The sequence below is a fragment of the Dama dama genome, chromosome 10, assembly GCF_033118175.1.
Source record: "Dama dama isolate Ldn47 chromosome 10, ASM3311817v1, whole genome shotgun sequence".
Taxonomy (NCBI): Eukaryota; Metazoa; Chordata; class Mammalia; order Artiodactyla; family Cervidae; genus Dama; species Dama dama.
In genome coordinates this window covers 10,825,548-10,883,890 of record NC_083690.1, presented here as the reverse complement: position 1 = coordinate 10,883,890, position 58,343 = coordinate 10,825,548, and the positions used below count along the sequence as shown (strand labels likewise).

General features: G+C 48.3%; 1 protein-coding gene across 1 annotated transcript; it reads left to right on the top strand.

Moving 5' to 3' along the window:
* The first annotated feature begins 377 nt into the window (after nt 1-377).
* EMP2 (epithelial membrane protein 2) lies at nt 378-44,224 on the top strand. The gene is made up of 5 exons (XM_061152807.1): nt 378-532; nt 32,212-32,343; nt 36,128-36,218; nt 39,497-39,643; nt 40,703-44,224. Exons 2-5 carry the CDS (start codon nt 32,266-32,268, stop codon nt 40,888-40,890), a joined length of 504 nt encoding a protein of 167 aa, XP_061008790.1. The 5' UTR covers nt 378-532; nt 32,212-32,265; the 3' UTR covers nt 40,891-44,224.
* The last annotated feature ends 14,119 nt before the right edge of the window (nt 44,225-58,343 follow it).

Genomic DNA, 58,343 nt, shown 5'->3' with positions numbered 1-58,343 from the left:
GGAAACTGAGGCAGGAAAGATTAAAGAAAAGGGCACTGCATTGAGAAAAAGGCCAGGGAAGGGGTGCTAAAGCAGGGAGTCGATTCCAGAACGCTGGTCCTTAAGCCTTAAGGGAGGGGAAGAGAACGGGGAGAAGACGCGCAGGGGTGGAGGGAGACGGGCGAACGTAGCGCAGAGAGCCTTCGAGAGCCCACTGCTTCCTTCCTTCCCCCTCACCGGGCTACCAGCTCTGCCCCAAAGTTGCCCAAAGGAGCGCAGGGAGGCGGGCTGGGGCTGGGGGCGCTCCCCGGGCTCCGGCCTTCCCCTCCCGGGTCCCCCACCCGCCTCCCGCGGTCCCTCCCCCTCGGCTCTCCGGGCTCCTGACATCACGCCCCGGGAGGCGGTGTCGGGAAAGGAGGGAGACGGGGGGAGGAGGCTCGGCGCCAGCGAGAGGGAGGAGGGAGAGCGCGCAGTCCCAGCCCAGAGCTTCAAAACAGCCCGGCGGCCTCGCCTCGCGCCCCAGCCCGTCGGTCGGTCCAGCCACCCGCGTCCGGTGAGTCGGGGGCGCGCCTGGGAGCCGCGCGCAGGTCGGGGCGGGGGGCTCCGGGCAGCGAGAGCCGGGGCAGCGCGGGGCGTGAGCCCCTGCAAGTACCCGACGCAGGGAGATCCCTGCGATTGGGGAGGGAGGGGGGCAGGGAGAGGCCCCCTCCCTGCGGAAAATCCACTGTTCCTCCGCCAAATTGCACCGGGGCCGACTTCCCGCCTGCCCCCGGCCCGCCCTGGATCCCGGATTCCACCTCCCCACCCCCGGACTGCTTCCTTCGCCTTTCGCGCCGAGGCGGGCGGGAAAAGTTTGGGGAGGAGTCAGGGCGACTCCCTTCGCCCCCGTCAACGCTACTCCCAGGGCTCTGGGAGTCCCAGGCCGTCCCCCTCTGGTCGTGTGAGAGTCCCCGGCGCCTTGGCGCGGGTCCCCCGCCTCGTGGGAGCGCGCGGGACCTGCTGCGCGCAGGCTGGGTCGGTGGGTCCCTCTCGGCCCCCGGCGGCGGCGGCGGCTCCGTTGCGCCCCCCAGCGGCGAGAAGCTGCTGACTTCGGTCTGGGGCGGTGGAGGGGCTTGGGTGACGCCTCCGTCCCCTCTCCCCTGTGGTTGGACCGGGGAGGAGGGTTGAGGGCCCCACCCTTCGGTCCAGAGCGAGGGGAGGCTAGCGTTCTTGTATAGAAAGCCTATACACTCTCCCCAAACCCAGAGTCCTAAACCCACAGGTAAAGAATCTGCCTGCAATGCAGGAGACCTGGGTGTGATTCCTGGGTTGGGAGGATTCCCCGGAGAAGGAAATGGCAACCCCCTCCAGTATTCTTGCCTGGAGAATCCCATGGACAGAGGAGCCTGGTGGGCTACAGTCCAGGGGGTCGCAAGAGTCAGACACGACTTAGCGACTAAACCACCACCACCAAATCCACCCCAGGGAGGCCCTGTTTGGGGGCTGACACAGGAACCTCAAGAATGAGGGTTAGGTGGGGGCACCTGTACCTACGGGAGACCCCACATTGTAAAGCCTCTCCCTCCAGGCCACCGAACCCACCTCTGACTTTGGAACAAGAATGACAGCCCAGTTTCAGGTTTGGGAAAACGGTCAGTGCCCCCTTCCAGGCTCCAAAATGGTGCATGTGAAGTGCTGGGGGTGATCTTTGAACTTAGCTGTATCTAAAATGCAGGGACCAGATAACAGGTGGCTAGCAGAGTGGGGAGTAAGGTAAGGGACTTGGAGAGGGTCTTGAGAAGCCAGTGGCCCCAGTATTTTATGCCTTCACTGATCGGAGACACCTAGAATAGGCAAGTTCATAGGGAATGAAAGCAGAGTAGTGGTTAGCTGGGCCAGGGGAGAGGGATGGGGAATTGTTTAATGGGTACAGAGTTGGGGAGGATGCAGAAATTTGGGGTATAGATAGTGGTGACCGTTCTATGACACGGTAAATGTATTTAATGGCACTGAATTCTACACTTAAAACTAGTGAAAATGATTAATGTTATGTTCTGTATATCCTGCCACAATTAAACCGGGTCTGCAGCCACCTCTGTGCTTCAGTCTGAATCAGCTAGAAACCTGGGAGGCCAGTCACGGTTGCCGGCCACCTCTCCCCAGAATGTGGCCTCAGTATAAGGAAGTGGAAGGAGGGTGAGGAAGGGACTGGAGCCAGGTTTCCCCAGGAGTCTGGAAGGGACGAGGAAGGGAACCAAAGCTGATGGAGTCTCTGCAGGGCATGGCACCCTCCAGCACTCCTGGAAGCCACCCCCCACCACCCCACCACCCTGCACCAGCCCCTCCACTCTCCCAGGCTGCAGGTGGGAAGAGCCAGGCCAGAGACCTTAAGTCAGTTTCTCAAGGTCCTTGAGCTAGTAGGTGCCAAGAGCCACACTTTGGATCTCTGTCTGTTTTCCCTAATCCCTGTTCATAGTGCCACCTGGAGATGCCCTGGGGGGACTTGGAGAGGCAGGGGGAAGACCGTTCTGGGGAAATCAGGGCCCCGATGCCCACGGGGGCCTTGGCAGATGCCAAGCCTGAGGCAGACGGAGGGCGTGGGGGTGGCAGGAGGGTGCAGAACCTGTTTTCCCACCTAGGGTTTTTGGATCGGCGTCCTCCACCCTCACTGGGAATTGGGGAGTGGGAGGCAGGGAGTGGGCCACATAGCCTGTAGCTGCCTCTGTCCTTCCAGTGGGGAAATTGAGATTCACCTGAAATCTGGCTCCAAAGGTGACTGCGTTGGAAGCCACAGAGGGGGCCCAGAGGGCGGGTGAGGGCAGGACCAGGCCGGTGGGCACTGATACTGCGCTTCCCCACCCAGAGGGACGGGGCCAAGCCTCTTCTGCCTTCCAGGCCCCAGATTAGGGCACAGTTCATGAGGGGCTTCCCAGGTGGTACAGTGCTTAAGGATCCACCTACTAATGCAGGAGACATAGGAGATGCGGGTTTGATCCCTGGGTCGGGAGGATCCCCTGGAGGAGGACATGGCAACCCACTCCAGTATTCTTGCTTGGACAATCCCATGGCCAGAGGAGCCCGGTGGACTCCCGGAGTCCATGGGGTCGCAGAGCTGGACGCAGCTGAGCACACATAGCACACAAGAGGGGCTGACGGAGGTCCGTGGCAGCTAGTCGTGGATCCAGGGCACAACCATCCTGTCCTCCCTGCCACTCCCCTGCACACACAAGTCTTGTCTGAGGCCCCTTGTTTATAGAATGGAAGTGAATGTTTCACCTAGATTTTCTCTGTCTGCCTTGTGCATATTATCTTCAGGGCGGGAGCTGAAAGCACGTGCGTGTGTGTGTGTGTGTGTGTGTGTGCGCACAGACTCTCGATTTTCCAGCCACGGGTGATTCCCAGGAAGGCTCAACTGGCCCACGTCTCATCCCAGGCCTGCACTTACTCCCCTGCCGTCCGGGGCCTCCCTGGTTGACAGGCACAGAGGAGGCTGGCTCTTTGTCACACTGAACTCTGTCAGACGTGACCAGGAAGGGAAGTCTGTCGAGACAAAAACACAGGAATGCCTTTCCAGGCCAGATGGGGTGGTGGTGGACTGCTGGCTGCTTGGTGGGATTTGTTTGGAAGGCAGGAGTCCAGCTGACTGTCCTGGGAAGGCAGATTGGTGTGTGTGTGTGTGTGTGTGTGTGTGTGTGTGTGTGTGTGTGTGTGTGTGTTGCAATATGTGGCTGCTACCCAGCTTTGTGGGCAAATGAGGCCTCTGACCCTGGCATCGGAGGCTAAAGTGGCGCAGAGGTGGGTTCTTCAGTCACGGGGTAGTGACAACCATCCCCCCAAAGAGGAGAGCAGGGTCCTTCCAGGAGAGGCCATTGAAGGCTGACAGCAGGACTCCAGGACAGGGGGGGTGGGCTCCAGGGACCTCTTACTGGGCGATTGGCAGCAGCAGCTGGAATGGGGAACCAGGGCAGCTGGCACCTTAGATAGAACTGGGACCTGACCCTTGGATGTTGGCGTCATCTCATCCAGGGAAGAATGGGGGTGGGGTGAGGGTATTGGGAAGAGAGGCGCCCCTTCTCACCCCAGGAGTGATGGAGCCAGTGATGGAGCCCAGCTCCCTGCAGGAGCGACCCCAAAGTGCAGTTTTGGCAGGACCGGTCCGTGGCTGGGGATTGTCAGATGCGTCTGGCTCTTGTTAGGGACAGGCCAAGGGGGGCAGTCTAAAAATACCCAAGGCAGAGCTGCCACCCAGTGAGAGCACCGGCCTGTGACTGGACAACCACAGAAGCACTCGCTGTCCCAGCTCGTCACTGGGGCTCTTCCAGGTGCCTAAGCCCTGGGCAGAGGCTGGGAGGGGTGAGAGCGCCCTGGACCTCCGTGGGCTAAGATCAGAGTCTTTCAGGGGCATAAGGGCCTTAGTACGGATATGAGAGTTGGACCGTAAAGAAGGCTGAGTGCCAAAGAACTGATGCTTTCAAGCTGTAGTGCTGGAGAACATACTGGAGAGTCCCTTAGACTGCAAGGACATCAAACCAGTCAATCCTAAAGGAAATCAACCCTGGATATTCATTGGAAGGACTGATGTTAAAGTTGAAGCTCCATTTCTTTGGCCACCTGATGCAAAGAGCCGATTTATGCTGGGAAAGATTGAAGGCAAGAGGAGAAGGGCCAAGAGAGGATGAGATGGTTGGATGGCATCACTGACTCGATGGACATGAGTTTGAGCAAGCTCCGGGAGATAGTGAAGGACAGGGAAGCCTGGTGTGCTGCAGTCCATGGGGTCACAGAGACTCGAACATGACTTGGTAACTGAACAACAACAAAGGGCCTTTAAAAGCCCCAGTGTAACTGCTAGGGATGCTCAGAGAGGTGGAGTGACTCACCTGAGGTCACTCAGCAGGTTGGCAGCAGGACCTGGACTAGAACTGGGTCTGGGGACTTACTGCCAAGGAGCTGGATGACTGGGAGTTGCCAGTGGGTTCCTAGGCCAGGTCCCCTTATGGTCCCCCAGGTCCCAGGGACCCTTATGACATGTGTCATCCATCCAAGATGTTGAGTTTCCACGCTCATGTGCTGATCAGTGAAAGGGGCCAAGAGCCATGCTCAGGCAGTGGGTCACTTCCCACTGGCCTTGGGTCACTCCCAGCCACAGCTGCTGGGGCTCTGGGAATATCATCCATCCTCGGGCAGGACGTAGGAAGACTTGGGGGCTGCAGAAAAACCGTCTTCCCGTCTGAGGACGCGGTTTGTTCACATGGTGTCTCCAGGGCTTAACAAGGAGTTGTTGACCTGAATAGTGAAAGTCCCAGTACTCTCACCTTTTTGGGAAGCCAGGCTTCAGTTGATCTAGAAAGGGATTGCAGGTGAAGAGATTCTCCAACTTCCTGCCCCCCCTTGGACAGGTTAGATAACATCAGCTTCTAGAAGCTTCCTAGCACTGCTGGGTCTAGAGCTGAGGGATATAAGCTCTAGATATTTGGATATTTGGTGCCAAAATTAAGCTGAGAAATTTGGATGTGAAACATCTCTCACCCTGCAGGATGCAGAGTGGGACTGGTTAAGTCTCTCAGTGCAAACTGCTTGTAAGCCTAAGATCACGAGGTTTGTCCAATAGAGAAGTCCCTTTGAAGGTTTCCCTTTCTGATGCTTTTGATCACAGACTTCTCTGGAGAGCTTTCTTTCCTTAAAATGAAGTTAGTTAACAATTTTTGCAATGAATGCATGTAACCCAAAGTCTCATTCATCTTATTCTAATGAATGTTTCCCAAAGCGTGTTATCACTGGTGGTAACCAAGATCATTTTTAAAAGTTCATAGCTGAATGTGAAACCAAAAAAAAAAAAAAAAAAAAAGAGTAATCATGTCTTTTTCTCCATTGATATTTGGGGGAAAAAAAAAACACAAATAGAACACAAACCCATAGTTTCACTACTGCATAGGGTGAAACACTGAAGTTGATGTTTTAAACTCTAAAGCTTTTTTTTTGAAATAATGGAAAGGTGTCATTAATAAGCAATGATGATCCTTGGGTTTGGTAAAAATCTTAGTGCAAAAGGGACTGCCTTTGGGGAGATGGCATAAGTGTAAGTGTTAGTCGCCCAGTCCTGACCCTTTGCGGCCCCATGGGCTATAGCCTGTCAGGCTCCTCCATCCATGAGATTTTCCAGGCAAGAATATTGGAGTGGGTTGCCATTTCCTTCTCCAGAGATGTTCATCCTTTTGACAACAATCCTGAAATATCTGTGAGCTCCCCGCCTAAGCTCCTCTTCTGCAAAGAGGCCCCAACATTCAGCTTCAGACCTGATGTGCCACTCAACTTCCAAAGGAGTCTCTGCATCTTTGATGAGGGTCATCATGCCCCCCCCATGCCTTGGACGGTTGTTCCGGGGATCGGGAGAGTTGGAATATTGATGTTTGTGGAAGTGGCTGAAGGTGTTTATGATTTGCTTGAACCAAAGGAAAGCTGAGGGAGAGTCTGGCTTGCCCACTTTCATCCCAATGGCTGTGATCACGTGACCCTGGGCAGTGAGCCGTGTAGGCAAAGGGGGATTTCCCTCTCTTCAAAGGAGGTTTCTGTCCCGCAAAGAAGATGGTGGGTACAAGGATGTACGTGCCAGGAGTGGAGTCACGAGATGGGGTTTCAGGGGAGCCCATGTCATGGTGTGCAAGAGTTTCCTTAAGCCTGTCGGACTGCAGATGGGCTTGGAAGAGTCCCTAGAATTCTCCTGGGCAGTGATGGCTCCAGGTTTGCAGAAAGGAGGGAGAGAAAAGGCAGAGGGTGCGGGCAGAAGTCTTGCTGGAGCAGATGCACGTGTCTCGTTAGCACGTGTCTCCAGTGCGTGGTGCAGGAGGGGAGGGAAGGGCTGGGGGCTCAGCTGGTTGGTGAGCGAAGATGAAGGGGAAGGGGGCTTCCCTCCACATCCCGATGAACCTGGCTGGGGAAGCAGGAGTGATGATGTTCACACTGCAACACTCGGATGGAAAAAAGAGAGAGAAAGGGAAAGAAGCAACTAAATATCCATCAGTCACATTAGGGAGTATCTTACAGAAGTTAGGGCTTCCCTGGTGGCTCAGATGGTAAAGAATCTGCCTCCAATGCAGGAGACCTGAGTTCGCTCCCTGGGTCTGAAAGATACCCTGGAGGAGGGCATGGCAACTCACTCCAGTATTCTTGCCTGGAGAATTCCAGGGATAGAGGAGCTTGGCAGGCTACAGTCCATGGGGGTCACAGAGTTGGACAAGACTGAGCGACTAACACTTTACAGAAGTTAAAAAGAGCGAAATTCAGGGTCAAAGCAAAATTCCCTTGGCAGTGCAATGGTTAAGACTTGCAATCCCAATACAGGATTTTGTCCCTGGTTAGGAAACTAAGATCCCACACGCAGAGTGGCCAAAAAGCATAAAAATTAAAATTAAAAAGAGACAAGATTCAAGGGGGGGATGTGGGTGGGAGGGGTAAAATAGGTGGAGGGGATTAAGAGGTACAAACCGTCAGTTATTAAGTAAATAAGCCGTGGGGATATAATGTATTTAACTGTTAGACTGATCATGATGGCTATTTCATAATGTGTGCAAATGTCGAATCACGATGTAGCACACCTGAAACTCACATATTGTACATCAATTATATTCTCAATCAAAATTGTCTAAAAATTTAGATCTCAGAGAAAAAAACTTGGTTGTCCATCTCTGTGTACCAATACAGAAAGGTTGATAAGTAACAAAGCAATATATGGGGAAATACACATAATATACATAAAATACACATAAATGTATACATAAAAGCAAACATAAAGGAACAGTGTTCCTATGGCCTCATATGTGTTACACGTATGCAAGGAAAGTGACTGGAAGGAGATATCAGAATCAATCAGTGTGGCTGCCCGTGCAGACGGGGAGAGGAAGGAATGGACTGGGCCTGCAGTCTTGTTTGTTTCCGAGAAAATATATTCAAGAGTTACATAAGTGTGGTAGTGGTGGTGCGGTGCGGTTGCTAAGTCGTGTCTGACTCTTTTTCGACCCCGTGGACCATAGCCCGCCGGGCTTCTATGTCCATGGGATTTCCCAGGCAAGAGTCCTAGAGTGGGTTGCCATTTCCTTCTCCAGGGGATCGTCTTGACCCAGGAATCACCTCCTGAATGGCAGGTGGATTCTTTACTGTCTGAGCCACCTAGGAAGCCCTAACGTGTGTATGTGAAGTTCAGGAATAGTGAAATAGTCCTCCCTGAGTTCGGGAAGCAGTGTGAGTTTTGCAGCTTTGGGGTGGGGAGCTTTAGGAGGTGGGGGGGGGCGATGGTAGACAGCCTAGGTGGGGGCAATTCAATGGTAGGGTAACCAGGACCTGTGCCGTTCAGCCTCCAGGGAGCAGGCCCCTTGAAACATCCCTTTGTGGACCTCTCCTGGCCGTGATGGTTTTCCGTCTGGGTGCAGTCAACAGACAAGTGGTAGTTTGGGGAGGGGGTAATGTGGTCCATTTAGGGTGTGTTAAGAATCCACCTGCAATGCAGGAGATGAAAGAGACTCAGGTTTGATCCCTGGGTTGGGAAGATCCTCTGGAGTGGGAAATGGCAACCCACTCCAGTATTCTTGCCTGGAGAATTCCATGGACAGAGGAGCCTGGTGGGCTACAGTCCATGGGGTCGCAAACAGTGGGACATGACTGAGCACACACATCAGGGCCGTTATGAGATCCCTGGAAAGGTGTCCAGGAGACCATTAGGAGTGGGAGTCTGGGGCTCTGACGAGAATTCAAAGAGACACATAAAGGGTCTGAAACTGTGCTGTAGGTTGGTGTTTGAGAATAGGAGAAAATGACTTACACTTTGTCCGTGTTAACAGCAATAATTTGCCATAGCATTTATAGGGTGCAAAGCAGTTTGGGCCACTTGCTTTACAGCTTCTGTCTCATTTGTAATGAATAACAACCCTCTGGGGTTAGGAGAATCATCATCTCTGCCCTATGGATGAAGAAACAGAGTCTTAAGAATTTTGCTTTAGGATTTGAATCCCAGTCTTGTAGGCCCTGGGAGATTCTCAGGTGGCTCAGGGGTAAAAAATTCTCCTGTCAATGCAGAAGAGGCGGGTTCAATCTCTGGGTCCAGAAGATCCCCTGGAGAAGGAAATGGTAACCCATTCCAGTATTCTTGCCTGGGAAATCCCATGGACAGAGAAGCCTGGTGGGCTACAATCTATAGGGGTCACGAAGAGTCGGACGTGACTTAACAACTAAACTCCAACAAACTCTCAGACTCTGCAGACACTGTTCCATTGGATGGTTGGTTGGGTCCCATCACATCCCTGTTTTTAACAGACATCTGAGTCCTCTTGAAAAAACCCTGGTCCTTTGGGCCAAGAAAGTGTCTTTGCTGCCAATGTGTTGATGGATGTCTTAGAGGCCTGTGTTCTTCCTCTCAAGTCAGCTTTCTCAGTCCTGAGGGTCCTGGACCACATGAGGGTCCTCTGCCTTTAACAGCCTGGTCACAGAGGACAGAACTCACCTCCACCCCTGCCCTGGGCAAAGCCATCTTGATTCCTGTGTTTCAGATGTGTGTGTGGAATGGAGAAGGAATCCTCTTTCTAAGCGGTGATCACTTCCATTACTTCCGACGGTCTTCGTTTGAGGGCCCAGATCTTTTGAGCTCCCTGGGCTTTCTCCAGCACTCTCTAGCACAGAGCTAAGTGTGCAGTGCGTGCTGAGTTGTATCTGATGCTCTGTGAGCCCCTGAGCTGTAGCCTGCCAGCGTCCTCTGTCCATGGGATCCTCCAGTCAAGAATACTGGGGTGGGTTGCCATTTCCTCCCCCAGGGGATCTTCCCCACTCAGGGATCGAACCCACGTCTCTTGTGTCTCCTGCACTGGCGGGCGGGTTTCTTACCACTGAGCTACCTGGGAGGGGTGCAGTAGGTGCTCAGTAAGTCTCTGTTGTGTGAATAGCTGAGGGAGGGCATCCCCCCAGGAGTCCCTGGTTTTCCTGCTCTTCAGCCCACCCCCGGGAAGAGTGGCAGAAGGGAGGCCCCCTGCCTTGGATGAGAAGCGGGCAGGAGGCTGCAGGGGTGGAGACGGGCGGCGTGGAGAAGGGCTGAGGGCAGCTGCGCCCCTCCCCACCCACCGCAGTTGGTTCAGGCCCAAGTGGCACAGTCAGCATCCCTATGTCAGCATGACATGGGGTCACATTCTTCTAGGCCAGAGCCCGAAAGAGGCTTAATCATCGGCCCTCCCAGAGTGTGGTCTGCACGCCCACAGGCATTTGGAGATGATTTCTGTAGCATACAGGCAATGTTACAAACTGTAATACGCTCTTTTTTTGTTTTTTTTTTTTCATGTATTACTAAAATGTCAGTCACTTGGCAAGTGATATTGACTTTCTGTTTACAGTATAATACACATTGAAGGGGCTTCCCTGGTGGCTCAGTGGTAAAGAATCTGCCTGCCGATGCAGGAGATGTGAGAGACTTGGGTTTGATCCCTGGGTCAGGAAAATCCTCTGGAAGAGGAAATGGCAACCCACTCCAGTATCTTGCCTGGAAAATTCCCTGGACAGAGGAGCCTGGTGGGCTACAGTCTGTGGGGTCACAAAGAGTCAGACACAACTAAGCACGTATCACTATCACAAAATAGTGAATATAATTCTCTGTGTTACTGTTTTCATTTCCCTGGGGTATTTACCCAGGAGTGGAATTGCTGGGTCCTCTGAGTGCCGAAAAATTGATGTTTTTGAACTGTGGTGTTGGAGAAGACTCTTGAGAGTCCCTTGGACTGCAAGGAGATCCAACCAGTCCATCCTAGAGGAGATGAGTCCTGGGTGTTAATTGGACGACTGATGCTAAAGCTGAAACTCCAATACTTTGGCCACCTCATGCGAAGAGTTGACTTATTGGAAAAGACCCTGATGCTGGGAGGGATTGGGGGCAGGAGGAGAAGGGGACGACAGAGGATGAGATGACTGGATGGCATCACCGACTCAATGGACATGAGTTTGAGTGGGAGTTGGTGATGGACAGGGAGGCCCGGCATGCTGCGATTCATGGGGTCACAAAGAGTCGGACACGACTGAGCAACTGAACTGAACTGATGCTAACTATGTGGCGAAGTGGTAAAGAATCCACCTGCTAATGCAGGAGATACAAAAGACGGAGGTTCGATCCCCTGGGAGATCCCCTGGAGGAGGTAATGACAACCCACTCCAGTATCCTTGCCTGGAGAATCCCGTGGACAGAGGAGCCTGGCGGGCTGCAGTCCATGGGGTCATAAAGACTCGGACGTGACTGAGCACATGCACACATATGGTAACTCTGTGTTTAATTGTTTGAGGACCAGCTAGACTTTCCCACCGTGGCTGCAGCATTTTACACTCCCAACAGCACTGGATGAAGTTTCTCTGCTTCCCCGAGTTTTAATTCCGTTCCCAGCCCTGTCCGAGTTTCTGGCTCCTAAGAAACTTCCACTGGTGGGATTCCTATAGGTCTAGAGCAGGTTGCAGGGGGCCGGGCTCCTGGGTTTAAGCAAGGGCTCACCCAAGGTTCTGGGCTGGGCTGGGCCCAGCTGAGTAGGCGGGGGGATGGCGGGGAGGAATGAAGGGCACATGGGGGCCACCTGCGAGAACTGGACACCGTGAAAGGCAGAGCCCCCCATAGGGCTGTTTCTTGCAGGACCCTGGTGCTGCTGGTACCACATCGGGTAGTGTGTTGGTCTCTCAGTGGTGTCTGACTCTTTGTGACCCCATGGACTGTAGCCTGCCAGCCTCCTTTGTGTGGCAGGAATTCTCCAGGCTTGAATACTGGAGTGTGTTGCCATTCCCTTCTCCAGGGGATTTTTCCAATCCGGGGATGGAACCCGAGTCTCCTGCATTACAGACAGATTCTTCACCATCTGAGCTACCAGGGAAGTCACTCGGTGACAAAGTGGGTCTCTTTTCAGTTATTGTTCGGGTCTTCTGATTCCATCAAGGGGAAGATGCCTCTCTGACTGTAATTTTCCTTCTTCTTTTTTTTTTTTTAAAGCTGTATTTCTTTTTATTAGGCACAATATCACAGACAGTATGCACTCTTTGTGTCTGGCTTCTTTGACTCAGTGTAAGGTTTTGTGAATCATCCATGATGTGCATGTAGTAGGTGTTCCTCTTGTTCCTTTTTCATTGCTGAGTAGCGTTCCATTTTATGGCCATGTCACACTCTGGCTTTGTGTGTGTGTGTGTGTGTGTGTGGTCGTGACACATGCTTGCAGGGTCTAGTTCCCTGACCAGGGACTGAACCTGGGTCTGCTGCAGTGAAAGCGTGGATTCCATCAGGGATTCCATTAGGGGGAAGATGCTTCTTCAATTCTAGTTTTCCTTCTTTAACCAGACGAAGCAGGTCTCCACACAGCCCTTTGGAGGACAACAACATTGAACCAGAACTTGTGAACCATGGCTTTTTAAGTGGGGGTGGCTGTTAATTTTCACAATTGATCGATGTGGCAGGTCATGCTGATTTTCCATTCCCAGGGAGCCAGAAGATTTCTTCTTGAAATACATGTATTTCTCTTAGAGAGTGGATTTATTTAATGACAAACATGAAGTAAAATCTGACAGTGGTTCTCAGGAAGGAGGTAAGCTGATGACTGAAGTTTGGAGAAACCTTCTTCTAATGTTTAGGACTCAGTTCTCAGGTGCTGTGTCAGGAAGTGGTGAGGTCTCCAGTCCTGGGGCTCATACAAATGGAGACTGGTTGCTATAAAAATTATCCAGGCAGATGCTGGGGCGGGGGTGATTCTGTGTGATCACACAGCACCCTTTAGCTGAGACTGCATGAGTCTGCGATTCTCATTGTGTGGGGTCCATTTCCCAATCCCATGGCTGGATGGTGTCATAGCCACAGATGCTCATCATCAGAGGTGGCCCAGCTGGATGGGCAAGAGGTCTGGGGGGCTGCCCTTCTTTCCTGCCAGGCAATCTCATGGCTCCGCCCCACCCACCCTGGGGCATGCTGGTGGGGATATGTTACAGGGTGATTCCAAGTTAATGAGGATCACTACCCAGCTGGCTCAGCATCTGTCCTGGTCTTGGATGTTTAACAGAGGGCATCCCTTCCTTTTGTTCCTTCTTCATTGCTGAGTAGTATTCCATTTAATGGCTGTGTCACACCCTGGTTTTGTGTGTGTGTGGCCACCACATGGCTTGTGGGATCTAGTTCCCTGACCAGGTGCCCCCAAACCCCTAATTAGAGGACATGACCTCCCAGCTGTCAGGTTGGTGAGTCTGTGTGGGCTGCATGGGTATCCCAAAGGAGAGCTGCTGTTTTAGTCAGGGTTCTCCAAGAAACAGGGCCAAGAGAATGTGTATACGTTTGTGTGGCAGAGGATGTGATGGTTAGATAGCATCACTGACTCAGTGGACATGAATTTGAGCAAACTTCAGGAGACAGTGAAAGGCAGGGAAGCCTGGTGTACATGGGGTTGCAAAGAGCTGGACGTGACTTAGTGACTGAACAACAACTGTATATGTGTGTGTATACACCTCTCTCCATATATATTATATTAATTATATATACATATTATATATGGAGAGAGGTTTATTTTTAAGGAATTGGCTAATGCAGTTATGAAGACTAGCAAGTCCAAAATCAGTGGGGTAGGCTGGCAGGCTGGGCACCCAGGGGAAAGCTGATGCTGCAGTTCCGCTCCAAAGGGTGCTGGGGGTAGTGGTGGTGGATGTAAGCGTTTTGTTCTATTTGAACCTTCAACTGATCAGATGAGGCCCACCCACATTATGGAGGGCAATCTGCTTTACTCAAAGCCTACTGATTTAAATGTTTCATCTCATCCAAAAACACTCTCACAGAAACCCTGTGGCCCAGCCAGATTGACACAGCAAATTAACCATCACAGATGCTTCAGGTGGACTAGACACACAGCATTAAATAAGATATTGCTGTGTTGTGCTTAGGCGCTCAGTCATGTCCAACTCTTTTTGACCTCATGGACTGTAGCCCACCAGGCTTCTCTGCCCATGGGGATTCTCCAGACAAGAATACTGGAGTGGGTTGCCATGCCACTCCAGGGATCTTCTCGACCCAGAGATCGAACCCAGGTCTACCAAAGCCCTTTTAAATCATTTCTTTTTAAATTCCCTCCCAAGCCTCCAAGGAGAAAACCTCAGTTTTGTGCTACTATGTCTTTAATAGAACTTCCCAAACACATGGGATGTGCTGTTGCTTCAGCAAAGAAAGAGAAAGCGAGCCTTGGACTCAGAATTTTGAGCAGCAACAGTTTCTAGCTGGAACTGAGTAACGTTCTGTTTTCATTGTATATTTCTTTCTTTCCCATGGACTGCCACCTTTCCATTTTGGTTGTGATATAAGGTTTCCTTTTGTAAAGTGGTAAGTTTAAAAAGTAAGTAGGCTGCTAGTAACTAAGGTGGTACACAGATACACCGGAGATGCTGCAAGTGGTGCAGGAATGACTGGTTTGGAGGGACATGGACACGAGCACTTGAGGACAGTGCCTGAGGAACCCCTACCTGTCCACACGGCTTGAGCTGCCTGTTGTCTGTTTGTACTTCTTCCCTGCAGGGGACAGCTGGGTGGTTTATTTCCCCTGGGTGACTGCCGCCCGAGAATGGCAGTGGACTCTGTGGGGATGGGAAAGGTGTGGGGGTGGCAGTTCTAAGAGCTCCTTGACCATGGTGCTGGCTGTAATCGGTGCATGTACATAGCACTTGTTGGGTGCCAGATGCTATTCTAAGCACTTTCACTCTATTATCTCCCGGTGGTCCTAGGGGGTGGGCGTATCATGGTCATGCCCATTGTACAGATGAGAAAACTGAGGCACCAGGTTGTTTGGCTGCTGGACTTCATTCCAGTCTGGTTCTGTCTGTGCTCTTCTGTGATTTGCACGTATTACTTCCTGCTCATCTTCTCCCCTTTGTCCCCTCCGTGTGTTAACTTACCTGGAGGTGGAGGCCTGGCTTCCTGGTCCTAGGGCTCCCTGGGTCTGGCCAAGTTGTAGGCACTGATTCCCAGTCCCTAACTTGCTGGCAGAATTCACCCAGTTTTAAATGACAGTTTAGAAAAGACGAAAAAGCTGTTAAAGTGAGCAGCACTGATCTCCTGGGGGTTCCTTGGAAGTCACTAACACAAGATGCTCTGTGAAGGGAAGAACATCCTTAACCTGATGACCCCAAGTCTGACACCTGCCTCACCTCAGCCACTTAATCCAAATGACATATTGTGAGCCTGCAGGCCCCAGCCTGCTCTGGGCTGAGGTGAGGGTGTTTTGGGTGGCATAATTATAGGGAGCTCCTTGGATGACAGCAGCCAGCAGGGAGCCCTTTAATTGATGGGGTCAGACAGCAGTCATTGGCAAAATGGTGGTTATTAGCTCTTCTGCCAAAGCTGTGCAAATTAGCAGACACTCACCAAGTGTTTGCTCAGTAACCCTGGGCACTGGGGATAAGTAAGGCCTGGTTTCTGTCTTTGAGGAGCCCTGAATCTAAGAACATAGTGTTTCTCTTGTATCAGTTAGCTCTTGCTGTGTAACAAACCATCCTGAAATGCGCAGGCACATCCCAATTCATTGCCCTTCACTTGATTGCACTTTGCAGATTCTGCGTTTTGTTTGTGTTTTTTTTTTTTTACAAATTAAAGGTTTGTGGCCACCCCACGCTGAGCAAGTCTATCAACACCATTTTCCCAGCAGGGTTTGTGCACTTTGTGTGTGTCACATTTTGATAATTCTCTCCATATTTCAAACTTTTTCATTGTTACTATATTTGTTATGTGATCTGTGATCTTTGATGTTAGGACCACGATTTGCTGAAGTCTCAGATGATGGGGGCTTCCCTGGTGGTTCAGGCAGTAGAGCGTCTGTCTGTAGTGCAGGAGACCCGGGTTCGATCCCTGGGTCTGGAAGATCCCCTGGAGAAGGAAATGGCAACCCACTCTAGTACTCTTGCCTGGAAAATCCCATGGACGGAAGAGCCTGGTGGCCTACAATCCATGGGATTGCAAGGAGTCACACACGACTGAGCAACTTCACTTCAGATGATGGTCAGCAATTTTTATAGTAGAGTATTTTAAAATTAAGGCATCTACATTGTTTTTCTTTTAGGCATAATGCTATTGCACACTTAATAAACTACAGTGTAGTGTAAACATAGCTTTTTAAAAAACTTCCTTTTTAAATATTTATTTATTTTGGCTGCACTGTGTCTTTGTTGCTGCCCACAGGCTTTCACAGGCTGTCTTTAGCTGTGGCAAGCAGGGACTACTCTCAAGTTGTGGTGCGTGGGCTTCTCATCGCAATGACTTCTCTTATTGTGGAACACGGGCTTCTGAGTACACGCTCAGTAGTCGTGGTGTACGGGCTTAGTTGCCCTGCAGCATGTGGGATGTTGGTTCACTGACCAGGGATCAAACCTCTGTCCCCTGCCTTGGCAGGCAGATTCTTAACCAGTGGACCACCAGGGAAGTCTCATATAACTTTTATATGCACTGGGAAACAAAAAAAATCACATGACTCACTTTATTGTGATATTTGCTCTATTGAGGTGGTCTGGAACTGAGCCTGTAATATCTCAGAGGCCATAATGTCTTAAAAGAGAAAACATTTATTTAGTTCATGATTCTGCAGGTGGGCAGTATGGGCTAGGTTCTGCTGGGCTCTCTCACATCTCTGTGGCCAGCTGGGAGACAGCTAGGAGCTGGCTGATCTTGGGTGCCCCTTGCTGGAGAAAAGCTCGTCTCTGCTCCATGCAGTCTCCTACCATCCATCAGGCCAGGCTAGGCTCGCTCCCGTGGTAGCCAAGACAGGCAGTACATGAGGCCTTTTGAGTCCTGGGCTCAGAACTGGCCTCTTAGCTGCTTTCTGTTGATAAAAGAAATCACCCAGGTTCAGTGGGTGGGGAAATAGATTCCACTTCTTAATAAGAGGATTCAATTTGCTAATAACATTTTGTTAAAACCTTTTGCACGTATGAACATGAGAAATCTTGGTCTGTATTTCTCCTGTTGTGGAATGTGTTGCCTGGTTTGAGGATCAGGGTGATCTCTGCAGGCCTCGTAGGATGAATTGGGAGCCATTCCCTCCTCTTAGATTTTTTGGAATGTGTGTTTAGAGTTGGTACTGATGTTGTTGACACTTAGTCTCTAAGTAGTGTCTGACTCTTTGCAGTCCCATGGACTATAGCCCGCCAGGCTCCTCTGTCCATGGGATTTCTCAGGCAAGAATACTGGAGTGGGTTGCCATTTCCTTCTTCAAGAGATCTTCCTGACCCAGGGATCAAACCCACGTCTCCTGCATTGGCAGGCAGATTCTTTACCACTGAGCCACCAGGTAAGTCCAGAGTTGGTATTATTTCTCCTTAAATGTTTGACAGAATTCACCAGTGAAGCCATCTGGGCCTGGAGTTTTCTCTTTGGGAAGGGACTCCAGAGCCCTGATAAATACTTCTTTCTTCTTGTGTGGCCAAACGGGAAGGAAAAGTCTGGCTCAACTTCTTTATTTACTTATTTTTCAATATGTTTATTTCTGTTGAAATGTAGTTGATTTACAATGTTTGTTAACGTTTTTTGACTTCTTAGCACAGCCCCTTGAAATCTGGCTCCTCCTTTCGCCCCTCCCTCCTTTCCTTCCTTCTTCCTTCCTTCCTTCAGCACATTTATTGAGCACCATCTATAACCGAGGCACTGTTCTAAGTGCTGAGAACGCTGACCTGGAGAATCTGCTGGGTCCCTGACACTGGTGGGGAGATTTAACCCCCAGATGACAACTACAAGTAATGTTGGGCTGGGAAGGTGCTAAGAGGAGGAAAATAAATCAGGGCTCTAGTTCACTTCACTGAAATGGTTACAAGTTTGCCAGCGAGCTGACTTTCCACCCTGATGCCTTTTTCCTGCCCTCCTGGCTTCAGGGCCCCACCCTCTGCTGTCGGTTCCCCGTCCCCTCCCCTCCCCCTGCCCGTCCTCCCTGGTGCTATTTCAGTTACTGGTGGCTGTGTCTCCCATTCAGCCGACAGCGCGGGGATTTCTTTTTCCAGCTCCTATTTCCCTCTGGGTAATGGTACTACCCATATTTCCAACTGTCCCAAGCATCTCCACTGCTGGTAACTGGACATTTCTAACACCGATGACCTGTTCCCCTCATCCTTCAAACTGCTCCAAGCCAAGGACGTTAGCAGAGCCAGCATCTACTCTGAGCCCCCAGAATCCTTTGGCTGACCCACCACCCATCACGTTTTTATCTTTATCTGGACCCTCTCCTTTTCCTTTTTAATTTTATAAATTAATTTTTTAAAAAGTTTAATTTTGTATTGGGGTACAGTGTTGATAGATTTAGGTGAACAGCGAAGGAACTCAGCCATACATATACATGAATCCACTCTCCCCCAAACTCCCCTCTCATCCAGGCTGCCACGTAACATTGAGCAGAGTTCCCTGCAGGACTTCCCTGCTGGCTCAGATGGTAAAGAGTCTGCCTGCAATGCAGGAGGCCCGAGTTCGATCCCTGGGTTGGGAAGATCTCCTGGAGAAGGAAATAGCAACCCACTCCAGTATTTTTGCCTGGGAAATCCCACGGATGGAGGAGCCTGGTTGGGTTACAAGTTGGTGGGGTCGCAAAGAGTCAGAGACGACTTAGCGATTAAACAACAACATACAGTAGGTCCTTGTTGGTAATCCATTTTATTATTATTATTATTATTATTATTATTTTTGTAATCCATTTTAAATACAGCAGTGTGTACAAGGACCCTGTCCTTTTCTCACCAGGGCTTCTCCAGCAGCTTCCCCCAATTCTCCTCCTCCTCACCCATCCTTCTAATCATGAAATGTTTTTCTTCTAGAGACAGGTCTTATTCCTTTCCTACTTCAAAGCCCGCCCCATCTCCCCACTGCCTCCAGGGTAACACACAAACTTCCAAGCCCCATCGAGCTTCTCACCCGGCGTGGAGTTCTGGCTCACCCCCGGGGCCCTGCCCAGCTCTTCTCAGGCTCACTCTGGTGATACTTCTGTGCCTCAGAGCATCCTGTTCCCTTTGACTGCAACACCCTGTCCCCACGGCTCTGCCTGGCAAGCTGCCCGGCCTCTGAGACCCAGCCCAGATGTCACTTCTTCCGTGAAGCCTCAGAGGCTGCCCCCACCCTAACACGGAGCTAGTCACCCCTTCCTCTGCGTTCTCATAGCACGCATGTCATCACATCGTGCTTATTTATTTATACGTCTTGTTCTTTATTTTCCGGGCAGCTCCCAGGAGCTGTGGAGCGTGCCTTTCTCCCCTTGTGTCACCAGGACCTAGGAATTGGTGGACACTCTGTGAATACTGGTTGCCTGATTAATTGCTCCTTTTAAAAACAATAGAGCACCTATGGCTGATTCATGTTGATATATAGCAGAAACCAACACAATATTGTAAAGCAATTATCCCTCAAATAAAAATAAATAAATTTTAAAAAAACAATGGGGGAATTCTCTGGCAGTCCAGGGGTTAGGACTCCATGCTTCACTGCCGGGGACCTGGGGTTCAATCCCTGATCGGAAAAAAAGACAAGCCCCCAAAAACTGGGTGACAGGCTAGTGATCTGAAGGCTGGGGTTTGAGCCCTGACTCTGCCACCTGCTAACTGGATGATGGGGATGAAGCCCTCAACTTGACTTCTCGTCTGCAAAGTAGATCCTAGTCCTTGCCCATCCTTATGACAGGGCTGTCACTTCAGTGACAGATATTTATCCCGTGTGCAGTGACGGGAAATGCTTTCAGCCTGGAGGACTCATGAGTGACTTTGTGCCCTGCTTCCCGTGTCCCCAGTATATGTCACAAAGCGTGTACCAGAGTGAGGGCAGATAATGATGACCAGCCTCCAAAGCCACATGTGGACCTAGGACTTCGGACGGATCTCTTGATCAGGCTGGAGGATACCTGGATCCCCAAAGGGAAGAGAACTTCAGATTTAGGATGGGCAAGACTTAGAGTTTCTCTGTTGCCAGGTTGTCTGTCTTCAGATCCCAGCTCCAGCCTCTGCCAGCTTTGTAATCTTCTAGAAGGTGCTTAACCTCTCTGATCCTTATTTTCTTTACCTAACTATAGTACCTATATCATAGCTGTTTTTTGTGAAGAATGCCTCAGTTAATACACAGAATGAGCTTAGAACAGTGCCTGTCACATTCCAGGCAATAAATATCGGCTATCGTTATTGTCAATGCCGTGGTTATCATTATTCCAGTGGATTGAAAGGCTCAGGCCTGCACAGACTGAACCATCCTCAGCGGCTTCTGCCCTGGAGCTCCGCCAAATCCCAGTGTCCTCGGCCTGTTGCCATATTTGGACAGAGCCAAGCTTGCCTTTGTGCCCAGAAACCCCGACCACAGTGAGCACAGAGCGGGGCCGCCCGGGACCAAAGGGCTTCCGCCATCCCCAGGTCATCTCGGACGCCTGGCGATCCCAGGCTGGCCGGTGTCCAGATACGAGGGCAGAAGGCCGAGCTGACCTCTGCCTTCCTGAAAACAGGCCAAAGCCACCGTCCCTTCTGAGTGCCAGGGGAGCTGGGGTGGGGGTGCTGGATTCCAGCTGGTCTGGGGGGGAGCCGCCAGCTTCAGAGTGGGCCCGGGGGTGCCCCTGGCCACGTGGCCTTCCCCGACCTGCTGGGCGGGAGCTGTGGGCGGAGTCCTGCTGGGCTGGGGGACCTCAGACACCAAGCTTCGCTGGTCTGTTTTGCAAAGTTCTGGAACTCAGGACTGTCCTTTTGCTTGCAATTCTGGGAAGAGGCTGCAGCTCCGCTGAGAATGGGCCGAGGCGTAAATGGTAGGAAGAACCTCTGAGGGCGGGGTTGGAATCAGGTGGACAAGTGTTCTCGCCCCGCGGGAAGCCGCCACCCTCTGGCTCCCCTGCAGGTCATGACCGAGGTCTCGAGGTCTCGGCAGCTTCCTGTAGCCGCAGCAGCCAGGGCCATGCTCCTTGCGGTGGGGGCTTGTGTTTTTGTGAAGGAGAAGGGGAGAGGACACTTACATCGCCCTGGGGAAGCTCCCTTGGCCTCTCTTCACCTCGAAGACCCTGCTGGTGATATCACACATCAACGACAAATAAGATGGTGCTTCTGGGGGGAGTGGGAGGGGCAGGGAGTCAGCAGCAGGACTTCTCCACACCCAGGGCTGGACGTGCAGCACACACACAGAGACAGAGACACACAGAGACGCAGACACAGAGACACACAAACACACACACAGACACATATACAGAGAGACATACAGACACACACAGACATGAATACACAGACACAAACAGACACACACAGAGACGCAGACACAGAGACACACAGAGGCACACAAACACACACACAGAGACAGACACACAAAGACACACAGAGGCACACAGACACACACACGCAGACACACATACAGAGAGACATACAGACACACAGAGACATGAATACACAGACACGTACAGACACACAGAGACGCAGACACAGAGACACACAGAGGCACACAGACACACACAGACACACATACAGAGAGACATACAGACACACACAGACATGAATACACAGACACAAACAGACACACACAGACAGACGCACACACAGACACACACAGACAGAAGACACACACACAGACCCAAACGTGTTTCAAGCAAAGCCGGGTCCAGGGTGCAGCAGGAGGGCCCCTCTGCTCAGGAAGTGTTGAGGAGATGCCAGTTCTTAGTGTATCCTGGTTGTTACCTGAGGTCTGGAGGGACGTTTCTGGGAGTGCCGTCCCTTGTCCCACACCATTGGCCTTCCTTCTTTGTAAACCATCAGCCCCTAGAATGTGAAATTCTCTGACCCACGCAGACTCCATGCTGGTGCAGAGCCCCCAGGGCCCCACCTCCGCCTCCCAGTGCCTCTCCCCTCCGCCCGCCTCGTTCCAGGACTGATGCCCAGAGGACGCTTGCTCCTGCTCAGAGAAACGCATTTGCTGCTCCTTCTATTCCAGCTACTGATTCTTTTTCCTTAAAAAAAAATCTGACGTTCTAGTATCTTGTGTTCTCTATTATTTCATGTGATTATTTTTATGGCTATTTTGTAGAATGGGGAGTAGTTAGGCCTTCAGTCTGAACGTACATCACCATACAAGGCGCCTAAACCAAGGTGGGGGATCCAGGTGAGACATCCCTCCTGAGTTTTTGGGTGGAAAGGAGGCACATTGTGATAAATTTAGAAAACAGAATGGACCCCATTCTCTTGTGTCTGAATAAATTCCCTTCAAGGAAAAACTCCTATCTAAAGTCCAAATCAATCTTGGAGTAGATCAATAAAGACAACACATGCTTCAGCTGGGCTGAAGAAGTAATAGGATTAAAAGTGCAAGAAACTCTATTTTTAGTGCAAATGACAACTAAAGCATGGTTTTTAATCAAGCCCTCTCTTGATTAGCAAAGTCACATCTCAACTTTAGCTAATGGCCAGGGCAGAGAGACCCTGCCTTCCAAAATCCCTCCTGCCTCGTACAGAGGTTGCGGGAATTCCAGCTGAAGGGAAGGATACAAAGACTTCCCTGGTGCCAGTGGTTAAGAATCTGCTGTCCAACGCCGGAGATGTGGGTTCAACTCTTGGCCAGGAACTAAGACCCCACGTGCCATGGGGCAACTAAGCCTGTGCGCTGCAAGTACTCAGCCCTCACACCACAGCCAGAGAGAAGCCCATGCCCCACAACAAAGACCCAACACAGCCAAATAAATTAATGTTTTAAAACAGATGACTTGTGCTGCCTGTGCCCCGTGCCTTATTTTCCTGAAGCCCTAAGCATGGGAGGCAGCAAAGTGGGTAGCTGGGAAAATGTCCTGGATTCGGAGTTGGAAAAAGAGGGGTTAGAGTCTGTGAAATTTGGAGAATCATGTGATGCCTTTGTGAGCCTCAGTCTTTCATCTGTAAAATGGGGGTAATGACACCTTGCTCTGCCAGCTTCAGAGGCTTGACCCAGAGATCCAACGCAAGATACACATTGTAAACTGCAACTTGACCTTTAATCATGAGGAGTCTCATTTCGTGTGGGATGCCCCTCTGGGCACCACCCCCTCCCCAGGGGGCTTTATCTCCTACACACCTTGATGCTGGCATCCTGTGCCCTGGACACAGGAGAAGATTTGCTGGTCTCTGTCCTGTGACAGTGGAAGCTGCTGAGGCTGCATCTGGCAGAGAGCAGAGGACAGAGTTGGGAGAGAGGGACTGCCCAAGATAGTATCCTGCAAAGGAGGAGTCGAATCACAGGCCCATAACTGAAACCCTGCATTACTTTGCATCTCGGGTTCTGCAGTAGAAGTCTTGGAGTGATGAGAAGTTTAGAAAGAAGTGAGGAAATGGGGGACATAGATGGAGCCACAGAGAAAGCAGGGAAAAGACAATTAGTAATGCTCGGGAAAAGAAGAGTTTTTAAGAAAAAGGTGCATGGTACACTAGTTGGCTCTGCAGTGTATGACATTTACATGGTCATAGCATAAATGAGAATTACTGATGTATGAAAAGACTGGCTTCCCAAGTGGTGCTAGTGGTAAAGAACCCACCTGCCAATGCAGGAGACATAAGAAATGCAGGTTCGATCCCTGGGTCGGGAGGGCATGGCAACCCACTCCAGTATGCTTGCCTGGAAAATCCCTATGGACAGAAGAGCCTGGAGGGCTACAGTCCATGGGCTAGCAAAGAGTTGGACACAACTAAGCGACTTAGCCCGCTCACACAAGACTGTATCAGGATGGTGAAATAGGAAGGTGGAGGGTGATGATGATAAAAAAAACTCAGGAAGTCTGTAATGTTTGTAATAGATGAATCAGGAAAGAGAAGTGTATGAATATTGTTTGGACATATGGAACTACTGGGAAAAGAACCAGCTGAAAAGGTTGGAAGTGATTGTTCCGGGGATCAGGACTGGGGTAGGGGCAGAGACTGTGGTTTTCATTATATGCTTTTGGTTCTGTTATCTTTTTTCCTCCCTCTTAATTATCACATATGTGATATTTTAAAAAGAGAAGTTCAGCAAATCATGGGACTTTGATTTCTAGACAGGAACTTGAGAAACTCAACTAGTACAATCTCCCAACTGTACATTTACCTTTACATTCAGACAGGCTCAGAGGGTAAAGCGTCTGCCTGCAATGCGGGAGACCCAGGTTTGATCCCCGGGTCGGGAAAATCCCTTGAGAGATTGCTGGGCGCCTTCTGAGGGGTCTCCCACTGAGGTCAGAAGGGCAGTTGTGGTCGGGGCCAGGACACTCCCTGGTTCTGCTCCTGCCTCTGCCTTGCCGTGGGATCTCAGCGTGTTACAGCCCTTTCTGGCCTCAGTTCCTGCCTTTGGACCCAGGCCTTTGGGTTTTCCCGGGGCTATTATATAGTTCTACCACTTCTGGAAATGACAGCAGATAGCTTTCTGTGTGCCGAGCACAGCAGGGAACAGAGGGGCAATGGATAACACTCGAGTGAACAAATAAGATACTTTCGGACAGTGAAGATCCTCCGAAGAAAATTGTATAAATCTTATTTATGTCGAATTGGTTCGTAATGCTTTTCAGGTCCACGATATTCTTTCACTTCTCTGTACATTCATTCAATTAATTTCTGAGAATTCGATTTTGAAACTCCAACTAAAAATCTGAGTGTATCTACTTAGAACAAACAAATATATAGTGGAACTATATGTAACTTTGTTCTGTATTTTCCAGGTCTCCTGTAAATATGTTATCATACTTTCATAATTTAAAAAATAAAAAAAGGAAAGAAAATAAGCCAGGGGGATGGGATGGATACCCAGGGGATAGATACTGGAGGGGTGTGGCTACTGGGTGTTCAGGATCCAGGATCCTGGGGAGAGGATGCTTAGCTTGAGACCTGGACATTGCGAGAAAGAGCCAGCTGAGGGTGGAGGGGACATGGTGCTCCTGAGAGCCCTGCTCAAAGGAACTGAGACCAGGCCCGGCTGGTAGAGCGCTGAAGCCCATGGGGACAAGGGGAGGCATAAGGGATCAGCATTCAATATGATGTTTTTGGAAAGGAAAATAAATTCCTGTGAATGGCAAAGATAAATTTGGTGACATCCTAGGTTTGGTGGGCCAGCCTTCATCCAACATCTAGCCCATGGAGCTGTCTGTTCTTCAGTATTTCCAGAGAGGGCCCATGAGACACAGGGCAGGAATGAAACATGGGAGGGGGAGACCACCGCTGGGGAGAGCCGTGGATATGGCAGAGGCTGGTCTGTATAGGCCAGAATTATACTTCCAGGGGAATTGAGGGATGCTATTAACTCAAAACAAAACAAGACAAGACACATGATGTCAAGGCTTGTCCACCCACACGGTCCTCACAGAACAGTTGGTCCTGTACTTTATACTCCTTGAAGACCCTCTGAAGATCAAGGCTGGCACAGTATGTAGTATTGCTTGCAATAAATTAAATTTGAATTGAGTTGAAAATTAAAAGTAAAATAAATGTACTTTCCTTTGACTTAACACCCCTACTTCTAAGAATCTGACCCTCGGAAACATTAATGCAAGCATGCCAAGAAATAATTAAAGGATAGTCACGGCAGTGTAGTCTGGAGTAGCAAAAAGTCTGAAAATGCCCTAAATAGCCATCATTGGGGAACTAGTGGAGTAGATGTTGGCACTGCCGCCCAACAGAACCCCAGGCAACCATTGCAAGAATGAGGTGGACTCATATGTGGGGAAAAAAATGATCTCTAGGGATATTATCAAGTGAGGAAAAAGTAGGTTGGAGGATGGGTTCTCAGTTCCACAACCCTGCCCCCCGCCAGCCGAGCCCTGGACCCCCAAGCCAAGGGAAACTGGGGCTCTGGGGGACAGACATACCCACTCATTATCTAGGGAGGAGGTGTGGGGAAGGACAAAGAAAAAGCCTTGTGAGGGAGCCTGTCAGTAGCTGAGCTCCACCAATCCAGAAAGTGGACACTGATGCACCCTCCAATCAGAATCAAAAGAGTGAGTGGGGGCGGGACCTGAGGCCAAGAGTGTTGCCCTGGTGCAGCTCCCTCCACATTGGAAACCAGAGGAGTGGGGAATAAGTGTTCCCACCTAACACATATCTCTGGAAGGATACACAGGAAACTGGGAGAGTGTGTCCCTAAAGGAAAGGAATTTGAAGACTGAGTCAGGGCTAGTGGTGAAGGGGGACTTATTTTGGTGTAGAGATGCAAGAGCAGAGGGTCGATTTTTAGTCCCTCTTCAAGGTTCATGGGTTTTCTCTAGGTATGAATAATTGCCTCCAAAGGGTCTGGTGAGGTTACCAAGCCATGCCTTAGGTCTGAAAGTTTTGTCATTGATTTACCCCGTTTTGTTTTTCACTGGGGATCTGAATTCCAGACACCATCACGGGGGAGAACTAAGTAAGTGACATTTACTTCTCTTCTCCCTAATTTTCCTGGACTCTTAACAGTTCAAGCCAATCAGTAGCCACCTTTGTATGCCCCTAGACTTTTCTCTTACACTGGTCTGAAGACCTTACTTAACCTCTCATAAAAACTTGCTCTTCTCTGTAGGAGCTTATTTCTAATGTCTGGGATTACAACTGAAATCACTCCCAGGTGTTAAAGCAGTGCTTCTCAGACACTAGGCATTTGAGAACCATCTCCAGGATTTTTGCTACCATTGAAGACTGCCTGCCTTTTTATTTAAATAATATTTTCCTTTAAAATTTTTTTATTAATTTTGTGTTGGGATATAGCTGATTGACAATGCTGTGATAGTTTTAGGTGAACAGCAAAGAGACTCAGCCATAGATATACATGTATCCATTCTCCCCCATAATTTTTGTTAAATGATTCACTAAAACTTCAATAAAGTTGTTTTAAAAGGTGACTTTCTATCACAACTATAAATGCTGTTACTTCTTATAAAAAGAAAGAACGTTAAAAATAAGCATAATAAAATCTAAAAACATTGTTAAATGCTAGCTATGCACTGTGGCCAGTCCAAAGGTCTGCTTTTTCTTTGTGTTTAAAGGAAAATTGCTAAGTGTTAGAGATAGGCTTCCCTCTGGTAGCTTGGTTGGTAAAGAATCTGCCTGCAGTGCAGGAGACCCAGGTTTGATCCCTGGGTTGGGAAGATTCCCTGAGAAGGAAATGGCAAACCACTCCAGTATTCTTGCCTGGAGAATTCCATGGACAGAGGAGCCTGGTGGGCTGCAGTCCATGGGATTACAAGAGTCGGACTGACTTAGTGACTGAACCACTACCACAGGGACAGGCCAGCACCGTCTTTTTCCTTGATGGACTTGGAAGGATTAGAATGGGGACTTTTTTACTATGTGGTTCACTGTTATGTAACGCCATGTCAGTGCACCATCCAAAGTCATGCCCTATAACATTTGAATTCCACCCTTTAGGAAAGAGTTAAAGTCTTTCTTTCCTGTTCCAGAAAGGTTTAGTTATGCGTCTTTATGTATTTATGCCATCTGAACTGAACAACATGTAAAGCTATTATCACCCTGGAATTACCGGCACTGCTTGTGATGCTGACATTTTGGCCTTCCAGCTGATATTGAAGGAACGTGGCATTCAGTGTGGTAATGCCCCGTTTTTTGTGAGGGCCAGAAATACATCTATTTGAAGGCAGCATAGGATGGCAGCTAAGAATGACGCAGGGCTGAACAAAGGGGAATTTGTCCTTTTTGAAAGAATTGGAAGAATCTGTGAGCTGGTTCACTGGGTTCTTCCAAGTGATGATGCATACACAGCATGGCGGCTGGAAACTCGGCTCCTGCGTCATTGCTCATGAGTCCTGGGTCTCAGAGAGTGGCGCCTGTGTGAGCTCACGAGCCTTTGTCAGTCTCATGAGGGAACAATGCGTCCCATGATTGCGAGTGAGCAGAGAAAGGGTGGAGGGTGTTGTGCAGTGCAGCTCTCTAAGTGGGAGAGTTAGTGTCAGAAAAAGGCTGTTTCATTCTTTTTAAAAAATGTTATTGAAGTATAATTGATTTACAATGTGTTAATTTCTGCTATCCAGCAAAGTGATTCAGTTATATATATGTATGTGTATGTATATACACACTTTTTTTCATCTTCTTTTCCATCATGGTGTATTACAGGATACTGGATATAGTTCACTGTGCTACACAGTAGGACCTTGTTGTTTATCCATTCTATATACAATAGTTTACATCTGCCAATCCCAAACTCCCAATCTTGCCCTCCCCACCCCGTGGCAACCACAAAGCTGTTCTCTATGTCCATGAGTCTCTTTCTTTTTCGTAGATCTGTTCATTTGCATTGTATTTTAGGTTCCACATGTAAGTGATAGCATACGGTATTTGTCCAAAAAAGTCTATTTTAAGTGATTCTACTTCAGAAATACCAGTGGATGCTCAAACTATTGGGGTGACATTTTAATGAGAGATTGGATCTTAAGGTCGACCCAAAATATCTCCCTCACGTGCTACAACAGGGATGAACCTAGAAAATACTACCAAATGAAAGAAGCCAGACACAAAAGGACAAATCTTGTGTCATTTCATTTTTTATGAAATATCCAGAATCAGCAAATCCATAGACAGAAAGCAGATTAATGGTTGCTGGGGGCTGAGTGAAGGGAGGAATGGGGAGTGTCTCCTTAATGGGTACAAGGTTTCCTTTCAAGGAGAGGAAGTGTTCTGGAACTAGACAGTGGTGATGGATGTACAACCTTGTGGATGTACTAAATGTCATTAGTAGTACATTTTAAAATGATGTGCATTTTATCACAGTTTAAAAAATACCTCCCCAGAAGTTACTTTTTAATTACAAAGGAAAAGTGCACAATGTTGAAATCTGGTGACCCTGAACCCCTTAATCAAAGTTAGCATCACCAGTAATGGACAGTCTGACATCCTATGCCTCCTGGTGGAACACACCTAGGTCACAAGAGTGTGTAATATTCTAAAAGAACATACCCTGAATCTAATCATTAGGAAGCATTTAAAAATGGAGACTTTCATGTACTGATGAACCTATTTGCAGGGAAGTAATGGAGACACAGACGTAAAGAACAGGCTTATGGACATGAGCGGTGGGTGCAGGGGAAGGAGTGGGTGGCGTATGGAGAAAGTAACATGGAAACATGTATGTTACCCTATGTAAAGTAGATAGCCAATAGGAATTTGCTGTGTGACTCAGGAAACTCAAACCGGGGCTCTGTAACCACCTAGAGGGGTGGGATGGGGAGGGAGGTGGGAGGGAGGTCCTAGAGGGAGGGGACATAGGTATCAGTTCATTCAGTTCAGTTGCTCAGTTGTATCCGACTCTGCGACCCCGTGGACTGCAGCACGCCAGGATTTCCTGTCCATCACCAATTCCCGGAGCTTACTCAAACTCACGTCCATTGAATTGGTGATGCCATCCAATCATCTCGTCCTCTGTCATCCCCTTCTCCTCCCGCCTTCAGTCTTTCCCAGCATCAGAGTCTTTTCCAATGAGTCAGTTCTTCCCATCAGGTGGCTGAAGTATTGGAGTTTCAGTTTCAGCATCAGTCCTTCCAATGAATATTCAGGACTGATTTCCTTCAGGATGGACTGGTTGGATCTCCTTGCAGTCCAAGGGACTCTCAAGAGTCTTCTCCAACACCACAGGTCAAAAGCATCAGTTCTTCGGTGCTCAGCTTTCTTTATAGTCCAACTCTCACACCCATACATGACTCCTGGAAAAACCATAGCTTTGACTAGATGGACCTTTGTCAGCAGAGTAATGTCTCTGCTTTTTAATATGCTGTCTAGTTTGGTCATAGCTTTTCTTCCAAGGAGCAAGCATCTTTTAATTTCATGGCTGCAGTCACCATCTGCAGTGATTTTGGAGCCCTAGAAAATCAAGTCTGTCACTATTTCCATGGATTCCCCATCTATTTGCCATGAAATGCTATGACTGATTCATGTTGATGTTTAGCAGAAACCAGCACAATATTTTAGAGCAATTATCCTTCAGTTAAAAATAAATAAATTTAATTATAGTAAATAAATATGCTGCAAGGATATATTATACAGCACAGGGAATACAGCCAGTATTTTGTAATAACTTTAAATGGACTATAATCTCTAAAAATATCATATCACTGTGTTGCATACTTGAAACTCAAATAATATTGTGAATCAACTGTACTTCAATTTTAAAAGGAAATATATTTAAATTCTTGTTTAAGTTTCAATGTATTCTATGCCTCTAGAAAAAAAGAAAAAAGGAGACTTTCTACAAAATAAATGATCAGTACTCTAATTAATCAGTGCTAGGAAGGCCAAGAAAGGCTGCTACTGCTGCTGCTGCTAAGTCGCATCAGTCGTGTCTGACTCTGTGCAACCCCATAGACGGCAGCCCACCAGGCTCCGCATCCCTGGGATTCTCCAGGCAAGAACACTGGAGTGGGTTGCCATTTCCTTCTCCAGTGCATGAAAGTGAAAAGTGAAAGTGAAGTTGCTCAGTCATGTCCAACTCTTCACAACCCCATGGACTATAGCCTACCAGGCTCCTCCATCCATGGGATTTTCCAGGCAAGAGTACTGGAGTGGATTGCCATTGCCTTCTCCCAAGAAAGGCTGAGGAACCATAAAGAGATAAGACAACAAAATGCAACGAATTATCTTGGATTTGCCCTGGACCAAAAAAATAGCTAAGTCCATTACTGAGATTATTGGAGAAATTTGAATATGGACTGTAGATGAGATAAAAGTACTATATAATGTAAAGTTGGGGGGATTATCATGCTGTGTTATGTACAGTGATGGCCTTGTTTTTTCAGAGAGGCGCACTGAAATATTTAGACATAAAGTATGGCATAGACGGAGTGAGTGAGTGGGAGTCGGTCAGTCGTGTCCGACACTTTGCGACCCCGTGGACTGCAGCCCGCCAGGCTCCTCTTTGTCCATGGGATTCCCAGACAAGAATACTGAAGTGGGTTGCATTTCCTTCTCCAGGGGATCTTCCCAATGTAGGGATCGAACACAGGTCACAGGTCTCCTGCATTGCAGGCAGATTCTTTACCATCTGAGCCACCAGGGAAGCCTGCTATTAAGAGATGTTTCTAAGTGTAAAGACAGGTCCACTTAAAAAGTATCAGCAGATACATGCTTGGCTTTATCTTATAATCTATAGACAATACGTCAGAGTATGTAATGAAGCCGTACATCTTTTCCAAAGTAATACACAAGACAGAAGTAGCAATAAATTTATAAATGACAGTCATCAATCAGATGAAATAATTTAGATGAAACTTATCTCTCTCAAAGAGATGGCATAGGCAACCTACTCTCAAATGGTTCAGAACACAGTGTGTGGGGGGATGGGGTATTTGGAGGGAGAGAAAGAGAGGGTTAAAAAAATAAAATCAACCCACTGAAAACTGGTGCTATAATATCATAAAATAGTGAAAACAAGGTCTGATTTGGACTGTGTTTTTCAAAGTGAAACTAAAAACTAATTTTATGTTCTACAAAATTTTAGTAATGATAACTGGTCACAAATGATTGGAGTGAAAGAAGAATGAATCATGTATTGATTTGGAGGGTTGGTAGCATTCACTCGTTCACCTGGATTAGTTGATGTGACATTTTTACTTGACATTTTCATTTTGTTTGACCAACATGATGGTCTGTTTTTTTACAAATTTTCAAAGACTTCATCAGTTTTCCCAAGTGTTACTTTTTGTCCTTTGATATTCAAAGCATTCTTTTGAATACTTAATTTCTTTGCTTTCTTCTTTGGATCTTTTCGATACAAAGATGTGTGCCCAGAAACAAGCTTGCTGGATCACATGGCAACTCTAGCTTTTTAAGGAACCTCCATACTGTTTCCCATAGTGACTGCACCAACTTCCTTTGGGATTAATTTTATAAATAGGTCTTTAGGAAATATTTTCCTAGTTGATCACTTTTGCTTTGTTATGCTGCAAGGCAGCAGGGACTGTGATAATGCTACTCATACAGTGAGCTTACTCTAGTGCTCTGAAGTCCCCACGGCATTGCTTGGTTGGGTGGGGGATCTGAAACAGTATTTTAGCACACTCAGAGAGGCTCCTTCCTGCCCTGGTGCCCACGGTGTGCTGCTTTGAAGACTGCAGTGCTCTTCTGAATTAGCGATTGTAATTGATCCTCACTCTGCCTCCTCCGCGAGGAATATCTGGCCTCTGGATGCAAAAGAGAGCAGCTCCTCATGCCAGACTTTGTCCAGTGAAGTCTCCAGGCAAAGGAAAGATGGGAAGCACTGTTTAAGCTTTTCTAAAATCCCATGAAAGTTTAATTTTTCACTTTCCTAGTGCTTTATCACTGACAAATTTGAATTTCCTTCACCCTGTTTAGCACATCTCCTCTGGGCTTTAAACGCTGCTCTGCGCCCCACGGTGCCCCCTGAAAATGTTGGTGCTTCTGGCCTTCATCATCATCTTCCACATCACGTCCGCAGCCTTGCTGTTCGTCGCCACCATTGACAATGTAAGTTCCCTTTCCTTCTGACCTTCCCAGAACCCCTGGGTCCTAGAGTCAATAGAAGCAGGGTTGAGAACTCCCACAAGGTGATTATAATTTGGGGTTATCCTGCCTACCAAGGGTTTCCCTGGTGGCTCAGCTGGTAAAGAATCCACCTGCAATATGGGACATGTGGGTTTGATCCCTGGGTTGGGAAGATCCCCCGGAGAAGGGAAAGGCTACCCACTCCAGTATTCTGGCCTGGAGAATTCCATGGACTATAAAAATCAGCCATGACTGAGTGACTTTTCACTTCACACCCTACCAAGGCACACCTATCTCCTCAGCCCCAGGCCTAGGACTCTTGACTGAAGTGTGGGAGTTTGAAGCGTCCCATATATAAGTCTGGATGGGCAGGGACCCTGGTCCACTCATCCCTGAGTCCCCCTCATATGCCTTAGCTGTAGGAAGCCCTTTGTAGATGTGGCTTAAATTCAGCTCTCCTCAGGTCATTTCCTCAACTTTAGTACTGTTGTCATTTTGGGACACCAAAAAGATCAAACCAGTCAATCCTAAATGAAATCAACCCTGAATATTCATTGGAAGGGCTGATGCTGAAGCTGAAACCTCAACACTTTGTCCACCTGATGCAAAGAGCCGACTCACTGGAAAAGACCCTGTTGCTGGGAAAGATTGAAGGCAAAAGAAGAAGGGGGAGGTAGAGGATGAAATGGTTAGACAACATCACCAACCCAATGGACATGATTTTGAGGATGCTCCGGGAGACAGCGAAGGGCAGGAGAGCCTGGCGTGCATGCTGCAGTCCAAGGGGTTGAAAAGAGTTGGACATGACTTAGTGACTGAACAACTTTCTTTGTTGTGGGTGCTTTGCACATCATAGGGTGTTTAGCAGCATCCCTGGTCTCCAGAAGCACTCCTGCTCCTAGTTGTGACACCCCAAAATATCTTCAGACATTGCCAAATGTCCCCTGGGAGGCAAAATCACCCTTGCTTGAGGACCATTGCCCTAGATCCCTCAGGTGACCCATCCCAGGTAACCTTTGCCCCTGTTGCCTCTGACATCTCCTTAACCAACAGGATTCTTGTTGCAAGCCCACCTGACCATGCCTTTCCCAGCAGAGTGGAACACTCCCCACTCTGACCACGTACCGATGAAAGATTAAAAATGGCATAGATTTACATCCCCCCGGCAGAAAAATGAAGCTTTTAACCAGATGTTCCCTATGGCCCACATCCTGATCCAAAGGCCTGGCTTCAGTCCTGACAGCTTCAGACTGTGGACAAATTTAGAGTCAGAAACTCTGCTCAGGAAGCCAGAAAGGGCACTGTACAAGTGGCCTCCAGGTCATTCTGCATATAATCATATAATTGACTCCTGTCAGTTAATCATCAAAATAATAATAGCAACATGGACCAGGATAAGACCTGTCACTTAGAGGCTGCATACTCTGGAGCTCCTACGCTCGGCCCTTTGATCATCTCATGTGATCATCACCTCAAGTCTACGAGATCCGTCCTCTCCCAGCACTATTTTATGATGAGGGACCTGGGCCTTAGGGCAGTTAAGGTGCCTGTTGGAATTTACAGGTCAGGAAGTGGCGGAGCTGGGATTTGAAGCACTCCAGAGGCCTCTGGTTCTAGATGCCCTGAGGGAGATGAATGATTGGGTTTGGGTTGGGGCTCCTGGGGTTCTAGAAGAGCTGTCATGAGTGGCCAGGGCAGGGACCACCTTGTTGAAGCCTTGGAAACCTACCATTATCCAAAAGGCCCACTCTATGTGAACCAAATGGTTTTGAACATGCTTTTATTTATTTATTTTTTTCATTTATTTTTATTAGTTGGAGGCTAATTACTTTACAGTATTGTAGTGGTTTTTGTCATACATGACATGAATCAGCCATGGATTTACATGTATTCCCCATCCCGATCCCCCCTCCCACCTCTGTCTCCACCCGATTCCTCTGGGTCTTCCCAGTGCACCAGGCCCGAGCACTTGTCTCATGCATCCAGCCTGGGCTGGTGCTCTGTTTCACCCTAGATATTATACGTGTCTCTATGCTGTTCTCTCGAAACATCCCACCCTCGCCTTCTCCCACAGAGTCCAAAAGTCTGTTCTGTACATCTGTGTCTCCTTTTCTGTTTTGCATATAGGGTTATCATTACCATCTTTCTAAATTCCATATATATGCGTTAGTATACTGTATTGGTCTTTATCTTTCTGGCTTACTTCACTGTGTATAATGGGCTCCAGTTTCATCCATCTCATTAGAACTGATTCAAATGAATTCTTTTTAATGGCTGAGTAATATTCCATGGTGTATATGTACCACAGCTTCCTTATCCATTCGTCTGCTGATGGGCATCTAGGTTGCTTCCATGTCCTGGCTATTATAAACAGTGCTGCGATGAACATTGGGGTGCACGTGTCTCTTTCAGATCTGGTTTCCTCGGTGTGTATGCCCAGGAGTGGGATTGCTGGGTCATATGGCAGTTCTAATTCCAGTTTTTTTAAGAAATCTCCACACTGTTCTCCATAGCGGCTGTACTAGTTTGCATTCCCACCAACAGTTGAACATGCTTTTAGACTCTTTTTCTGTTTCTTGTATCTAGCCCTTGGGATCCTGAAAAGGTCCCAGACAGAGTGAAAGGGATACACGAACGTTAGGGGCAGAAAAGCCATCAGCCACAGCACCAGCTTTTCCTATGGGTGTTTCTGTTACCATGGGCCTTACTGAGAAGACACAGGTGGGCATTTTTACCAGTCGATGAATCACTCGATCTTTATTATGTGTTAGAAATTACACTTGGCAGTGTTAGAGGGGCCCGTAGTGAGAGCTCAATGGCCGACCATGGCTTGGGTGATTGGTGGTGGGTTGGGGAGATTCCAGTCTTCGGGTGGATGGAAAGCAGAAGGAAGGTCATGCATGTGTGCTAAGTTGCTTTGGTCATGTCTGACTCTGCGACCCCATGGATTGTAGCCTGCCAGGCTCCTCTGTCCATGGGGATTCTCTAGGCAAGAATACCAGAGTGGTTTGCCATGCCCTCCTCCAGGGGATCTTCCCGACCCAGGGATCGAACCCACATCCCTTATGTCTCCTGCATTGGCAGGTCGATTCTTTACCACTAGTGCCACCTGGGAAACCCAGAAGAAAGGTCATCTGGGCGCAAAGAGGAACAGGAACACAGAGAGACACAGAAGCACTCGGACCGAAGGCAGGAGAATCTTAACAGGCTTCCCCCCGAGATATTATCCTTTCTGTCCTCCCCTCCAGCTTCGCCCCTGCAGTTCCGGGGGAATTCACCACCATCTGCTCTTATCGTCACCAGCTGAGCCTCGCCTCCTCACCCAAGTCCTGGGAGAGCCTGGACCTTCCCTGTCAGCACCCCAGCAGCATGGACATCACCTGGGAGCCTGTTAGAAACAGACACTCCCACCCCAAACCTCTTTTTCTCTTAATTTTTAAATTTAATTTAGTTTTAACAATTTTTTAACATTTACTTTTTTGGCCACGTGCATGCATGTTCAGTCACTTCAGTCACGTCTGACTCTTTGCAACCCCACAGACTGTAGCCTGCCAGGTCCCTCTGTCCATGGAACGTCCCAGGCAAGAATACTAGAGTGGATAGACATTTCCTTCTCCAGGGGATCTTCCTGACTCAGGGATCGAACCTGTGTTTCCTGCATTCTTTACCTGGATTCTTTACCACTGAGCCACCAGGGAAGCCCTAGAGACCTTTGTTTTCATAATGAACAAACACCCTTTCCCTGTGTTTTCCTGTCGTGTTCCAGGCCTGGTGGGTAGGAGAGGAGTTTTTTGCAGACATCTGGAGAGTGTGTGTCAACAATACGAACTGTACGGAACTCAATGATGCTGTTGAAGGTGAGTGTGAAGCTGATGGGAGAGCACTGAGTGAAAAAAGACCCCTCGGGAGAAGGGCTTCCTGTGGTCTGACCCCTCACCCCTCCTTCGGTCTCAGCCTGTGCAGAGGGGCCTGGCTGCTGCCCAGGGCAGGGGGAGCAGGCTCATCATAAGCTGAGGACAGGAAGCAGGGGGGAAGCCAGAGGCTGGAGGGCACCAACTTCAGTACACTGGGCCCCACCCTTCTCTTCTCTCTTGACCGAGCAGAGCTTCCCTCCCTCACCCCTTCTCAGCTCCAGCCCTCATCTAGAATCTTCTCCCTACTCCTCTAAATAGCTCAGAGACATCTGTGTCACTTCCCCGCATCTCAGCAGCCTGATGGGCAGAAACTCAAGAGCTGGCTCCTTTAAGAGGTGTGTGACCTTCCCTGGGGCAGGTCACCTGAGCGCTGCCCGGACTCTCAATAACGTCGGCTGTCAATGCAGGTGACAGCAGCACGTCTGCTGCGCTGCCTCGGAACATGAGCTACAGTAGAAAGATAATGAAGTGAAAGCTGCTCAGTCGTGTCCGGCCCTTTGCAACCCATGGACTGCAGCCCACCAGGCTCCTCTGTCCATGGGATTCTCCAGGCAAGGATACTGAAGCAGGTAGCCATTCCCGTCTCCAGCGGATCTTCCTAGCCCAGGGATCAAACCTGGGTTTCCTGCCTTGCATGCGGATTCTTTACCAACTGAGCCAGCAGGGAAGCCTCAGAAAAATAAAGGGTTTTATAAATACCGAAAATCGCATCTAAAAACATGTCAAGCCCTCTCCTTCACTGTGGAGTGAATGGTTCAGTTTTCTGTTGCAGAACTGACAAAAGAGACAGTTTGGCTGATAAAACACTGGACAGCCAGTTAAATTTGATATCTCAGATAAACAATGAAAAATTTAGTATAATTTAGTACCGAATGTTACATGGGACACACACTAAAATAAATTGTCCTGATATTCAGACTTAACGAGCATCCTGCTTTTATGTTTATTTTTTTCCTAGAATCCCATTTAGGGACAAAGGGACCTTGCTCACTGGGGCGTAAAGTCTTACCATTCCATCAACAACAATGGCAATATTCATAATAAAAGCAAAACTACCAAAAGGAGGCATCATTTACTGAAGATTTACTGGGAGGTGCTGGGCTAAGTCCTTCACATAAGTGGTCTCCTGGCCCTGTTTCAAGATGGGGAAACTGAGGCACACAGCAGAAACCCAAGGTCACAACGTCAGGAGTGAGTGATGGAGTTAGGATTCCAGTCTAGCCATGACCAGCTTAGAAGCCTGCCTTCTAAGCCACATGACGCCATCCACGCTGCCTCCCCTCTGGGTCTGTTTCTCTGCCATTCTAAGACATGACCCTGGAAACAGCCACTTTTCCCTGTTGGAGCCTCATCGTTGCCAGGGTGTGTGGTCAGCTGGCAACACTGGTGGTGCTCTGAAGCAACGTTTCCAAGCTTCTGTCATTTGCGTACTGCTTCCCCATGTGCGGTTATTACCTTTTATTTTTTTAATTAAGAATTTTTTTTTTGACCACGCAGCATAGCTTGTGGGATCTTAGTTCCCCAAGCAGGGATCAAACCCAGGCCACCTGCAGTGGAAATGCGGAGTCCTAACCGCTGGACCACCAGGGAATTCCCTTAATTTTCTTTAGAATAACAGGTTGTCAAACCACCAGCCAGATTCAGTTCAATAAGCTAAGAGTGGTTTTTTATATTTTTAATACATTGTTAAAAACCAAAACAAGAAAAAAGCCAAATAAAACAAGACAATGAACAAGGGACTGTATAGCCACAAAGCCTGAAATATTTACTGTCTAGCCTTTATAGAAAAAGCATCCTGACACCTGCTTTAAAACAGTTCATTTTTTTCTACATGTGCATGCATGCTTAGTTGTGTCTGACTCTTTGCAACCCCAAGGACTGTAGCCCACCAGGCTCCTCTGTCTATGGGATTCTCCAAGCAAGAATACTGGAGTGGGTTGCCATTTTTTTTTCTCCAGGGGATCTTCCCGATGCAGGAATCAAACCCACATCTCCTGCCTTGACAGGTTCTTTACCACTGAGCCACTGGGAAGCCCAAAGAGTGGATTAAGTACTTAAAAATCATGCTTCCCTTCAGTCAGTTTTCAGCAAAACTGAAGGAAAAAAAAAGATCTGTCCTTAAGTTTTCCTTTGCCGCTTTGGGCACTGTGCCCCTCACCAGCTGCATCCTGGTGGTAACAGCCAGCCCTTATACAGGACTCCCTTTCTGCCAGCACTGCCTGGAATCCTTGGCATCCCTGCTGGCTCAGTGGTAAAGAACCCACCTGCCAGTGCAGGAGATGTGGGTTTGATCCCTGGATCAGGAAGATCCCCTGGAGAAAAAAACAATGGCAATCCACTCCAGTATTCTCGCTTGGAGAATCCCAGGGACAGAGGGCTACAGTCCATGGGGTTACAAAGAGTCAGACACAACTGAACACACACGAGCATGCACTCACTGCCTGGAATCCTCACATAGCTGCGAGCATTCCACCTTCCCCTGCTGATGGAGTGGAGCTCTTACTCTCCCCATGTTACAGGTGAGGAAACTGAGACCCACACAGGCGACTCCAGTGCATGCACGTGACCTCTTCACAGCCTCAGCTGTGTCTTTCCTACATGCAGTGCCCTCCACCCGAGACCAGCTCCTTTGTCCCCTAAAACTTCCCGGTGCCAAGCCCCAAACTTTCATGCCCTGATCACTAAGGCTAATCTGAAAAGACCCTCACTTTTCCTTTTCCTGAATAACAATCACAAGGCTCATACTCATATTTAGAGGGTATTTTGTATCGACAGGGCACTTTCAGAAGGTCCCTCAGCCCCATGAGCCCCATATGTCTAAGAATCTCTTTGGAGGTCTTTATAAGGTGCAGGACCCCCAATCCCCACCCAACCCACCCCATTCCAACCTCTTGATCCAGAATCTTTCAGGATCTGAGAGTTTGTACTTAAAAAAAACCGACATTGAGCCAGGCATCTGGGGGCAATACCCAGACCAGGAGGACTGCAGAGTGGGTGGTCCTCACACCATTTTCCAGATAAGGACATTGGGGCTCATCTGGTGAAGTGGACAGAGTGGGTGTCGGGATGACCACTGGCTGCACGTGTGCTCATTCTGTGCCAATGGAAGCCTCGTGACCTCTTGGCTCCCACCATCCCTGCTCTGGAGCTGTTGCCGTGCTCCCCAGGGGCCCAGGTGGTCTGTGGTCCTTAGTCGCGTACTCTTGCCCCTTCCCCCACAGACTTCTCCACGGTGCAGGCGGTCCAGGCCACCATGATCCTGTCCACCATCCTCTGCTGCATCGCCTTTCTGATCTTCGTGCTCCAACTCTTCCGCCTTAAGCAGGGCGAGAGGTTTGTTTTAACCTCCATCATCCAGCTCATGGCTTGTAAGTGAAATGACGGGCTTCCCAGAATAAACACTCCCTTCCCAGCCAACCATGAGTATTCTGGTGGGAGGAGCATGGCAGGTGAGGAATTGGAAAGGAGGGGTCAGCAGCTGGGATTTTTGTGCACTTCAGAGTTTGGATTTAGTTAGAGGGTCAGGAAAGGCATCCTAAAAATGTGAAGCCTGAGCTAGGATCTGTAGGGTAAGTAGGAGTTGCTGTCTTGGTAGCGAGGAGAGAGGCATAGCTCTCCCCCCAAGGAAAATCTGGGTACTTAGCCTCATTGTACCACTAATATCTGTGAACGCTGATGGTTCAGTAGGGATGTTTTCAGCTGTGATTAAGAGAGAAATCCAATTAGCAAAGACTTCAGACACAAAACTTTTACTTTTTTAATATAACAAATAGCTTGAAGGTGGAAGGTGCCGGAGTTGGTTTGGCAGCTCAGCAGCAGCATCAGGAACCCTCCATTCTTTCCATCCTTCCATGCCATCACCTTCAGAGTGTCAGTGATGACTTCCTCATGGCCCCAAAAGGGCTGCTGCAGCTCTTGACATTCATCCTGACCTAAGAGTTTCTAAAGCAGTAAGCAAGGGAAAATACAGCATCAAAAAATGCTTTCTCCTCTCTCGTCTCCCTCTTTTCAGGGTGTAATAACTTTTACTGTAGAATTTTCTGTGACCAGAACTGGAACATATAAAACCATAAACTATATCAAGTAAACAGGACAGGATGAGTAGTTGCAATAGAGACCGTATGTGTCCTGCAAAGCAAACTACTTCCTGCCTGGCTGACCCATGGCCTGGAGCAGTTATGACCCCCTGGGTTGGGTAGCTGGCTGTCTAAACAACACTGGATTCAGCCAGCAAGAAAGGGCAGCTGAATGGCTACAGGGCAATATTCTGCCACAAAATGCTAGTTGTAATCTTTCCAAGAGACTAAAATAAATGCCTACTAATAATAAAACCTGAAGTTTGTCTTCAGCTCTGACCACAGTCCTCTCGGGTCCCCGGTGCACACTGTGGTCTGTGATTTATTTGGGCCCTGGCTTTCTTCCAACAGGCCTGTGTGTCATGATCGCAGCTTCCATTTACACAGACCGGCGCAAAGACATTCACGAGCACAACAGAGAACTGTATGCCCAGACGTCGGGCGGCAGCTTCGGCTACTCCTTCATCCTGGCCTGGGTGGCCTTTGCGTTCACCTTCATCAGCGGCCTCATGTATCTGATACTGAGGAAGCGCAAGTAGAGCCCAGGAGCTGGGTGGCTTTCGCCGCGGTTCAGAATCCACGTTCAGATAACCGTTTTGTATATAATCAGTTTTTTTGTGTGTGTGGTTTTTCTAGCAAACACATTGTTTCCTTTAAAAGCCAAAGGAGGAGTTTTTACATTCTTGAGATCAGAGACTAGACTATGAAGGCTGGAATTCAGACCTCCCGCCCATCCGAAAGCCTCAACACGACAAAGCCAAAAATCTTGGCAATGCTCAAATCCAAAAGTGTTCAGCAGGATCTTTCTTAACCACGGGGATGTAATGGGATGGACAAGAGGCCGAGAAAGCCAGGTCTTGGGGGCATCTTCCCCTAGGTTTGGGCCACACTGAGCCCCTCTCCGTCACCTCAGCTTCACTGTACTAAATCCGTGTGTTTAGTGGTGGAAGGTGGGGAGCGGGGTCCGTGTACGGGAGAAAACCTCCTTGGATGCCTAGCCAAGTTCCACATGAGAGACGGGTATAAACCCCCCGGTGTTCTGTCTACATCCAGACCAGAGCCCCAACCCTCCTGTCATGGACTAGCTTCAGAAAGTGCCACCCACGTTTGCTGACAGTGTACCTGCTTGCCTTCAGGAAGGTGAGCTTTAATCTGGGGGTCTGATTTAGGCGCACACGTGATCCCCTGGGCACCTTGTAAAATGCAGGCTCTCCGGGTCCCTCCCTAGACCTACAGAATCAGAGTCTTCGGGGATGGGGCCTGGGAACCTGCATTTGTAACAAGCTTCTTGGTGATGCTCAGGTGCCTTAAAATTGAGGACCGTGGCTGTCCCAGGGCCAGGTGAGCAGAACCGCCTCGTACATGTTAAAGATCTCATCGTGTGGAGATGGGGAGGTGGGTCTAGACTGCACTGAAAGCCCAAACCTTGGCCTCCAGCAGTGGCTCATTCTTCACTGCCCCTTCCACAGCTGCTCACATCTGGACCACCCAAAGTCCAGTCCCAGGGCTTGCATCCTGACAGCCAAACACCCTGGAGTGGGGTGCGGGGAGGATACAGCTTCCTCCCTACCCTAACTCAGAAGGCCTCTCCCTTCTCCTCCTGCTCTGCCTTCTAAGGCTGCCTGACCCCTACGACGCCTCACTTCTGGAGTCACAGAGGACTGTTCGCCATTCATTCATCCGTCCACATAAGTGATGGAGTGTTTGTGCCAGGCACAGGGGAAACCGTGTCCAGACAGCCTGTCTCCTCGTGGGGCTCATTGTCTAACGGAGGAGACAGATTAAAAACCGATTAGGGAAACGAATTACAAACAGTGGTGAAGGTTGCTGAGAACACAACCAAGGATTCAGAAGAGAGGTCCATGGAATGGGCGGGGGCCCGCACTGTGCCTGCCTGGGTTTAAAAGCTCCGGGAGGATTTAGATCAGCCTGAATATCGCTCCACTCAGCCGAGGCAGGTGGCGCGGATGGAGACCCGCAGGCCGCCTGGCAGCCAGAGAACGCTTCCTTCCCTGGAGGGGCCCAGGGTCCTGACAGAGAATGAAGCCCGGGGAGGGCCCCAGATTGCCGTGGTTCTCACACTTCAGTGGGTGCACGTGCCTTTCGTGGGACGCTGCCTGCCGGGGTCCCGGTAAGTGCAGCCGGGGACTCCGAGGCTGCACGGAGGAGTAGGGCTCTGGGAGGATCCTCAGCGCCGTGAGGTGGGGGGCAGCACGGGGACCCCAGGACGTGACTATGGGAGAAGCCCTTTGCCCCTCACTCCCTGTTCCCTCCCGTGCTGAGAGCCTGCTGCTGGGAGGTGTGCCTGGGACCCGTCTGCGCATGTCAGCACTGGTGCCGTGTAAATGACCTCCTGCTAAATGAAGCGTCAGCCCACTTCCTGTGGAGCTGGGGAAATGTCTGGTTTAAGTCATCCAGGGTCTCCATGGATACCTCTTTCATGCAGGATCAGGTTTTCTCTCCATCTACCCGTTGACTGCATTCAGTTTCAGCAGAATACTAAATGCTGTGTTCCAAGCACTGTGCAAGGCTCTGAAAACATAGGCCTATCCAGACATCCTGCCTGAGACAGGGCTCCCCTCCCTGCAGAGAGGCCACCGGCACAGTGGGGCATGGGGCCAGATGATCACTTCCTGCCTCTGGAAAACTCTCATTAGTCCTGTTTGGGGTAGGAGTGCAGGCTACACCGTTGGGCTTGGCGGGATGCTTCACACACCTTCTGGAGGAAGGTAGGTGTAAGTGCCCCCAAGCTTTCTGCTCGGGTGGCTTGTCTATAACCCCCTGACAGCCACAGTGGAAACAGGCAGAACCCCTTAGAACCAGAATTCAGAAAGCTTCATCCCCAAGCAATGAATGGATTTCCTTTTCCAAAAGGTTCTAGGAGTGGGATCTGAAATGACCCATGGATTTCCCTGGCCAGTCTCTCCACTATTCCTGTATAGCATTCAGCACCCACATCCATCTGTGATGCCAAGGTTTTGTGAAGCAACAGAGCTTCCTTTCCCCCCACGACGTGATGTGCCCTGGGGAGGTGGAAAAGCAGTGATGGCATGAGACAGTACCCAGCCTTCTTACCCACCAGTAGGTTCAGCCCTTGGTGCTCATGATCAGTTAATCAAGGACAACAACAGAGACAATGAGCTAAGACATCCAAGAGGCAAATATTAGGACCAAATGTATTACTGATGATGGCTGTATTTGAGGGAACTGTAGTTTGCATATTTTAGGACATTTTTATAAAGTACTGTAATTCATTGAGGGGCTATGAATGAAGACAGACTAACTCATTTTTGTTACTCGCATTAAAATTACTTTGGGTCTCTGTTCAAATAAGTTTGGAGAATGCTTCATTTGTTGCTCCGCGTGAATGTATATACTCATACCTGAATACAGGAAAATTGGAGACATTTTCCCCCCACCCGGCCCCACGTTCTCTGCAATGGGTTGTGTGCCTCTGCGCATCCCTAATCCACAGGATGAAGCCCTAGGATGCTCTGTATTCACTGGTGATGAAGAAACCTAACCGCCCAGGCCTGTATGTAAGCACACTAAATGCGGGAGCTTGAATAGATGCTATAGCCTCATTTAAAATCTGTCTGGATGGGAATTACTAAACTCGCTAATTTGAAAGATTACTTACAATACAGCAAGTTGGACAGTTTTGTATATTGGCGGGGTGGGGGGGGGTGCAGTGGTGATGGGGAGATGCTAGGGAAAGGTGTGGAGGTTAAGTTTGAATTTTGATTTGGGGACAAATGTGACTTTAAGAGTAGTTAGATACTTTCTACTTAATGTGCCTTTAAAGTAGTCCATTTTCTATGTTTTGTATAATCTGAAACTGTACATTGAAAAATAAAGTTTAAAACCAGATTACCCAGAGCAGTAGACTCCAGTGTTCCCAACGCTGCCAACATCTAGAGGAAGAAGCTGCCATGTTGAGTGGCAGGGTCCTAACGTGTGGCTTGTGCAGAGAGCTGGGAGGGGCTGAAAGTTGGTCATAGGAGGGTTTCTCAGTCTATCTGCTGCTTTCATGGGCCAGCTTTCTGGATGAATGACAGAGGAGCCTGCCCACACCTCAAAGGGCCCCACGCTTGGTTAATGATCGGCTAGCACCATCTTAAAATTCTTAATGATATCTGGACAAACAGCCCCACGTTTTCCTTTTACGATGGTCTCCACAAGTTATGTAGCCAGTCCTGTTCTTCAGTTTGTATTTAAAAGACTTCTGCTTTAAAGGGTTGGGTGATGATGAAAAGAAGATTATCATAAAAGCACACTCTCCCCCCGCCCCCCCAAAAAAAAAAAGAAAAATTAAAGCAGAGCTTTCACTTTTCCCTAAGGAATGCCAAAAGTAGTCAAAAGTTATACATTCATGAAATGAATCATACCCCTTGCCAGGAGGCACACACCCTGAAGTCACAACCACTCCAGGGTCACTTGGTGATGTGTTGATATCCATCAGGCCCAGTGTGGCTCCTTACGGCCCAGCAACCTGTGACTTAGAGTCGTCGTAGGCTCCCAAAGGCACCCAGTGTGGAATAGGGAGAAAGGAGCAGGAGGTCTACAATAAATGATCCGGTTTGGAAAATGGATGAGCAGGATAAGCATCAGTGCCCAGTGGTCCATGCATGGTTTCCCTGCCAGTTACCAGTTCCAAGAACTCCCTTCCATGGTGGGAGTAAGACCAGGGGTTTGTCAATGCAGGATTTGTTTGGTTCCGCTCAGCGTGACGATCTCTCTAGTCCACAGTCCTCCGAGGCCATATCTAAGGTGGGCGTGGGGAGGAGGCCCTTTCCTCCTTCTTGTGGGTACAAAGGGTCTCAGTGGTACCTGGGGGTTGAAGGCCCTCAGTTCCTCTGACCACGGAAGGCTTAAGCCAGTCAGAGCTCTCATGTGGACTTTTTAAACAACAAACATTTATTATCACACACATGTTGACAGTCAGGGATCCAGTAGCAGCAGAGTAGGGTGGTTTTGCTTTATGGTCTTAATGAATGAGATGGACTTCATCTTTGGACCTGAGAATTCCCACCTCTCAGTCTTATGCTTCAGTCTCTTCAAGCCTTCAGTCCAAGCCGTGTCCCCAGGCTGATCCTTTGATGAAGAATGCTACAGGATCTGACATATCTTCCTATCACCCCATATATCTTCTGCCCAGCTTTTTGCCTCCACACCGCAAACCCTTAGTCTGGACCAGGGCTTAGCAAACTACTGGCTTGCTGGCCAAAGCCCTGCGTTTTTGTGGTCCTCAAATGCAGAATGCCTTTTCATTCTTCAAGAGTTATTTGGGGCTTCCTGGTGGTCCTAGTGGTTAAAAATTCACCTGCCAATGCAGGGTTCGTGGGTTCAATCCCTGGTCCGGGAAGATTTCACATGCTGCAGGCCAGCTAAGCCTGTGTGCCACAACTAAGTGAGCCTGTGCGCTCTAGAACCCGTGCTCCGTAGCAAGAGAAGCCGCTGCAACAATAAGCCCATGCAACGCAGTGAGAGTAGCCCCTGCTCACCGCAGCTAGAGAAAGCCCACGTGTAGCAATGAAGACCCAGAGCAGTAAAAATTAAATAAATAAATAATTTTTTAAAAAGAGTTATTTTAAAAATGCAAAAAAGAGAATGTATGTGACCGGTAACACCTAAAACATTTATTATCTGGCCCTTGACAAATAAAGTTTACCAGCCTCTATTTCCGAATCTGACTTGCTTATCCCTGTAAATCTCCCAATCACTGGATTCTCCACCAATTTAGATTGCCAGTCTCAGGCAGAAAGAATCTCAGTAAAGCCATATTTTCTTCCATTTTTGTCATTAAATGAACCATCTTTGGCCCAAGATTGACTTTTTGTCACAGGAGTGTCCTGATGTGTTTCTACAAGTTTTTCTGATGCTCACAACATCCACGGGTACATGGTTCATGTGAAATAGGTGACAGTTTAAACCAGGGTTAAACCATGGTCCATGGGCCAAATCCAGGCAACTGCTTGATTTTCTAAACACAGTATTATTGGCACATAGCCACGCCCACTAATTTGCATGGTATTCCAGGCTGCTGTCAAAGGCAGACTTGCGCAACTGCAGAAGAGACCATATGGACCTAAGTGTGAAACCCTGACTAGCTGGCCCTTTACAGAAAGCTTCCAAACCCTGGTGTAAACAAAGGTTTTGCAACAGCAATGCCTGGGCCACTGCCTCCCAGCCTGGAAAGCGGGCCCCAGCTGCCCTCTGCTCCACCACCGTGTCTGTGGCTTGTAGCACCCACGTTCTGTTTCAGTCAGGATCCTGAGTTGCAAGCAACAGTGACTTTGGCTGGCTTAACAGAAAAGAAGGGACTTCCCTCGTGGTTCAGTGGTTAAGGGTCTGTGCTTCCAATGCAGAGGGGGATGGGTTCTCTCCCTGGTTGGGTAACTAAGATCCCACATGCTGCACGTGTGGCCAAAATATAAATAGAAAAAAAAATGTTAAATCAGAAATCTATTCAAAGGAAGTCAGGTAGACACCCCCAACACCCCACACTGCATCGGATGGTCCCACAGAACAAAGTTTTCTAAGGAAACCACGGCTGTCCCCACAACATGATGCTGCTCGCACAGAGAACTTGATCTTATGCAAAGCATCTGTGCTACCCTGACTGCTTTAGATGCAGAGCAGGGCACAGTGCATCTGATTGGTGAAGACTGGGTCACGTGACCACGGCCTTGCTGCAAGGGAGGCTGGGAAATGCTTATCAAGCATCTCCAGTTTCTACAGTGGGAGGTAAGTTTTGCAGCCCACAAAGACCCAGAAAGAAGGAAATGCCCCTAACAAAAGAGGGAAATTCAGACACTGGGCAGACAGGCTGGTGCCTGCTAAACGCCATTAGAAGCTCACTTATTGTCCCACAGCTAAGCTAGTGTTTACCAAACGTTATTGATCCATATGCCATCTGCATGCTCTTTGCTCGTAGGTATGTACATCTTGCACTATCATTGACTGGACATTTTTTCCCCCTTAAATCAACTCTCTTTTATATAAATGCATTTATTCAGGAGAAAAACTAAATTTATAATTTATTTCAAATTCATAAAGTTGGAGACCAACATCAGTTGTCATTAATGACCCAGTTAGAAATGAGATGGGCTTCCCAGTTGGCACTAGTGGTAAAGAATCCACCTGCCAATGCAGGAGATGCAAGAAATGTGGGTTTGATTCCTGGTTCGGGAAGATCCTCTGGAGTAGGAAATGGCACCCCCACTCCAGTATTCTTGCCTGGAAAATTCCATGGACAGAGGAGCCTGCTACACAGTCCATGGGGCTCCTAAGGGTTGGACACAACTGAGCAACAAAAATGAGATACAATTAAGAATGTTATTAAATGCATATTTCAAATGGTTGTTAGTAGGAGGTTTTGAGTCTGAGGACTACTCTGTCTTTTTTTCTTAAAGAATATATATTTTCTTAAAGTATATATATTTATTTACTTGGCTGTGCCAGGTCATAGTTGCAGCATGTAGGATCTAGTTCCCTGACCAAGGATCAAACCTGGGCCCCCTGCATTGGGAGTGTGGAGTCTTAGCCACTGGACCACCAAGGAAGTCCCCTTGCTCATTCTTAACTAAGAAAGGAGATTAGAGACTTCCCTGGTGGTCCAGGGGCTGAGACTCTGTGCTGCCAGTGCAGAGGGGCCAGGTTTGATTCCTGGTCAGGGAACTAGATCTCATGCCACAACTTGGAGTTCACATACTGCAACTAAAGATTGAAGGTCCTGCGTGCCACAAGTGAGACTGAGTGAAGCTAAGTATCTAAGTGAATCTAAGGAGGTTAGTATCAGAAGTGTAGCTGTTTAAAATGATCAGGGCCATACCTACTTGATCTACTCAGTAAGTGAACAGAAAAGGATAACTTCCTCTTTCGTGATGTGACTTCAGGTACCAGGTAAATCTGTTGGCTACCACTGGACTATTTGCCTCGTAGTTTACTTTCAAACCTGTCATAGTTTCCTGGTGCTGCTTTAAGAGATCACCACAACCTTAGTGTCTTTAAAACAACATAAATTTATTATCTCACATTACGGCAGGTCAGAAATCTCAAATTAGTTTCGTTGGGTGTTGGCAGGGCTGGTGCCTTCTAGAAGCTCCAGGGGAAGAATCCATTTCTTCCCTTTGGGAGTGTGTGTCTAAATCCACCTGCATTCCTTGGTGCATGGCCCCTCCCTCCATCTTCAAAGCATCTTCTCTTCTCTCTGACCTCCCAGGACCCTGTGATCACACTGGGCTCGCCCTGATAATCCAGGATAAACTTCCCATCTCAAGATTCTTAACTTAATCACATTTTCAAAGTCTCTTTGCCATGTAAAGTAACACATCACAGCTTCTGGGACTCGAAAGTGGACATCTTTGAGGGGTGGGCCATGATTCTACCTACCACAACCCCCTCCCATCTTGTCTTTCTTATATGGGTGCATTGGAGGCATGTGTCCGACTCTGCAACCCCATGGACTGTAGCCGGCCAGGCTCCTCTGTCCATGGGATTCTCCAGGCAAAAATAGTGGAGTGGGTTGCCATTTCCTTCTCCAGGGGATCTTCCCAACCCAGGGATTGAACCCGGGTCTCCTACATTACAGGCATATTCTTTAACATCTGAGCCTCCAGGGAGGCCCTGCATTGGGGGAGGACATGTGTAATACCAGAGAGCGTGAACTCTGATGTCCTCACTGGTGTAAGGGAATTCACATGCATGCTTTGTTCTCCCTTGTTGGATTTCCTCCGTCTCCTCCGTCTGATCTGGGTTTCCTCTCTCAAGTTGACCTTGTAGGACATCCCGATGCAACAGGAAATTAGAAATATATATTTTGGGAACTTCCTGGCGGTCCAGTGGTTAAGACTCCCGCTTCCACTGCAGAGGGGGTAAGTTCCATCCTAGTTAGGGAGCTGAGATCCTGCATGCCACACTTTATGTCAAAAAAAAAAAAGTAAAAGAAAAGAAACAAGTATTTTGGTTTAGCCACACTTGGGTGTATGATCAGATGCTCTCAGCTTCCAAGAAAGCCCATCCTCTCTCCCTCCTCTGAACTCAGCTCCCCCTCGAGCTTCTGGGCGTGCAGGGCTCCGGGTGGAAGGGGCAGCAGGAAGCGCGTTGTGCAGCCGCGCACAGATGGCCTGCGGGAGAGGCAGCCCCGCCAGGTGTCCGGAGCTCACTAATTACAGAGCCTCTCTGGCTTTAAGAAGCTGAGGTTTCTGACTCATCACCCATGGGGCAGGAGCTTTCATCTGCCTTTTTCTGTTCTGATCATTGCTTTCCTTGCCCCCATCCAAAGCCTTGGCCCGGGACTTCTGCAACCAACCAAATCTTCCCTGGGAGGCAATGTAAACCGGAGTTCCGACCTGACTGGGCAATTAGAAGACAAGAGGCTTGAGTCAGGTACTTAGACTCTTTAAACCTCATGGCCTAATCTACATAACCAGGATGATACTTAGTCCCTGGGCCTCTCCTTCCCTGAATATTTGTGGAGCACCTACCATGGTCCACACATCGGACTAGGCACCGAGAGAGGTTGTACCACACAGAATAGCCCCAGGCACCCACGGAGCCTACGTTGTCATGGGGGAGGGGGAGCAGACAATAAACGAGGAAAAGGATAAGTAAAATTACAAATCAGCAGCAGAAACCAGCACAACATTGTAAAGCAAATATCCTCCAATTGAACTAAATTTTCAAGAAGTTTGCAAACAGGAAAAAACTACAACTTGGGATATAATCTGTGAAGGAAATAGTGTGTTATAAAGAGAGCAGCCTGGGCTGGGTGAGGACTCAGTGATGAGATGACATTGAAGCTGAGACCAGGAGAGCTGAGGGCGGGAAGGAGTGGGCGATTCCAGTCTGTATACAGGGGCGTGAGGATGAAACAAGATAATGCAACAGTGCTCATCCAAGACCTGTCACCATGTGGGGGAGACTGTGCTTCCAGACATACCCAGAACTTCAGCTTACAAAGGGCCTTCGTATGAACTGTATCATTTGATTCTTGTGACCTCCCACCCAACAGAGAGGGCAGACCCTGGTGTGCTCATTTTATTGGTGGGAAAGTGATGGGAAGAGCAGTTAAGTACAGCAAGGAGGCAGAGCCTTTCCCTTTGTCTCTGATCTCCCCAAAAGTCACCTGCTTTGATTGACAGTGCATGCGTGCTTCGTCGCTCAGTCGTGTCTGACACTTTGTGACCCCCATGGACTGTAGACTCCTCTGTCCATGGGATTCTCCAGGCAAGAATACTGGAGTGGGTTCCCATTTCTCCGGGGGATCTTCCTGACCCAGGGATCGAACCCGGGTCTCCTGCATTTTCAGACAGATTTGTACCGTCTGAGACACCAGGGAAGCCCTTGATTGACGGGGGATGCTTGCAAGATAGCAGGTGAGTTAGCTACTGCTGCTCAACCACAGCCACAAGCCATACAACAATCAGTGTTTGCTGTTCACGTGTCTGGGACCAGCTAGGGTTTGGATGGGCAGGTATGCTGACCTTGGCTGGATATGCTCACGGGTCTGGGTGTTGGCTGGTAATGCCCTTGGCTGAAGTGACTGGGGCAACTCAACCTCATTCCTAGGTCTCCTGTCCTGTATCAGACTGACTCAGGTATCGTCTCAGTGATGGCAGAGATGCAGGAGAGCAAGTGCAACATAAAGCCTCTTAAGCTTGCAATTAAGATACCATTATTTTCTGCCTTCTGTTGGCCAAGCAGGTTACAAATCTTACCCAGGTTCATAGGAGGTGAAATCAGCTCCCTCCTTCAGGGAAAGGAATACAGAGACGAGGGTAGAAGCAAAGAATTAGCAAATCTATTACCACAGGCTTCCGTTAGGGTCACAAAATGGAGAAGTGTGTGTGTGTGTGTGTTTGTGTGTGTGTGTGTGTGTGTGTGTGTTTACATGTGTATGTGAAACAGTTGAATTGTTTAACACACACATGGAATATTTGTGAAAGTGCAGATTCTAAACTAAGCCTGTTAAATCTCTAAGAGCATGACTCAGAATCTGGTTTTTATAAGCCCTTCAGTTTATTCTGACGATCATAAAAAGTCTGCTAACTATTATTTTAAGGGATCAGGCCCTATGTACACAAGTCAGATGGGTTTTCATTTTACATTTGGAGGTAAATACTGGAACAAGAAGTATTTTACATTTAGACGTGAATATGAATCTCTACTCCTCCATCCAGAACATGTGTCCAAACTTTATCCTGCTTCTGAAAGGCCAAGTGGCCAGGGTGAAAGAGAAGGTAATACTACCACCCTCTAGTGGTGGTTTGTGGCAACACAACAGAACAAGAAAGCACTAAACGTGTACCGTAATCCTGGAGGAGAAAGCGACAACCCACTCCAGTCTTCTTGCCTGGAAAATCTCACCAACAGAGGAGCCGGGAGGGTTGCAAATCCATGGGATCTCAAAGAGTCGGACATGACTTAGCGACTTAGCATATAAAGCCATAAAGCAAAGACTTTTTTTTCACGTCCAATGTAGCCGGATGCAAGACAGCTGATAAAAGCTAATGTGAGTTATTCCTCACTGCTTGACAGTTTAATCTATTACTACCAGGGCATGGCTGGGTAGCTGTTTTCATTGAGCTCAAGTTATTAATTTTCAGCTCAGTTTTAAAATCCGTACTCTTTTTAGCCAGTAGAATATGACAACATTGAAGGAGATTTACAGTTTGCAGCTGGATGTCAGGGTAGAATTTACTGTTCTTGCTTAAAAAGAAGATATTTTAAGTGCAGAACCACTTTGAAGTCATTTTGAATAATTGTATTATGAAAAGTACTTGTGAATGTTTTCTTGCAGATTTTCCTTGAAAGAGCTCCACATTATATATGAGGGTTTCTCAACACTGCACAGTTGACGCTGGGGGCCAGGAAATTCTCTGCCGCGAGGGCTGTTCTGTGCACGTCAGGCGTTTAGCAGCATCCTTGGCCTCCACCCACTAGATGCCAACTGCACCGCTCAATTGAGACAACCTAAACTGCTTCAGAGGCGAGCTCAAGTTGGTCGGACTTCTATGTCTGGGCAGGAGTGCAGATTTAACTCTCTTTCTGACTTTACTTCCTATGTGTAGATAGGCATGTCCCACTTAATTCCAATAATTTCATTTCTGAAAATCAGACTTTATGGTATTAATACAAGAACCTTCACAGAAAGTGTATTTCACATTATTTTAAATTATGAAAATTATATAAGGCTGCATATTCATCCCAAACTCTGAGCCAACTTCTTGAAATGTAAATACTATGTATAATAAATAAACTTTCTATGAGGATGGGGGGCACACATGACATGGCAGAGCAGAAGGATGTGCACTCATCTTCTCCTGCAAGAACTCCAAAATTACAACACACTGCTGAACAACCATCGACAGGAGAATGTTGGATGCAACGGAAAAAAGATACCCCATGTCCAAGGGCAAAGGAGAAGCCCCAGCAAGGTGGTAGGAGGGGCGAAATCACATTTAGAATCAAACCCCATACCCACCAGAGACGCTCGGAGGGCTCAAACAAAACCTCGTGTGCACCAGGACCCAGAGCCCCCACCGAGACCCACAAACTGCAGAACCAAATACCAAATAAATTCTCACACTGTTAAGAAAGTTCTAGGACCCACAACAGATTTCCCAACCTGGGTATCTGGCAAAGGGACTGACAACCTCCAGGGAATTTGATTTTGGAAGCCAGTGGGATTTGATTCCAGAACTCACACAGGCCTGGGGAAACAGACTCTTGGAGGGCGCAAACAGAACCTTGTGCACCAGGACCCAGGAGAAGGGAGCAGTGACCCCACGAGAGACTGACCCAGACTTGCCTGTGAGTGTCCAGGAGTCTCCGGCACAGGTGTGGGTCAGCGTTGGCCTGCTGCAGGGTCAGGGGCGCCGAGCGCAGCAGTGCTTCACGGGACCTTTTGAAGGAGGCCATTATCTTCTTTACCCCCACCATAGTTTGGTCTCAGGTCAAATAATAGGAAGGGGACACAGCCCCGCCCATCAACAGAAAATTGGATTAAAGATTTACTGAGGATGCCCCGCCTATCAGAACAAGACCCAGTTTCCCCCACAGTCAGTCTCTCCCATCAGGAAGTGTCCATAAGCCTCTTATCCTTATCAGAGGGCAGACAGAATGAAAACCACAATCAGAGAAAACTAATCAAACTGATCACATGCACCACAGCCTTGTCTAACTCAACGAAACTATAAGCCATGCCATGTAGGACCACCCAAGACAGTGGTGGAGAGTTCTGACAAAACGTGGTCCACTGGAGAAGGGAATGGCAAACCACTTCAGTATCCTTGCCTTGAGAACCCCATGAATAGCATGAAAAGGCAAAAAGATATGACACTGAAAGAGGAACTCCCCAGGTTGGTAGGTGCCCAATATGCTACTGGAGAAGAGGGAGAAATAACTACAGAAAGAATGAAGAGAAGGAGCCAAAGCAAAAACAACACCCAGTTGTCGACATGACTGGTGATGAAAGTAAAGTTGGATGCTGTAAAGAACAATATTGCATAGGAACCTGGAATGTTAGGCCCATGATTCAAAGTAAATTGAAAGTGGTCAAACAAGAGATGGCAAGAATGAGCATTGACATTTTAGGAATCAGTGAACTAAAGTGGACTGGGATGGGTGAATTTAATTCAGATGACCATTATATCTACTACTGTGTGCAAGAATCCCTTACAAGAAATGGAGTAGCCCTCATAGTCAACAAGAGTCTGAAATACAGTACTTGGGTGCCATCTTAAAAATGACAGAATGATTTCTGTTCATTTCCATGGCAAACCATTTAATATCACAGTAATCCAAGTCTATGCCCCAATCAGTAATGCTGAAGAAGCTGAACGGTTCTATGAAGATCTGCAAGACCTTCTAGAACTAACACCCAAAAAAGTTGTTGTTTTCATTATTAGGGGACTGGAATGCAAAAGTAGGAAGTCAAGAGATACCTGGAGTAACACGCAAATTTGGTCTTGGAGTACAGAATGAAGCAGGCAGAGGCTAACAGAGTTTTGCCAAGAGAACGCACTGGTCATAGCAAACACCCTCTTGCAACAACACAAGAGCAGACTCTACACGTGGACATCACCAGATGGTCAATACCAAAATCAGATTGATTATATTCTTTGTAACCAAAGATGGAGAAGCTCTATACAGTCAGCAAAAACAAGACCAGGAGCTGACTGTGGCTCAGATCATGAACTCCTTATTGCAAAATTCAGACTTAAAGAGAAGAAAGTAGGGACAACCACTAAACCATTCAGGTATGACCTAAATCAAATCCCTTATGGTTATACAGTGGAAGTGACAAATCAATTCAAGGGATTAGATCTGAGAGACAGGGGACCTGAAGAACTATGGATGAAGGTTCATGAATTTGTACAGGAGGCAGGGATCAAGACCATCCCCAAGAAAAAGAAATGCAAAAAGGCAAAACAGTTGTCTTAGGAGGCTGTGAAAAGAAGAGAAGTGAAAGGCAGAAGGAGAAAAGGCAAAGGAGAAAAGGAAAGATATACCCATCTGAATGCAGAGTTCCAAAGAATAGCAAGGAGAGATAAGAAAGCCTTCCTCAGCGATCAATGCAAAGAAATAGAGGAAAACAATAGAATGGGCTTGGAGGAGGAAATGGCAACCCACTCCAGTATTATTGCCTGGAGAATCCCCCTGGGCAGAGGGGGTTACAGTCCATGGGGTCATGGGGTCGCAAAGAGTCTACATGACTGAGTGACTAAGCACACAACAGAAAGGGAAAGACTAGAGATCTCTTCAAGAAAATTAGAGATACCAAGGGAGCATTTCAGGCAAAGATGCGCCCAATAAAGGACAGAAATGGCATGGACCTAACAGAAGCAGAAGTTATTAAGAAGAGGTGGCAAGAATACACAGAACTATGCCCAAAAAGATCTTCATGATCCAGATAACCACGATGGTGTGATCACTCACCTAGAGCCAGACATCCTGGAATGCAAAGTCAAGTGGGCCTTATGAAGCATCACTATGAACAAAGCTAGTGGAGGTGATGGAATTCCAGTTGAGCTATTTCAAATCTTAAAAGATGATGCTGTGAAAGTGCTGCACTCAATATGTCAGCAAATCTGGAAAATTCAGCAGTGGCCACAGAACTGGAAAAGTTCAGTTTTCATTCTAATCCCAAAGAAAGGCATTGCCAAAGAATGCTCAAACTACTGCACAGTTGCACTCATCTCACACGCTAGTAGTAATGCTCAAAATTCTCCAAGCCAGGCTTCAGCAATACCTGAACCGTGAACTTCCAGATGTTCAAGCTGGACTTAGAAAAGGCAGAGGAACCAGAGATCAAATTGCCAACATCTGTTGGATCATTGAAAAAGCAAGAGAGTTCCAGAGAAACATCTATTTCTGCTTTATTTACTATGCCAAAGCCTTTGACTGTGTGGATCACAATCAGTTCAGTTCAGTTCAGTCGCTCATTCATGTCTGACTCTTGCGACCCCATGAATCACAGCATGCCAGGTCTCCCTGTCCATCACCAACTCCCAGAGTTTACTCAAACCCATGTCTATCGAGTTGGTGATTCCATCCAACCATCTCATCCTCTGTCGTCCCCTTCTCCTCCTGCCCCCAATCCCTCCCAGCATCAGGGCTTTTTCCAATGAGTCAACTCTTTGCATGAGGTGGTCAAAGTACTGGAGTTTCAGCTTCAGCATCAGTCCTTCCAATGAACACATAGGACTGATCTCCTTTAGGATGGACTGGTTGGATCTCCTTGCAGTCCAAGAGACTCTCAAGAGTCTTCTCCAACACTATAGTTCAAAAGCATCAATTTTTCAGCACTCAGCTTTCTTTATAGTCCAACTCTCACATCCATACATGACCACTGGAAAAACCATAGCCTTGACCAGACGGACCTTTGTTGGCAAAGTAATGTCTCTGCTTTTTAATATGCTATCTAGGTTGGTCATCACTTTCCTTCCAAGGAGTAAGTTTCTTTTAATTTCATGGCTGCAGTCATCATCTGCAGTGATTTTGGATCCCACAAAATGTGTGGATCACAATAAACTGTGGAAAATTCTGAAAGAGATGGGAATACCAGACCACCTGACCTGCCTCCTGAGAAATTGGTATGCATGTCAAGAAGCAACAGTTAGAATCAAACATGGAAAAATGGACTGGTTCCAAATTGGGAAAGGAGTACATCAAGGCTGTATATTGTCACCCTGCTTAGTTAACATATGCAGAGTACATCATGCGAAATGCTGGACTGGATAAAGCACAAGCTGGAATCAAGATTGCCAGGAAAAATATCAATAATCTCAGATATGCAGATGACACCACCGTTAAGGCAGAAAGCAAAGAAGAACTAAAGGGCCTCTTGAAAGTGAAAGAGGAGCATGAAAAAGTTGGCTCTAAACTCAACATTCAAAAAACTAAGATCATGGCATCCGGTTCTATCACTTCATGGCAAATAGATGGGGAAACAATGGAAACAGTGACAGACTTTATTTCCGTGGGCTCCAAAATCACTGCAGATGGTGATTGCAGCCATGAAATTAAAAGGCGCTTACTCCTTGGAAGGAAAGTTATGACCAACCTAGACAGCATATTAAAAAGCAGAGACATTACTTTGCCAACAAAGGTCCACCTAGTCAAAGCTATGGTTTTTCCAGTGGCCATGTATGGATGGGAGAGTTGGACTATAAAAAAAGCCAAGCACTGAAGTATTGATGCTTTTGAACTGTGGTGTTGGAGAAGACTCTTGAGAGTCCCTTGGACTGCAAAGAGATCCAACCAGTCCATCCTAAAGGAAATCAGTCCTTAATATTCATTGGACAGACTGATGCTGAATCTGAAACTCCAATAATTTGGGCACCTGATGCAAAGAACTGACTCATTTGAAATGACCCTGATGCTGGGAAAGATTGAAGGCAGGAAGAGAAGGGTTCAACAGAGGATGAGATGTTTGGATGACAGCACCAACTCGATGGAGATGAGTTTGATCAAGCTCCAGGAGTTGGTAATAGACAGGGAAGCCTGGCATACTGCAGTCCATGGCGTCGCAAAGAGTCGGACACGACTGAGCAACTGAACTGACTGACTGAAACTGCCTTTGGAGCTTTGCCGGTGGCTCCAGCTGCAACACAGGAGCCGCAGGAGATGTGAGTTTGATCCCTGGGGTAGGAAGATCCCCTGGAGGAGGGCATGAGAACCCACTCCATTATTCTTGCCTGGAGAATCCCACAGACGGAAGAGCCTGGTGGTCTACAGTTTATAGGGTCGCAAAGAGTTGAACACGACTTGAAGCGACTTAGCATGCATGCATGCATGCACACACAAACTGTCTCCAGACATTGCCAGATGTCCCCTGGGGAGGGAAGGCAAAACTGCCCCCAGCTGGGAACCACCTCTGCGGTAGGGCTTTATATACCAGGAAATACGGTAGTTGGCATCCTTGAGGAGGCCGCCAGGCCCACAACAGGTCACAGCATTGGAGGAAACAGGATGAAGCCAATGACAGCCTGCCACACTGTGGGCCCTGACCTGTCTCTGAGCAGTATGGGATGTTCCTGGTCCCGAAGCTTAAACTGCACATTAGCTCAATATTTGTCATCAACTATCGCAAACAGAGACGGGAGGAACCAGGAAAGAAGGGTCGCTCCGTGTTTGTAGAAGGAGAGCGGTGTAATTCCAGAGGTGAATTGCACAGGAGAGCAAAGCGATGTGAGCCTGGACCTTGGCACAGGGTTCCCTGAAATATAACAGCTTCTTTTGGTCAGAAGGGGAAGTTCAGTTGCCATGACGGGCCGCCGTGTCGTGCAGAGAGGAATGCCGCTGAGCCGAGTGTGGCATCCACATTCCTGCTCCGACCCTGAGTTGGTGACGCGGGACAGGGTTTAACAAGGCGGCCGCCACGTCTCTGTCTTCTTAGCTGTGCTTCGGTTTGCATTCCCCTGTAGCCTGGTGGTGGTGGTGCTCAGTCACTGAGTTGTGTCCGACTCTGCGACCCCATGGCCTC

Excerpts from the sequence above, each read along its gene's own strand:
- EMP2 (XM_061152807.1), top strand. The coding sequence starts at position 32,266 with ATGTTGGTGCTTCTGGCCTTCATCATCATCTTCCACATCACGTCCGCA. Across the intron at positions 32,344-36,127 it reads TCGTCGCCACCATTGACAAT|GCCTGGTGGGTAGGAGAGGA; the intron begins GTAAGTTCCCTT and ends GTCGTGTTCCAG. Across the intron at positions 36,219-39,496 it reads ACTCAATGATGCTGTTGAAG|ACTTCTCCACGGTGCAGGCG; the intron begins GTGAGTGTGAAG and ends CTTCCCCCACAG.